We start from the raw sequence: 72,089 nt of genomic DNA on the forward strand, positions 1-72,089 counted from the left end.
ATTTTTTGTCATTTGTTTTAAACATTGGTTTGGACCTCAGTACATCTTCTTAATTTTTTGTCCTCTATTTTTTTAACAGCTTTTTGTAGTATGGCTTACAAAAAAATGGAATTCACCTGCTTTAAGTAAACAATTCAATACTTTTTAGTAAAATTAGAAAATTGGGCAAACCTTACCATTATTGAATTTTGAAACATTTCCTTTACCCTAAAAGATCTCTTGTGCCCATTTGCAGTTATTCACCATTCCATTTCCAGCTCTAATAACCAAAAATCTCATACAGTATTGTATAGTACTAAGCGACTGGTTTGCCAAACTTGTCATTTCTGTAGCTCATGAGAATGGCAGAAATGTTTCATTTTTAAGTGTAATTTGAACAATTATTTTCTTATCAACTAAGTAAAATGTTTCTTTTTTCATGAATTTACTAAGATATTTTTATTTGAAATTTATTTTTAATTTTGTCAAATGGATTTTCTGAATCAATTCAGAAAATATCATTTTTTCTCATTGAATCTAGGTAAGTTTACAAATAAACTTTCTCAGGTTGAGCTATATTTGCATTTTCTTTTTGCCTCCATTTGCACATGAAGTATTATTTTTTTTCAGATATCTGTATTCATTATTCATTGCTGCATAACAAATTCAATAGTCTACAAAAACAATAATCCTTTATTATTTCTCATGCTTTTTGTGAGTACAGAATTTGGTAGCATTTAAGTTCAGTAGTTCTGGCTCAGCATCTCTCAAAAGCTGTTGACTAGAGATGTAGTCATCTGAAGTGTGGAGCTGGAAGATCCTGTTCAAAGGGAGTTTATTCACAGGCCTGGCAATTAAGGTTAGCAAATGGTTTTCTCTTTTCATGAACCTTTGCACAGGACTTGTTGCATCTTCTTACTATACAAAGGATGACTTCCTCCCCAAACTAGCAATGCATGAAACCTGGGTGAAGACTGCAGCACATTTATGACCTCACCTTGGCAGTAACACACTGTAATTTCTTTCTTATTCTATTGGTCAAGCCAGCCCCAAATGAATGGAGAGACTAAACAAGGGCAAAAATAATATGAGACAAACATCATTGAAATTAAGATTCACAGATCCTAACATATTCTTTTGCTATTGTTAGTGCATAATTTTAACATTTATGATTCTACATTACATTGGGCTATCCTTTTATTTCTTATGGGATGCTTCTTAAGATGGTGTTATATCAACCTTACAAAATTACTTTGCTATATTTCTGAATTTTCAGTTTAGTGCAGCATATTTGTTACCTGACAAATTGTATAAATCCATCATGAGAACAGGTAATTTAAACCTATGTCTCTCAAACACGGTGAGATCAAACAGAAGAAAACAGAGAGTGATAACAAAGATTAGTTGGAAAATATAATTATCAAGCTGGATAATTATGTATAGAAATCTGCATTTAACAATTATAAATTAAACTTCGCATATTCTCAAAAAGGAACATGCATTGGTTACGATATTAATTAATTAGCTATATTTTATATAGCTCTTAATACAGGCCAGAACCTGTTCAGAAGTCTGTATATATATTAGGTCATTTAATTCTCACAAATAACCCATATTTCTACTATATTCATTTTACAGAATATATATCTAAAGAAGAGATGATTGAAAGGTATGTAACTATTAAGTGAACATGATTACTATTAAATCTACCATTTTCACTCCAGAATCTGGGTAGTTAATGAATGCTATATGACCTCTCAAATAGTGACTCTCAACAAATAAATAAATACTTAATGAACTATCCAAAATGGTTTTTGAAAATATAATATAATCAAAGCACAATTATTAAAGAGGATAAAAAAAATTGAAATCACCATTTATTTGAAAAATCTAAAGATACCCATAAGTAATGTGTGCTTAAAAGAGAGATCATAGTGAAAATCAAAAATAATACTATTTGGAATTGAATGATAATAAAACTAAATATACATTTGTGAAATTGAAAAATATATATATTTGAGATAAATGTATACCCTTAAAACTTATGTTAGATAGTAAGAACATTGAAATTTAGTAAGTTAAAAGGCCATATTAAGAAGTTAGAAAATCATAAATAGACTAAATACACAGAAGGATGATTAGATGACAAAAAATTGGAGTCAAATATCAATGAAATAGAAAACCAATAAGCAATATAGAGGATAAAATTTGTGTGTTTTTTTGCTGTATTTATAAAGAGGAGAGAAATATAACAACCTACAATATTGGATTTGAATGACACCTATCCTCGAGTAGATGTCTCAAGAAGTGTTGATAGGTGTAGAATTTCAGCATTACTTATGCATTGAAAACTGTTTTAAATGGTTAAATAATGTATTTGGGAGAATGTAGCTGTATATAAAATCTTTAGAGCACATTTTCTTGAAGTTCTTTAGAAAATTATTCACTATTATTGTTTACCCTGTAAATTGGTCTTGGAATGCTAGTATACAATTTTTTGCCATCCAGTCTTTTTTCCTGGAAGCTTTGAAGATTTTTGCCTTTGAAAAGTAACAGTTTTATTATTATAGTTCTCAGCATTGATTGTTCAGAGTTAATTTTCCAGAGTATCTGGTGAGCCCTTTCAATGTGTATATTCAGACTTTGTTGTATTTCTGAAGTGTTGTTTTGCACTATAGTTTTAAATATTAGTTCTGTTTCATTGTTTTGTTTTTTATCAAAGATTCCAAAATAGCGTGAATATTATTTTTCTATGCAGGTGTTCCATATTCATATTTATTTTTTGACTTTTTAAATCTCTTCCCTGTTTTATCTTGATTATTTTCCTGTTTCTTCAATGTTTCTTACTAAATTTTCATTTGAGTCTTGTCTCCCTTGAGCACAAACTAATTCACTTTTATTTAGCTGAGTTAAATTTGTCTTCTTCCATTTCTTTCCTAAGTTATCTTTTTTTCCTAAAATTTCCATTCTGCTATTAAATCAATTTTTTCGTATACCTTATAGGTTTAAAATATTTATTTGATTTCTGTTATAATTATATTTGTTTTCTAAGATAATTTTCTTTTCATTAATTATGAATGTATTTTACTTTGATCATCATTTTAATATCTATATTAAAGTTCTTGCCTGTCAATTCTATCATATGGTTATTATCATGGCTGGCATCTGTTGATTGTCTTTTTCTTTGACAGTAGATGGCATTTTCCTGGATCTGCACATATTTAGTAATTTTAGATTATATCTGTAGATAATGAAAACTGAAAATTCTGTTATATTCCTCTGAAGTATTTATTTTTATTTGTCTTCTGTAGAAAATTAACTGATATGTGTTCAAACTGAAAACTCTAGTATGCTTATAGTGAGTGGCTAACATTGTTTGAATGTGCCTGTTAATTCTTAGTTCAAAGGCCATTAAATAACCAGGATACTCCTTAAAACCATATTTGTGCTCCTATTCTCTTTCTCCTTTTTGGTTCCTTTCTCCTTCTTTAATAGCTTAAAATGTTAAGCCTCCCCTGTCCAGAAACATACTGGGCTTTCTATTACATTTTTACATTTTTAGCTACCCCAAATCCTTGTCTTGGTTGTTGCTGTCAGTGGAAAATATAAGAAAAGAAGGAAAGAGAGAGAGAGGAAGGAAGGAAGGAAGGAAGGAAGGAAGGAAGGAAGGAAGGAAGGAAGAAAGGAAGGAATGTTACTGCATACCTGGTTGTTTCCTCTAAGTTTTAACTTCCTTTAAAATCTGCCTGCATTTTGTTATTATATTATATATTTGTTTTAACTTGAGTTTACAGCTGGTATCAACAACATTTATTTATCAGTTTCATACTCTGTAATAACAGAAAAACGCCTCTATGGACTTTTTTTAAGAAATTGTTTATTCTTTCTGTTCTGAGTGGATAAATCTACTAATTTGCCACTAAACTAACCAACCTATTTTATTTATTGCAATTTTCAGTTTGCTGTTATCCCTTCCAGTAACTTTTCCATTTCAGATATTTTATTTTAGTTCAACAATTTCTGTTTGGTTCCTTTTGGTAGTTTTTCTTTTTTTGCTGAGATTTCTCATCTGTTCACTTATTTGGACTATCATTTTCTTTAAGTCCTTAAATATTTTTACTTAGCTGCATTAAAGTTTTTTCCAGCTACTTAAAATGAATACACCAATTTAAGTCGTTTTCTACTTTTTGTCCATATCTCTTGTTTATGAGATATATTTACCTACTTCTTTGCATGTCAAGTAGTTTCGGTTATGCAGTAGAGATTATATATGGTCTATTATAGATAATCTAGATTTCTTACCCTCTTCTGAAGTGTATTGATTTTTTGTTCCAATAGGTAATAAAGTAGTTTTGGTACTCTTTTCCGTTTAGTTAAAAAATGTTTGGAAAAATTTAGTAAAAAAATCTAAGGAAAATCCCTTAGATTTTGGACATAGTCTTTACTCCAAAAATTGAGCCTCAGTGGAAAGCCTGAGGTGTTTACCAGCTGCCTATAACTTGACAAGTCTCAAACTCACATTTCAGTTACTCCTGCATTGGATACAGCTTAGATCTCTGCTCAGAAGTTTCAGAATTGCAGCTGACTCATGCTTTCCAGTAAGTCCTTACAAGTATCCCCAACATATACAAAATGCAAGACTCAGTCAAGGTTTGGGGTGTACATTGTATGTAGATTTTAGAGTTCCCAATCTGTGTCAGATTCTTTCCCAGGATTTTTCCATAAATCTCCAGCCACATTGACAATGTTTAAGCCCATGCTCTCCTTCACAAAGAAAGAAGGCTGTAGTTTTCTACTTGAGTTCTTGATATTTGTGCAATACTAAATGTGGCACTAAAAGTGCCCTCAGAAGAAAAGTCTGTGAAAAAGAGTATTGCTCAAAGTAGTTAATTTCTTACATGGGCCAAGTCCTTTCCATGTCTATCTCAATCTCCTTTTGGCCAGTCTCCAGTTTCTTTAGAAAGGTGATTGGTTTCTGTTGTGTTTTCTTTTTTGTTTCTGTATTTTCTCAAGCTTTTAAATTGTTATCTGTAGGATAGTTAATCTAATACAAGCTACTATACCATTTCTGGAATAAGAACCCTTTCTATTTTATTTTGTATTTATTAACATACATCTGCAAAATAAGTAAACACAAACATTAGGAGCAAAGAAGTATGATAATGTATTACAATAAAGCATATTAAAAATAATGGGACACATTAAAAAGTTGTCATTATAATTGTAGGTCCAAGAGAATTTGTCAATTGATTAGTTGTACATTTGTTTGTCAGCTTGAGATTTTATTAATAGATACACCTTTCCCTTTATACAGATGCTTTTCTGAGTAAATGTTAACTAGAACAATTTCATAACTTGATATTCTGTTGAAATATTCCTACTTCAATGTACCTTGAACTTCCTTTGCTTATAATTGGTTTCATGGACTTATAGGATCTTAAAATTAGAAGGAACTCTTCTTACCACTTACAGCCCAATCTCCCACCCAGTGCAAGGAATCTTCTCCTTAACAAACAATCATTCAAACTCAGATTGAATACTATCAATGATAGAGTGTTCATTATTCTGCTTTCTCTCAGACACAGATGCAAACACGATATTCTGTGAAAGACACACAGTGGAAAAGGACAGGTTCCTCCTTATCCAAATTTCTGCAGAGTTAGTTAGCTGTATTTGACAACTTAATTTCAATTCTTAGCTAACCAATGTTTTCATCTAAAGGGGCCATGACTCAGGCTAAACATGTTCCAAAACTTCTGAGAAGTCAAGCATGAGAACAAGGTTTGAGGTTTAAAAAAAAAAAAAGATCCAATTTTTAGTCTATTCTTAGTTAAATTTATGTCCAAAGCATACGGTGAGCTGAGTAGAAAGTTTTGTTTTCTAAGCCAACATTTTTTCTCCTCCAGTTACTTGGAGTAAATTAAGCCTGGTTTGCTACTTCTCAAAGCTTCTCTCTGCAAGGATATACTGGCTTTGCTTTAGGCTGAAATAGACAATGAGGCACAGGTTTACAAATGGCACTAAAGACTTTATGTTTCTACAGCTCACAAAATCAAATGCTTTCATTTAAAACCGAACACACTACCTTTCATGTTAGGATAATTTGCTACTATTTAAATCACCTAATGCAAGAGTAATTTATACACATTCATTCTGTTTTTTAAAAGTAGGCTTATATACACAAATTTAAACTTCACACACTGACTGTAGGTTTACATATATTATATGTATTTATAAACACTGACAAAAATGATTCAATATCAGTTTGTGGGCTTTAAAAATATACTTTAGTCATGCAAATTTTTGATGACTGTTCTGTCCAAAGGTTTGTGGTCATAAAGCACATAATACAATTGTAAGATGACTGGTTAGTAAGATTCAACTTTGCCGCAAATTTCACATGCCTATGGGATATACAACATTACATAATTGCAAATGCTATGATAAATGTGGTGGTTTATGGCACGTATATTAAAGCGAAATCTATCTATCTGTCTATCTATCTATCTATCTATCTATCTATCTATCTATCTATCTATATCTATAATGTTATTTTAGGGTACCCCATAGACATGCAATTCAGAATCCATGTAGTTTAGGTATGTTCTTATTTATGTTCCTTTCTCTGTGAATTGAAACAGATCAAAGAACCATTGACAGTTCACAGGTTAAAACATCAAAGAAAGAGAAAGAAGTGTTGTTTAAGGCTCTTTGGATCTTCAGTCCTAAGTGCATGTCTTTAAGTAAAGCTGCCAAAGCTTACAGAGTTATTTATTTAGGGGATATATTGTAGCCTGATGAATGTTGGAAAAATAAAATATCTTATTACTTTTTAGAGGTGATTTTTTTGACAATGCACAAAGGAAGTAGTCCTCCTCTGCTGTTTTAATAAAATAGAAGATTGTGAGATGATTAAATGGCTAAAGACAAACTCTCAGGATCTGATGTTATCAGAACCCAGTGAAAAATAGGGAGTTCATGAGCTTGGCAATTTGCTAAGAGAGTAAGCTGAAAGTATTATAAAAAGAGACCACATAGAACTGTAGTTTTATGTGATATTTCAGACCTAACTGAGATATATGGAAGCTAAGAAGCTATTTTAATAGCAAAAAGAAGTGTGTTAAATTTTCTTTTCTGCCAGAGCCAAGTGTATGTTTGGTAAATGAGAGCCAGTTGCTACTTACGTAGGAGGAAGTTAAGTTTTGGGTAATGTCCATCTATACACTTAGGAGGTATAATACCAAGAGAAAATCATGAGGTATAAAATTATGATGAGGCAGACAACATTCATAAATATTGAGAAACAGATTCACAATAATTCATAAACAGAAAATGTAGAGCATGTAGAAGAAAGAAAAGTCTGCTTTATTGGAAGCTACAAAATAAATAATAATCTCTAATATTCCATAAACCTATACTTTCTAGAGAGGAAATATTGAAGAATAAATAAATGAGAGCTGGCTCTGGGAACAAGGTACTCTTTTAAATGGGTGAGCTTCCTGATTTACAGTTGAAATGGTGGCTGAATGCAGACTTGGAGAACTATCATACTCAGCATGTATGCTGGTTCCCCTAAAGTATGATCTTAGAATATTCTGAGAGTAAACAGATTTAGCAAATGCTCCAATCATAGCAAAGACACAGAGATACAGAGACAGAGACAGAGAAAAGTAAATGACAGGAAGTTGGGAAAGATCTTTGGCAGGAATCTGGATGACAGGGTGCCAGGGTAATTTTTCCATTGTTTTTTCAGACATTTTTTATCCTATATGAAATAAAAGAGTTATAAGAAACTGAACTTTTGTCTGTGAAAATTGTTTAAAGCAAAAGTTTCTGATTTTCAAAGTATATGTCATGATCATAGAGAAACAACCTAGGGTTGATGATTGATTGTGTGAACCCCAAATATCTGAGACAGGCCTCTGTCAATTTACAAAGTTTATCTTGCCAAAGTTAAGGACGCACCCATGACACAGCCTCAGGAGGCCCTGAAGACATGTGTCCAAGATAATTGGGTACCACTTGCTTTTATACATTTTAGGGATGCATGTGACATCAAATAACAGGTATAAGATGTACATTGTTTTGGTCCAGTAAGGAGGGACAACTTGAAGTGGGGGCTTGCAGGTTAGAAGTAGATAAGAAACAAAAGATTGCATTCTTTTGAGTCCTTGATCAGCCTTCCACTGAATATACAATTTAGTCTTAGGGATGCATGTGACATCAAATAACATGTGTAAGATGTACATTGTTTTAGTCCAGTAAGGAGGGACAACTTGAAGTGGGGACTTGCAGGTTAGAAGTAGATAAGGAACAAAAGGTTGCATTCTTTTGAGTCCTTGATCAGCCTTCCACTGAATATACAATTTAGTCTTCCTCAGTGAATCTGCATTTTTTTTTTTTTTTGAGACAGTGTCTTACTCTGTCGCGCAGGCTGGAGTGCAGTGGCATGTTCTCGGCATACTACAAGCTCCACCTCCAGGGTGCAAGAGATTCTCCTGCTTCAGACTCCTGAGTAGCTGGGATTACAGGCACACACCACCACGTTTGGCTAATTTTTATATTTTTAGTAGAGACAGGGTTTCACCATGTTGGTCAGGCTGGTCTCGAACTTCTGACCTTGTGATCCAGTCGCCTTGGCCTCACAACATGCTGGGAATACAGGCATGAGCCACTGTGCCCAGCCATGAATCTGCATTTTTACATAAAAGACAGGGCAGAGGAAGCAATCAGATATGCATTTGTCTCAGGTGAGCCTCAGAGGGATGATTGAGTTCTGTCTGTATTTTGTCCACAAGGAATTTCTTGTGGGCAAATTGTGAAGGCGGTGTGTTGCTTCTTAGCTTCGTAGCTATGTTATGAGAGGCAGGTGTGCCCTAAGCAGTTCCCAGCTTGACTTTCCCATTTGGCTTAGTGGTTTTGTGGTTTCAAGATTTATTCTCTTTTCACAATTGATAGATGGGACAGAGAGAGGGAGGGAGCGGGGAGGGGGGGCAGAGAGAGAGAGAGAGATTCATCAATATCCAGTGTCTTAATTCAGAAAATTTAAAAATAAAAGGAGAAGGATAGGAACTGAGAGAAAAGCATCAAGGGAAACTGGAAAGCCCTAACTTTGAATAATATCAGGTAGAACAGGCAAAATATAGCTCTTACCTGCTTCTTCATTTTTATCTCTTCCTACTCTGTTCTTTAGACATACTTCATTTCAGTCCCTCAAAGGCAACAGTTTTTCATGCCTCAGATGCAACAATAAACCTCATCTTACTGGATCACTTTTTACCTCCACTCTTTATAACTACTACCTTAGATTTCTTGCTCTGAGAAGCGACCTAAGGAGTCTAAGTAGACATTTTTACCCTATGCTCCATCACTATCATGTTAGTTTTCATCACAGAAGTTACCATTATTCTTATATAATTATCTATGATTTAAATAATTTGCATTATTCACTAGAAAGCAAGCTCTAAGAAGGCAGGTGTTATGTTTCTTTGGTTCACCATTGCTGATGATGGAAGTACTATAGTACCTAATACATGGTAGGTTTTTATTGAGAAAAGAAAGAAAAAACACTACTTGGTTTGCCAACTAATTTATGAGAAAAAAATGATATTTGCTCAAGTCTGTTTTCTAATCCAAAAAGCACAGTAATAATCTTCAGAATTGAATGAGAATGATAAAATTTTATTGATATGTAATAATTGTACATATCTATGGGATACATTTGTTATACTGATACACGTGTACAAGGTGTGGTGATTAAATCAGAGTAATTGGCATATCCATCACCCCAAATATTTATTATTTATTTGTATTAGAGGCATTCCAAATAATTTTTTCAGCTATTTTGAAATATATAATAAATTATTGTTAACTATAGTGACCTTACAGTGCTAAAGAACATTAAAATGTAATCCTTCTATGTAACTGTATATTTGTGCCTATTGAACAACCTTTCTTCATTTCTCCTAATCTCCCACCCTTTCTAACTTCTGATAACTACCAATTAAGTCTCTACTTCTAATAAATAAACTTTGTCTAACTCCCACATATAAGCGAGAACATGCAATATTGTCTTTCTGTGCCTGGCTTATTTCATGTGACAGAATGTCCTCCAGTTCATATGTTTTTCTGCAAATGGCATGATGTCATTTTTTTTGTGGCTGAATATTATTCCATTGTGTATATGTGCCACATTTTCTTCATTGTTTTATCCACTGATGAACACAGGTTGATTCCTTATTTTGGCTACTATGAATAGTGTGGCAATTACATGGGAGTGCAGATAGCTCTTCTGTATATTGATTTCCTTTCTTTTGACTATAAACCCATCAGACAAATTGCTGAACTGTATGGTAAATCTATTTTTAGTATTTTAATGAAACCACATAGAGGTTTTCAAAGTGGTTATACTGATTTACATTCCCATACACAGCGTACTAGTGTTCCCCTTTCTCTGTATCTTTGCCAACATTTGTTATTTTTTGATTTTTTGATAATAACTATCTAAGCTAAGGTGAGATGATATCACATTGTAGTTTTGATTTGCATTTACTGGATAATTAGGAATGTTGAACATTTTTTTAATGTACCTGTCAGTGATTTGTATGTCTTTGTATTAGTCTGTTCTCACGCTGCTATAAAGAACTGCTTGAGACTGAGTAATTTAAAAAAGAAAAGGGTTTAATTTACTCACAGTTCTACATGGCTGGGGAGGCCTCAGGAAACAAATTCATGGTAGAAGGGGAAGCAAACATCTCCTTCTTCACATGGCAGCAGGAAGGAGAAGTGGCAAGCAAATGGGGACAAGCCCTTTATAAAATCATCAGATTTCGTGAGAATTCACTCACTATACTAGAACAACATGAGAGTAACTGCCCCGATGATTCAATTACCTCCCTTTGGGTCACTCCTATGATACACAGGGATTATGAGAACTACAACTCAAGATGAGATTTGGGTGGACGCACAACCAAACCATATTATTCCACCCCAGCCCCTCCCAAATCTCTTGTCCTCATACTTCAAAACACAATCATGACCTTCCAACAGTCCCACATAGTCTTAACAGATTCCAGCATTAACCCAAAAGTCCATAACCAAAGTCTCATCTGAGACAAGGCAAGTCTGTTCCACTTACGACCCTGTAAAATCAAGAACAATTTAGTTACTTCCTATATGGGGGTACAGGTATTGGGTAAATATACCCATTCGAAATGAGAGAAATTGGCCAAAACAAAGGGCCTACATATCCCATGCAAGTACAAAATCCAATAGGGCAGTCATTAAACCTTAGAGTTCCAAAATGATCTCATTTGACTTCATGCCTCACATGGGCACACTGATACAAGAGGTGAGCTCCCGGGGCCTTGGGCAGCTCCACCCTTGTGTCTTTGCAGGATGTAGCCACCTCCTAGCTGCTTTCACAGGTTGGTGTTTTGTGTCTGTAGCTTTTCCAGGTGCATGGTGCAAGCTGTAGAAGGATCTACTATTCTGGGGCCTGGAGAATGGTGGCCCTCTTCTCATAGCTCCACTAGGCATTGTCTCAGATGGGACACTGTGTGGGGGCTCCAACTCCACATTTCCCTTCTGCACTGCCCTAGCAGAGGTTCTCCATGAGGGCTCCACCCTTGCAGCAGACTGCAGCCTAGACATCCAGGCAATTCCATACATTATCTGAAATCTAGGTGGAGATTCCCAAACCTCAATTCTTGACTTCTGCGCACCAGCAGGCTCAATACCACATAGAAGCTGCCATGGCTTGGGGCTTGCGCCCTCTGAAGCCATGACCTGAGCTGGCCCCTTATATCCACGGCTGGAGCTGAAGCAGCTGGGACACAGGGCAATATATCAGGAGTCAGGAAGCTGCATAGAGCGGGAGAGCCCTGGGCCAAGATCATAAAACCGTTTTTTTTCCATTTGGCCTCTGGGCCTGTGATGGGAGGGGCTTCCCTGAAGGCCTCTGACATGCCCTGAAGACATTTACCCCGCTGTCTTTGTAATTAATATTTGGATCCCCTTTACTTATGCAAATTTCTGCAACTGTCTTGAATTTCTCCCCAGAACATGGGTTTTTTTTTTTTTCCATCCCATCATCTGGCTGCAAATTTTTCAAACTTTTATGCTCTGCTTCCTCTTGAATGCTTTGCTGCTTAAAAATTTACTCCACCAGATACCCTAAATCATCTCTCTCAATTTCAAAGTTCCAAAGATCTCTACAGATGGGGCAAAATGCTGCCACTCTATTGGATAGCAAGAGTGACCTTTACTCTTGTTCCCAAGAAGTTCCTCATCTCTATCTGAAACCACCTCAACCTGGACTTCATTGTCCATATCACTATCAGCATTTTGGTTGACGCCATTAAACGGGTCTCTAGGAAGTTCTAAATGTTTCCACATCTTCCTGTCTTTTGGGCATTCCAAGTCTCTAGGAGGTTTCAAACTTTCCCACATTTTTCTGTCTATTTCTGGGTCCTCCAAACTATTCCAAACTTCTGCCTTTTACTCAGTTCCAAAGTCACTTTCACATTTTTGGTATCCTTGTAGTGGTGCTACACTATCCAGTATCAATTTACTATATTTATCTATTCTCATGCTGCTATAAAGTACTGCCCAAGACTAGATAACTTATAAAGAAAAGAGGTTTAATTAAGGCACAGTTCTGCATGGCTGGGGATGCCTCAGTAAACTAACAAACATGGCGGAAGAGGAAACAAACATGTGGCAGGAAACCAAACCACATGGTGGCAGGAAGGAAAAGTGCTGAGCAAAGCAGGGAAAGCCTCTTGTAAAACCATCAGATCTCATGTGAACTCAGTTACTATCATGAGACCAGCATGATAGTAACTGCCCTAATGATTCAATTACTTCTCACTGAGTTCCTCCCATGACATGTAGGGATGATGGGAGCCACAATTCAAGATGTGATTGGGGTGGGGACACAGCCAGACAATAACAGTCTTCTTTTGGAAAATGTTCATTGTTGAATTTTGCCAAATATTTAAAGAATATATCATACCAATTTTACTCAAACTATTACAAAAAACTGAAGAGGAAACGATACCACCAAACTTACTTTATGAGGCTAGTATTACCAGGATACCAAATCTAGACAAGGACACACACACACACACATGCACGCACACAAACACACAGAAAACTACAGTTCAATATTACTGACAAAGGTAAGCAATAAGCCTCAAAAAATATTAGCAAACCAGATTCAACAACACATTAAAAAGATCATTCATCATCACCAAGTGGGATTTATCAGAAGGATGAATCCACATACTCAAATCAATAAGCATGATACATAATTAAGGGAATCAACAAAAGCGGCATGATTATTTCAATAGATGCAAAGCATTCTATAAAAGTCAACATTTCTTCATGCTAAAAACTCTGAACAATTAGGTATAGGTAAAACACTTCGAAATAATAAAGATTATTTAAAACAAACAGAAGCTCACATTATACCAAATAAGAAAAAATAAATATCTTTTCTCATAATCTGGAATAAGACAAGGGTGCCTACTTTTACCACTTTTATTCAAAATAGTATTGGAATTCCTGGCCAGAGAAATCGGGAAAGAGAAAAAAGTAAAGGGAATCCACACTGGAAAGGAAAAAGTCAAATTATCCTTGTTTGCAGATGACATACTTCTATATTTAGAAAAGCTGAAAGACCATCAAAAAATTGTTAAAACAATCCAGTAAAGTTTCAGAATACAAAATCAACATACAAAAATCACTGGCATTTGTTTACACCAATAGCAAACAATCTGAAAAAAAAAATAAAGAAAGCGTATCTATTTACAATAGCCCCAAAAATACTTTGGAAATAAATTTAACCAAGGAAGTGAGATTTCTATAAGAAAAACTAAAAAACACTAGTGAAAGAAATTGAAGACGACACGAACAAATGTAAAGATATCCCATACTTATAGATTGGAATAATTAATAGTGTTAAAGTGATCATATTACCCAAAGTATCCTTTAGCTTTAGTGTAATCCCAATAAAAATCCCGATGACTCTTCACAGAAATAGAAAAAAATCCATAATTTGCATGGAACCACAAAACACCACAAATAACCAAAGCAATCCTCAGCAAAAGAACAAAGGTGGAGGCATCATACTACCTCAATTCAAAATATACTATAAAGCTACAGTAATCCGAAGTAGCATGGTACCGGCATAAAAATAAATGCATACATCTGAGGTCAGGAGTTTGAGACCAGCCCGGACAATATGATAAAACCCTGTCTCTACTAAACAAACAAACAAACAAACAAACAAAAATTAACCGGGCATGGTGGTGAGTGCCTGTCATCCCAGCTTCTCCGGAGGCTGAGGCTGGGGAATCACTTGAACCCCGGAGGCAGAGGTTGCAGTGATCATACCATTGCACTCCAGCCTGGGCAACAAGAGTGAAACTCTGTCTCAATAAATAAATAAATAAATAAATAAATAAATAAATAAACAAACAAACCAACCAACAAAACAGAATAGAAAACCCAGAAAAAAATCCATGGATTTACAGCCAACTCAATTTTGACAAAGGCACCAAGAGCATGTATAAGAACATAAATAGTTTATTTAATAAATTGTGCCAGGAAAACTTGATATTCATATGCAGAAGAATGAAACCAGACCCATATTTCTTACCACATATAAAAATTAAATCAAAATGAATTAAGAATTTAAATATAAGTTGTAGAACTATGAAATGACTAGAAGTAAACATTAAAGAAATACTTCAGGATATTAATCTGGACAAAGATTTTATGGATAAACCCTCAAAAGCAAAGGCAACAAAATCAAAAGTAGATAAATGGGATTGCATCAAGCTAAAAACCTTCTGCACAGCAAAGGAAACAGTCAATAGAGTGAAGAGCCAATCTACAAAATGGGAGAAAATATTTGCAAACTATCCACCTGCTGAGGGATTAATAATCAGAATATATACAGAATCAATGAAGTCAATTGCAAAAAAGCAAATAATCTAATTAAGAAATGAATGATAATATAAATTTAACCATGAAAAGACCATTAAGCATAGAAGAATGATATTCACAATTGGAATATTTTGATAAGAAAGCATTATTTACTCAGAAAAATGACTAGAACAATCTAAAGGCTTCTATAATCACATATTTTCTATATGCTGTAGGGGAAGCAAAATATTATTTAAGTGTATAGGATATTAGTTTAAGAAATTATGAGCATTAGGCTGTATGAAGTAAGGCCTTATTTTAAGGAGTAAGAAGATGTGATCATTTTCGTCTGCCTTCATTTAATCATATTTTTGAGTGTGTGATTTATGTGCCTGCATTTACAGAAGCAAATATAGGAAAACAACATTATAAAGGAATTCAGAGTTGTGTCATCTGATAAATGTCATCTCCATTGTGCGAGGTGTTAGGATGGTCACGTTCATTTCTGTATCATAAGTCTTGAACTCATGTCTTATTCATACTGGATACAAAATAAATATGTGTAAACTGAGTAAAATGATGAAAAAAAATAAAGGTGAACATAGCAGCTGTATTCACATATTTGATGAAATACTGAAGAACTAGACTGCCTTGAAATTATGCAACCGATAGGATTTTGACCAAAGGATTGACAACCAGAAACAACCATGTTTTCATTAATGAAGTAGGTCATCCCAGTACTATGCTGTTTTAGTTACTGCAGCCTTGCAGTATAAAGTGGGGGAGTTTGATGCCTCCAGCTTTGTTCATTTTTGCTTAGGATTGCTTTGACATTTGAACTCTGTTTGGTTCCAGATATATTTAAATTTTTTTTTCTTTTTTTTTTTTTTTCTAATTATGTGAAAAACTTTGTTGGTACACACACACACACACAAAAGATGCATTGACAAATGGAACAAGTTAGAGAACCAACAAATAAAACCACACACCTACAACCATCCGATCTTTGACAAAGGCAATATAAACAAGTAATGGGGAAAGAACTCCCTATTCAATAAATAGTACTGGAATAACTGGCTAGCCATATACAGAATGTTGACACGGTACCCCTATCTTTTACTGTGTACAAAACTAAGCAAGAATCAACAAGCAAGAACAAACAGCCCCATTAAAAATGGGTAAAGGGCATGAATAGAAAATTCTCAATAGAAGATATAAACATGGCTAACAAGCATATAAAATCCTTAATATCAGTAATCATTAGGGAAACGCAAATCAAAACCACAATGAGATAAAATCTCACACCAGTCAGAATGGCTATTGTTAAAAAGTCAAAAAGTAACAGACGGCAGCAAGGCTGCAGAGAAAACAGAATGCTTAATGCTTATACACTACTGGTGGAAATGTAAACTAGTTCAGCCATTGTAGAAAGCAGTCTGGACATTTTTCAAAGAATTTAAAAGAATAGAACTACCATTCGGCCCAGTAATCCCATTACTGGGTATATACCCAAAGGAATATAAATTGTTCCACCATAAAGACACATGCACTGATATATTCATTGCACCATTTACAATAGCAAACTCATGGAAACAACCTAAAGACCCACCATCAGTGGAATGGATAAAGAAAATGTGGTACATATGTACAATGGAATACTATGCAGCTATAAAAATGACATCATGGCCTTTGCAACATCATGGATGGAGCTATAAGCCATTATTCTAAGTAAACTAACACAGGAACAGAAAAGCAAATACTGAACGTTCTCACTTATAAGTAGGAGCTAAACACTGAGTCCATGTGAACACAAAGAAGGGGAGAGTAGACAATGGGTCCTATTTAAAGGTGGAGGGTGGGAAAAGAGTGAGAACTGAGAAACTACCTACTGGGCTTTATACTGATTATGTTGGTGACAAAATTATCTGTACACTAAAACCCAGGGACATGCAATTTACCTAGTTAACAAACCTGCAAAAGTACTTTCTGAACCTAAAATAAAAGTTGGAAAGAAAGAAAGAAGTGGATTATCCTTTTCTTTAGTTGATTAAGGGTAGTTTTCAAGACTTATTGTTTTTGTTGCTACAGAAAGCATTCAAAATATAGTCAGTGGTAAAGGGTATTTAAAAAGATTATTTTAGAGTTTTGTTAAGCCTGTTAGATCTGTAAGTGTATGTTATTTTTTCTCTCAGTTTTCTAATTGTGCAAGTATCAATAAAATCCTGCTAGCAAAATTAACTGGAATTTTAAGTGTGCTAAAATTTTGCATAATGATAATCGAAAACTGCCAGCTATTTCATTTTAAATGTCAGAGAATTTGAAGCTGAAAATAACATTAAAGTGACCACAAAACAGTTCATTCATACAAATTAATAAAACTCATTTACTACATTCATTAACTGTAATTAAGAAAGCTCACGAAATAACATTAGGAATAACATAGTTAAATTATGAAGTGCGCTGATACACTACTTAATCTGAAAAGTAAGTATTAAACTATTCCTATTTTCCTGTATGAAGGATTTATGTACCTCTGGCATCACTCTCTCTAGTTGCTATTACTGACTGCTTGTATTTATGAGAGCAATATTTAATTGTTAGAAAGATTCCCCCCCCATCATTGAACAGATTCAGCTTACTACTATTTAATAGTGTTATGTTTACCTTGGGCTATTTTGTGACTTTTAACTTCTTTTTAGCAGGAGATGGTATTTATATGGAGACAATAATAACAACAAGAAGAGGGGCAGAGATCTGGAGAAAGATCCCTACATGCAAAGAAACTTGCTAATATGAAGACTTGGGAAAGTACCTGTCTGATTCCAGGAACCTAACAGACAGTGTGACTAAGGAATTTTAAGTGAGGAGCAAAGGGACAAAAAATATCACAGGAGAGCAGTGAAGAGGCCTTTAGGCTAAAAGTAGTAAGAAAATATCATAGAGTATATAGCAGGGAATTGATATAATCTGCATTCTGATTTTGAAATCACACTGTGGCTGCTTTGCGGAGGATGGATAACAAAGAAACAAGCATGAGAAGCAGATAGAGTTTATTCCATTATATTAGGGAATGGATGTAAATGGCTTAGAATAGACTATTTATGGTGAGAATAGAATATGAAAGATTCTATATACATATATAATTTGGAGACTATACATCCTCATGAGGTATTTGATTTGGAAAAGCAGGAAATATAACAGAAACCAATGATAACTAATAGGGTTTGACTTGCTCAACTGGACCAATCACTGTCATTTACAGAGATGAGAAATACTGGGAGAGAGACAGATTTAGAATAATGGAGTGAGATGGAAGTCAAGCGTCTGTTTCTGATGCGTCTTAGTCCATTTTCTGTTGCTATAACTAAATACCTGAAACTGGGTAATTTATAAAGAAATAATTTAACTTAGCTCATGATTCTGGAGGCTGGAAAGTCCATGATTGAGCAGGCACATCTGGTCACCTTCTGGTGAGGGCCTCGTGCCTTATTCCAACATGCTGGAGAAGCAAAAGAGTAAGTGGGAACCTGCAAAGAGACCAATCATGTGAGGCAGCCTCACTTTATAACAACCTTCTCTCTAAAGAATTCATCCAGTCCTGCAAAACTGAGAACCTACTCCTGAAAGACATTAATCCCCCCTTAAGAACCTAATCACCTCTTAAAGGCATCACCTTCCAATAACACCACATTGGGGACCAAGACTCAACATTAGTTTGATGGGCAAAAAATATATTCAAGCCTAACAGTGTTATTTATTTTATTTTTTTTTGAGATTAAGTCTTGCTCTGTCGCCCAGGCTGGAGTGCAGTGGTGTGATCTCGGCTCACTGCAACCTCTGCCTCCTGGGTTCAAGTGAATCTCCTGCCTCAGCCTCCCAAGTAGCTGAGATAACAGATGCCCACCATTATACCCAGTTAATTTTTGTATTTTTAGTAGAGATGGGGGTTTCACCATGTTGGCCAGGCTGGTCTCAAACTCCTGACCTCAGGTGATCCACCTGGCTCGACCTCCCAAAGTGCTGGGATTACAGACGTGAGGCACCGCGCCCAGCCAACAGTGTTAGGTTTTTATGCTTATTAGACATCAAGGTATAAATGTCATGCAGTTGAATATACAAGTCTGGAGTGTAAGTAACAGTTTACAAATCTGTCAAATACTCACCTCTGCCTGGAGGGCTTGCTAGAATTCTTTCTGATATTTTTCCAAAATCACAGTCCCCAAATTTCTGATAATTTTTTAAATAAATTATATTATTATTCTTCAATGTAATATTTCTTCATATAAAAAGAGACATTTTATGGCTGATTTTTATTTGTCATGTAAAGTCCATGGAAACAGAAGTTTCTAAAATTCAGAGGGCAATAATAAAAATAAAACCGAGGTTGTGCACTAGTATTTTGAGTCAGAGTTTTACTTTTGTCCCCTTCCACTTCCCCATATATCCTGAGAAATTAATTCTGACTCTTGGTATGAATCCTGAATTATATGGTCAAAACAGTGAAGGTTCTTTAAATGCATTTTATTCTTGACATCTATAGATTTTTAAATTTCTCTTTCCAAAAATATTCTTCCTTCGCTTATTTTCTCTCTTATTTTTATCATAACTTTACAAAAAAAATTCTTCATGAAACATTCTTGTTTTTATAACTCTATGCTCCTTTCTGTTTCTACTTACATAAGTGGAAAAAATAGTAGCTTACTTACCATCTCCCTCTAGCATCTTACCTCCATATGGCTCAGAAGTATGATCCTTGTTCCTGACTTCATACCATTGAACAGCCTAGACTGATTTCTGCCCTCAACTCGAACTTATAGATTGTATGTCTACTATGTTAATTTGCTACTCTCCTTGAAACTCCATTGTTCCAAGCCCTTCCCTGTTCTGTTTTCAAGGAGTTTTGGCCCTACACACGTATCACCCAATATCACTTGAATTTTAGCCTCTGATTGGGTTTGGCCAGTAGTATCACAGAAAATTAGAGGGCTGGCTGGAACAGAGAAAGATCAAGGTATTCATCACTCCTAACAAACCCCTGTCCTTGCCTTGCTTCAATCTGGGGCAATGACTATATTCTATGGTTGCAATTCTTGCTAGGCAGCTTTATTTCTAAAGCTTCAAACTCTCTGAGGCTTCAGTAATATTTTTCTCACTTCTTGCTCAGGCAATCTGTCACTAATGCTACAGTATACAATCAGACGTTTCTGTGTCTCTTCATCTTGGCCATACCTGTGTAATGAGTCCTTTTTTCAAAATCTTTTAAATTAAAAACTGAATTTCATGATAGTACTCTGAGTGTTACCCTACTGTGTATAAAGCAGTGGTGTAAGCATTGCAATCATCAGTACATCCAAGGACAAATTAATTCTGCCCAGTTTTGCCATCATGTAAAACCTTTTATTTAGCTGTGTACAGATGTGGTCTTGGTGGTTCAGCTCAGTCAGTGTCACAGTTTTAAAAAGCACATAGAAATAAGAAGCAATTTACTTTGCTGTTACAACGCTCCACTGCCACTTGGAAAGGGGAAATGTGCTAAACACAGAATGCTATCTTTCATTGTTCTCTTCTGAAAGAATGTTTCCATAATTCTTCAGAAATCAAAATATGTGTCTGTTGAATTAATGTCAGGATTGAGTGGTAGCGATTCACTTCCTCCTACACAATTTCAGAGAAGATTGTTTAAAAAAATTGCTTTCACAAAAGTACTTTTGATTTACAGCACAAATGTCAGGCAAAAAAAGTTACAAAAATATATTTATATCAAACAAGTAAATTTTAGAATGCTGCTGTAATTTCTTTTCTAAACTAGTCCTGGATTTTGGTAGATATAAAAGGCCACAGTATCAGTTACAAAAAAATGCACACACATACACACACACTCATATATACATATATGTATACACAGAAAAACACACACTTATATAGGCATATACATTATCATTTATACACATTTTATGAATTTTGCATTATAAACATATTTTTATTTCTGACCAATAATCGGAGAACACATACAGAAATTCTTTAGAAAAATATGCATCCGTTACACTCTTTGCTTAATTGGTACAAGTAGTAGGAAGGAACATGCATATTGACAGCTTTTATGTGAATATTCACATCTGTCAGTGTCATCTACAGAAACAGAAGCAGTAGGAGAGAGATGATAGATTGATAGATACATAGGTAGATAGATTGATTTCTGGGAATCTGCTATGTGCTCATATGAGGTGGTAAGTCTAGTCTAAAATCTGTTGGGCAGGTTGGGATGCTGGGATTGTCCAGCAGTAGCTAATGCTGGAGTCCTGAGATAAAATTACTTCTTCCTCTAGAAAAGCTCAGGCCTTTCAATTGATTGGATGAGGCTTGACCACATTATCAAGGAAAATCTCCTTTACTTAGTGTCAACTAAATGTAGATGTTAATCATATCTACAAAATCCCTTCACAGTGACACCTAGATTAGTGTTTTATTGAATAACTTGATACTATACTCCAGCTAAGTTGATATATAACTATCACAGAGAGTAAAAAGTCTGATGTCATAGTGACTGATATCTGAATAGTAATTTAAAATAAAACAAAATTACTTTAAAACCCATTATTAGAACTGATCATGTGCAATGGGGTTGTGACAGAGGTATTAATGTTATTAGACCAATTTTTCACTTGAGGCATATGAACCCAAAGTAGTGTATACAAAGTACCGTGAAAGACAACCTATGGGAAAAAAGATTTAAATATTAGAAATGTCTCAGAGAAATCCTTAAGGAGAGAGAAACAATAAGAAGATGTTTTTATATTATAGCAACTTATTTGCAAGTATTTTGAAGAAATCAGCAAGGCTGATAGGATTGGCTCTCATGTCAAAATAAATTTTAAAAACTCATTCATTCATTCATTCATTTTATTTGGCCTTTCTCATCTCATTTTTTTCATGTGTATAATGCGTATAAAAGTCAAGTTAACTTGTACAGCTGTTAAGAGGAATATTAAGGAATTCTATGTGGCATGCTAAGTACAGAGCTGTATATATTTTAAGTACATAATATTTGTCAATGTACTTACTCTTTATGTAGCAATCTGCAAGATGTATTCTTTGTTAGGTATGTCCCTTCTGTAGAGAGTGAATTTTGTTAGCAAGTAATATTTAGAATACTTTCAAACTGCTAGTTACATATCACTTCCTAAATTGCCTTTTAACTTGAGGTGACACAGTAACCCCCTTGCATCAAGGAAATTTTCTATGCTTAAAGCTTAAGCACAATATTAAGCACAAGTTATCTGTTTCTAGTGTCAATTCTCAATCCCTAATGAATAAGTGATTGGGAGAATTCTTTGCCAGAATTTGTTAAGGAGAATATATCTACCGAGTTCCAGAATTTATACAATTCTTTTTTCTGAATTAACTGATCCTCTTGTTTTTATTTAGATAATTTAGGATTCACATTGTTCCACTGAATGGTCAATTTCTTGCTTCATATCTTTTAACATCCAATGCAGAAAATCATTTTTTTTTTTTTAGTCAATGGTATTTCTTAACATTAACTGCTTCGTAGACTTCCGCAGTGCTGAAATACAGGAAAGAATGGAATTTCCCTTAATTCATTGTTAAATGCTGTCTTCCGCTATTTATTGTCCCAGAAATGACTTGTCTCTGAGATTTTTCATGGTCTTTCAGCATTCGTCTCTAACTCTGAAAAGAAACTACAGTTATTCCCAATTATCATCTCTGGTCAAGGTTTAAAGCAGACCTCATGAAAACTTACATTAACCTTTGTACTGAGTAAAAACCAAATGAAAATAATGGTTATTTTTTCTTTGACCTTTTCTTGGTCCCTTGCCATAGAGTCAAAATATAATACTTTAAAAATATAAAAGAAATATGTACCTGAAGTACATTAAAAGGACAATAAAGAAAAATATAAGACATAAAGTAAAATTTTAAGAAATAGATTCTTAAAAAATAAGAAAATAAAAGTTTGGGGACAAACTAGGAAAAATTGTCTATTACATATGATGGATACATTATTTATATTTTTAGCATTGACAAAATACAAAATGACATATATTGTCAAAAACAATGAGAAACTCCTGAAAACATAATTTGGCAAAATTTTTAAATAAACATTCTGCACAAGAAAAATATCAGTGTTTAATAATAAACACATAAAAATATCTACACTTAATTGTAGTAACAAATATGAAATTAAGTAATATAAAAATACCATGCTTTGCCTATTAAATTGGTAAGATTTAAATCTGCGTGTTTATGTATTCAGGTATCCATCTGTCTGCCAGTGTGAGTAAGAGCCTGGTAAGGAGACATTATGTGACACTGTTGATAGTAGTATGAAGTGGCACAAACTTCTAGAAAGCAAGAGGAAAAAGAAATGAAAATATCTAAAAATAATGTATACTCTTTACACAGAAAATCCTCTTGTAGGAATTTATAATTCTGCTGGGTGTTAATATATGTGTCCCCGCCAAATTCATATGTTAAAATCCTGACTGTCAAGGTTATGATATTAAGAAGTGGGGCCTTTTGAGAGGTGATTAGGTTATGAGGGCAGAGCTTTCATAAATAGGATTCATGCCCTTTTAAAAGAGGACTCAGAGAGTTAATTTATCCTTCTGCCATGTGAGGACACAGAAGGCATCGTCTATGAGGAAAAGTTCCTCACTAGAAATGGAATCTGCTGGCCCTTTGATCTTGGACTTCCCAGCCTTCAGAATTGTGAGAAATAACTTTCTGTTGGTTAGAAGCTACCTACTCTATAGTATTTCCTTTTGGCAGCCCAAATGAACCAAGGCAAACTGTAAAAAATTTAAAAAAAAAGAAAAAAAACAGTGTATAAGGATATTCATCACAATATGATTTCTAACAATGCAAAATAAGAAAAAAGTCTGTTTCCTCAAATATTAAATTGCCTAAGTAAATGTCATTCTGTATAACTCTTTGAAGTCAAATTGTAGAATACACTATTACATGAGTAGAGGAAGCAAGTTTAGAAAGTAAGCCTAGAAAGCAAGCCCTCAAATCAGAACTTGTAGTGCTTACACCATGTATATTAGGCAAAAATATCAAAAGTGTTTTACTTAGTGATGTGAAAATATGGATGAACTCTTTTTTTGGATTTTATCCAATTTCTTTCGCAGTAAATATGAACTGGTTTCCTATTAAATAATATCAAATTATGAAAACGAATAAAATGTAGAAAATGTGTTGGAAGAACATTTCTATTTTTTAATGTAAAAAAACAAATCCTTAGATCTAATAAATGACAATATGAGAAATGGAGTAAAAAGTATATTTTTTACTTCCTCTAGTAACAGTGATATAGAAAGCAAATCTGCAACGAATTGATCTGTAATTAGGTTTAATTTTGATCTTGATGTAGATTTTAAGAGTTTTTTTTTGGGACCATAAATTGCATTATAAATAACATTTTATATTTATTTAATTATGGCAGGAAGTAGAAAAAAACAGCTAATTATGTAAACAGAAAACATATTTTGTGCAATGCTATGAATCGGGTTATTGAGAGTTGTGTATAGGCAGGCCTGTGGTCCCTTTCAGCATTGTTAACTCTTCATCCATAATTTCTAATGAAGTCTATTGAACTGTACACTGGGGACAATATATCTGTTTAAAAATGAATTTCTGAGCTTCAAGGGTTTCTTTTTGATCTAAAGAAATTGCACACTCCAATTCATTATGCATATTTGACCTAATGCTCATCTATTCTAAATAAAAAAAGGACAGAAGAGCTATGTTTTCTCCTGTTAAATAAAATAAAATTGTCATTGTGAACATTAATAGAAACTTCATGTATTGATCTAATCTTTAGCTAAGTGTTGTGGATGTCTGCTTTTGATTTTGTCACTTGGCTCTAAAGCTTGTCAATATTTTATTGATTGGAAAATGGAAAGTCAATGGTTTTATTCACTATGGCCAATATAAAGTTTAGTATAGCCTCATAATCAGACATAGGAAGAACTAATAGGTATAGAATTATGTTAGAAATTTATTGTTAGACATCATTATTATTTAAAAGAAATTATAGAGAATGACATATATTCAAGCCTCTAAAGACAATTTGCATTTATTTTTTCAGATTAATTGCAGTAATAAGCTGATGAAAATCCTAGTTACCATACTGTGATGGCATATTTTATACCCATGAATCAATATTTGACTTGTTATATAAATATCTTATTACAGTTTCTTTGTATATAGAAAATGAGTAAACTAGTCCAACACCAAAACAAGAAAGGACTATAAAATTATGTCAAGGCAGGCAGGCATGCTTTCTCAGCTGCTGGGTGAAATACTTGTTTCAAGTGAAAAATTCCAACTTTTATTTTACCTTATGCTTTTTAATATATCGTGCTATTTAATCTTCTATCTGGATCAGTGCTTACATGCCCATTTTGAAGGTCTCTTTGCTGTACTAGATGCTCTTCGATTTAAAGGCATTCTTAGGTCATTAGTTTCATAAGTAACATTTTTTCAGGTCACTAGGTTCTCAGAGTCCCTTTTTTATGATATATTTTACTTGATATTTCTGTACATGGTTTCTTGATAGACTCCTCTGGGTAAAAGAGCAAAAGAGAATAAAGGGCAAAATATGTAGGCTGTAACCTAAACAGCATTGCCAGATTGTATTAAACTCTACTTTATTTGAGCAGATAGAGTGCACAGACCAATTTTCTGGTTGTAAAGGGGCATTTTTTAAAGGTGTGCAGCAATGAATGTGTGTGAGTGTGCATGTGTGTGCTATGTGTATATTGATAAATAGACTTAAAATATTTCTTCAATTCTAGTCACAGTTACAAAGAGACAAAATCTGTTGAAAAACACAACACTTTCTGTTGAAAGTGTCATTTCATGTTCTTAACTTTCTCTACCCAGAACGAACTTTGTTTGAATAAAAGGAAGTACATATTATCTTGAATTATAACACTTGTTGATATAAACATAAAATAGGAAGACAGGAAATGGTTTCACTATCTTTTCTGGAGAAGGTGAAATTGTGCATTTAAATCCTTGAGGAACGAACTCTATCTTACATTTGCCTAAATCCTTTGGGATATATGGAAGGCACTATTTGTCTCCTACTTTCCTTACCCTCAAGACATGAAAAGCAAGCACGATTTTGAGAGAACAAATCCACATTGTGGAAACTTAAGAATAACAGTCTGGTATAAAAGAACTAGGGGAAAGCTAAAGTGATAAAAACAACAAAAGTCATTCTGGAAAAGCCAAGGACCAAGTGGCAGGAACACTCCTTTAATGGAGGATAAATTCAGAGACTGTGAGGTAAGAACTTCTGGAGAACAGTCCCGAGTTTTCCTGAGAGAGTCTGAGTGACAACCTGTTAAATATAAGTGGGGAAAGTCCAGGGCAATTGCTGACCAAAGTTGCCACCAAGTGGGGAATATGTGGTTCCAGAGCTTGTGTTTAGATGGTTAAAGGGACCCAGATAGAATGTCATTGATGTTTTACCCAAAATGTAGATTAAAAATATCAACTGAGTAAAAATTAGATTATTTAAGGTAATTTTTTGAGTGGCTTAGCCCTGTCATATTTGTCTCTTATGTGCATAAAATAGGCAAATATTTTGGGGTTCAATTGGGTAGCAGGAAATATTTAAATATGATGATTATAATTCATATCCATGAAATAAATGATAAAGTGTTTTAAAGTATTTGTTTAAGCAGAAACTAAAACCAACTATTTTGTGGGGCATTAAATAAGGAAATAACTGGAATATCTTAGTGTTTTCTTTCAATGCTGAATTGTGTGTGTGTGTGTGTGTGTGTGTGTGTGTGTGTGTGTAGATACAAAGTTTTTAGGGACAGGACTGATGTATGGTGGTGGGATGGCCCTCATTTTGTTAAAATTTAAAACCCTGGACAGTAATCTGCCTGGAAGAAAAGTTGAACTGTCTTTGCTCTAAAGTTTCTTTAAAGCGAAGGGACAAGACATCTAATGAAGCAGTTCTGACTGCTTCAACACATAGATGCATGCTTATAGTAGCTGTTTATTTGCTTGATTATTTAATTTTTTTACTTATACTCACTCCAGTGTGACAGGCACAGTCAGAAGCCAGCCCATACAACGTTGGCATTTCTCATTCCCGTAAATGCTGATGATTTCTTAATGCAACATCTGAAAATTCTTTCTTAAGGATGCTAGGGAGTTAACACCCCAAGTTCAGCTCGCAAGCAAAAATGGGTGGGGATCAATGGATTAATACATTCATTTTCTCTGCCCTGTGGTGGGAAAGTCTGAGCAGGATTTATACGGTCTCCAAGAGATCCACTGATTTACCCACCAGTGGCCCCAATACTAACGCTCACATTAATGTGTCTTTGGTTGTTTTTTTTCCTGTCCAAGTCTCACTTTTATTCCTTTTCCAGTGTTTCTTTGAACTATCTCTCATAACAACCAAACCTAAGACAATCTCTGTTTTTATATAAGTTTTCATGATAGCTTACAAGAATACAAATGATTTAATAAAATAGAGAGGAGAAATATCAAGTTCCTAAATTATATAATGTAACATAAGCTTAAAAAATTTAAAAGCAGGTATTGAAGTCACTTATGATTAAGAAAAAAATAATGTTATAATTTTATCAGCATATTATTGAAATTACAATACAGTAATATATTTATTAAAAATCATTACCTTGAAATTTGCCCCCCAAATAATTTTCTGAATATCATTATTAGACTTGATTCATTAAATGTTGAAAGCACAAACCAAAATATTTTAGAATTGTTACTATCAGATGATTTTTTTACACAAGAGAAAGTTTCTAATTGTTTGTGAAAGCCAAACTGTCTTATCAATACTTATGGGCCTTATATTTTTATACCTGAGATGGGACAAAATTTGGATAATGAAAAACCATTGCTAGTTGCTAAGATACAAGTTATGTGAAGGGAGATGAGTATATAGCACTTTATATCATTGTGCATGTGTGTTTATTTTGTGTGTGTGTGTGTGTGTGTGTGTACATTACGCATGTAGTCTCTGATTCTCAAATAGTATTAAAATTCAGTATTTTCAACAAGATGGAATACATGAACTTTTCTCTATTTCTCCCTTCAAGTGTTTCATGCGCGTCCGTGTGAAGAGACCACCAAACAGGCTTTGTGTGAGCAACATGGCTGTTTATTTCTCCTGGGTGCAGGTGGGGTGAGTCCGAAAAGAGAGTCAGCGAAGGGAGATAGGGGTGGGGCCGTTTTATAAGATTTGGGAAGGTAATGGAAAATTACAGTCAAAGGGGGTTGTTCTCTGGTGGGCAGGGGTGGGGGTCACAAGGTGCTCAGTGGGGGTGCTTTCTGAGCCAGGATGAGCCAGGAAAAGGACTTTCACAAGGTAATGTCATCAGTTAAGGCAAGGACCGGCCATTTACACTTCTTTTGTGGTAGAATGTCATCAGTTAAGGTGGGGCAGGGCATATTCACTTCTTTTGTGAGTCTTCAGTTACTTCAGGCCATCTGGGCATATACGGGCAAGTCACAGGGGATGCGATGGCTTGGGTTGGGCTCAGAGGCCTAACATTCCTGCCTTCTTATATTAATAAGAAAAATAAAACAAAACAGTGTCGAAGTGTTGGGGTGGCGAAAATTTTTGGGGGGTGGTATGGAGAGAGAATGGGCGATGTTTCTCAGGGCTGCTTCAAGCGGGATTAGGGGCGGCGTGGGAACCTAGAGTGGGAGAGATTAAGCTGAAGGGAGGTCTTGTGGTAAGGGGTGATATTGTGGGGATGTTAGAAGAAACATTTGTCGTATAGAATGATTGGTGATGGCCTGGATACGGTTTTGTATGAACTGAAAAACTAAATGGAATAACAGAAGGAGAAAAACAGGTATAAAAGATCTAAGAATTGGGACGACTCAGGATATCTGATTAGAGAGTGCTTAAGGAGATTTGGCATAGTCCTGCCAGCAAAGATTATTTATTTACTTCAAGAGTTAAGAGTGGCAGTTTGGGGATAGCACCAGGAGATATCAGCTGTGATGGCTTGGAAAAACAGTGTAAACCGGCAGTGTAAACAAGAGCAGGGCCTGTATGAGTAGTTGAGAACGGTGAATAGGAGTATGACTGGACAGAAAATAGTAGCGATTACAAGTTTTCTTTTGGTGGGGGGGTGCAGTCTAAGTTGGTCTGGTGTCTGGAATGAGACTGGGGCCTAATAAAAAGGAGCGTCTATACAGGAGCTTAAATGGGCTGTACCTTGTAGCATTCCGAGGACAGGCCTGAATTCTGAGAAGCGAAAGTGGTAAAAGTATTGTCCAGTCCTTTTTAAGTTGGTGGCTGAGCTTGGTGAGGTGTGTTTTTAAAAGACCTTTCGTCCGTTCCACTTTTCTTGAAGACGGAGGACCGTAAGGGATATAAAGGTTTCACTGAATATTAAAAGCCTGAAAAACTGCTTGGCTGATTTGACTAATAAAGGCTGGTCTGTTACCAGACTGTATAGAGGTGGGAAGGCTAAACTGAGGAATTATGTCTGACAGAAGGGAAGAAATGACTGCGGTGGCCTTCTCAGACCCTGTAGGAAAGGCCTTTACTTATTCAGTGAAAGTGTCTATTTAGACTAAGAGGTATTTTAGTTTCCTGACTTGGGACATGTTGAGTAAAGCTAATTTGCCAGTCCTGGGTGGGGGCAAATCCTCGAGCTTGATGTGTAGGGAAGGGAGGGGGGCCTGAATAATCCCTGAGGAGTAGTAGAATAGCAAATGGAACACTGAGAAGTTATTTCCTTGAGGATAGATTTCCAGGATGGAAAGGAAATGAGAGGTTCTGAGAGGCGGGCTAGTGGCTTGTACTATAGCATAGCCTGCCTTTGCTGGTGTGTGGCGATTAGGCCTGGTGGAACTGCCATCAATAAATCAAGCGTGATCAGGGTGAGGAACAGGAAAGAAGGAAATATGGGGAAATGAGGTGAATATCAGGTGGATCAGAGAGATACAGTCATGGCGGTCAGGTGTGGTATCAGGAATAATGTGGGAGGCCGGATTGAAGTCCAGGCCAGGAACAATGGTAATTGTGGGACTTAAAGAGTGAGTACAGCTGAAGGAGCCGGGGAGCAGAAAGTATATCCATCAGGTATGAGGAAGAAAACAGATTTTGGAAGTTATGAGAAATGTAGAGAGTGAGTTGAGCATAGTTTGTGATTTTTAGGGCCTCTAACAGTATTAAAGCAGCAGCAGCCACTGCACACAGACATGAGGGCTAGGCTAAAACCGTAAGGTCAAGTTGTTTGGACAGAAAGGCTACACGGTGTGGTCCCAGCTCTTGCGTAAGAATTCTGACTGCGCTAACCATGCCTAGGAAGGAAAGGAGTTGTTGTTTTGTAGAAGGTGCTGGGGTTGGAGAGATCAGTTGGACACGATTGGCAGGGAGAGCACGTGTGTTTTTATGAGAATTATGCTGAGATAGGTAACAGATGAGGAAGAAATTTGGGCTTGATTGAAGTAATGGGGGCTGCCTGTGAAGCTTTGTGGCAGTACAGCCTAGGTAATTTGCTGAGCTTGATGGGTGTCAGGGTCAGTCCAAGTGAAAGTGAAGAGAGGCTGGGATTAAGGGTGCAAAGGAATAGTAAAGAAAGCATGTTTGAGATCTAGAACAGAATAATGGGTTGTAGAGGCAGGTATTGAGGAAAGGAGAGTATATGGGTTTGGCACCACGGGGTGGATAGGCAAAACAATTTGGTTGATAAGGCGCAGATCCTGAACTAACTTGTAAGGCTTGTCTGGTTTTAGGACAGGTAAAATGGGGGAATTGTAAGGAGAGTTTATAGGCTTTAAAAGGCCATGCTGTAGCAGGCGAGTGATAACAGGCTTTAATCTTTTTAAAGTGTGCTGTGGGATGGGATATTGGTGTTGAGTGGGGTAAGGGTGATTAGGTTTTAATGAGATGATAAGGGGTGCATGATCGGTTGCCAAGGAGGGAGTAGAGGTATCTTATACTTGTGGGTTAAGGTGGGGGGATACAAGAGGAGGACGCAAAGGAGGCTTTGGATTGGGAAGAAGGGCGGCAACGAGATATAGCTGTAGTTCAGGAATAGTCAGGGAAGCAGATAATTTAGTTAAAGTGTCTCAGCCTAATAAGGGAACTGGGCTGGTGGGGATAACTAAAAAGGAGTGCTTAAAAGAGTATTGTCTAAGTTGGCACCAGAGTTGGGGAGTTTTAAGAGGTTTAGAAGCCTGGCCGTCAATACCCACAACAGTTATGGAGGCAAGGGAAACAGGCCCTTGAAAAGAAGGTAATGTGGAGTGGGTAGCCTCCGTATTGATTAAGAAGGGGACGGGCTTACCTTCCACTGTGAGAGTTACCCGAAGCTCGGCGTCCGTGATGGTCTAGGGGGCTTCCGAGGTGATCGGGCAGTGTCAGTCTTCAGCCGCTAAGCTGAGAAAATCTGGGAAGGAGTCAGTCAGACAGCCTTGGGCCAGAGTTCCAGGGGCTCTGGGAGTGGCTGCCAGGTGAGTTGAACAGTCCGATTTTCAGTGGGGTCCCACACAGATGGGACGCGGCTTAGGAGGACTCCCGGGCTGCGGGCATTCCTTGGCCCAGTGGCCAGATTTCCAGCAAGTGTAGCAAGCTCCTGCGGGAGGAGGTTCTGGAGCAACGCCTGGCCGCTGCGGTTCAGGAGTTTGGAAGTTCTTGTGTGCTGGAGATGTGGCTGGGGGGTTTGTCTCACAGTGGAGGCAAGGAATTGCAAGTTTTTTCTGTTATTGTACACCTTGAAGGCGAGGTTAATTAAATCCTGTTGTGGGGTTTGAGGGCTGGAATTTAATTTTTGGAGTTTTATTTAATGTTGGGAGCAGATTGGGTAATAAAATGTATATTGAGAATAAGACGGCCTTTTGACTTTTTAGGGTCTAGGGCTGTAAAGTGTCTCAGGGTTGCTGCCAAACAAGTCATGAACTGGGCTGGATTTTTATATTTGATGAAAAAGAGCCTAAACGCTATCTGATTTGGGATAAAGAAAAAGGAGCATTAACCTTGACTATGCCTTTGGCTCCAGCCACCTTTTTAAGAGTGAATTGCTGGGCGGAGGGGGAGGGCTAGTCACGGAACGAAACTGTAAGCCGGACCAGGTGTGAGGAGGAGAGGTGATAAAAGGATTATAGGGTGGAGGAGCAGAGGCTGAGGAAGAATTGGGACCTAGTTCAGCCTGGCGAGGAGGGGAGAGGTCAGATGGGTCTGTAGAAAAGGAAGATTAGAAAGACTCAGCGACACTTGGGGTTGGTACTGAGGGAACAGGCGGGAGGGAAAGAAGGAAGATTTGGGACGAGTTGCACTGGGCACAGAGACTAGGAAGGGACTGATGTGTAAAAGAATGCCTGGACGTCAGGCACCTCAGACCGTTTGCCTATTTTACGACAAGAATTATTTAGATTTTGCAGGATGGAAAAATTCAAAGTGCCATTTTCTGGCTATTTGGAACTTCTGTCCAGTTTGTATTGGGGTCAAGCAGCATTGCAGAAGAAAATAAGGCATTTAGGTTTTAGGTCAGGTGTGAGTTGAAGAGGTTTTAAGTTTTTGAGAACACAGGCTAAGGGAGAAGGAGGAGGAATGGAAGGTGGAAGCTTACCCATAGTGAAGGAGGCAAGCCCAGAGAAAAGAGTAGAGACACGGAGAAGGGGTGGGGGGTTCTTGCCCTCCAGAAAAGCAGAGAAGGGGTTGGGGCACGGAAATAAGGGATTGGGGCACAGAGATAAGAGGTCAGGGTGTGGAAGTAAGCGATTGGGGGGTTCTTGCCCCCTAGGAAAGCGGGACTTGCCACTGGGGTGAAGGAGAAGGGGTAGAGACAAGGAGAGAAGGGGTTGAGGGGTACTTGCCCCTTCCCCAGAAAAGCGGGACTTGCGGCTAAGGGTGAAGGACCAAGGCTGGCATCCCTGTGTGGTCTGACACCCTTGAAACGTGAGTGTATAATCAGAGAGCAATCCCTGCAGTGATTAAACACCAAGGGAAGGCTGCCTTCCCAGTCCGTGACCGGCGCCGGAGTTTTGGGTCCACGGATAAAACGTGTCTCCTTTGTCTCTACCAAAGGAATTGAAAGGAATTGAAATTAAGAGAAGGGAGAGATTGAAGTGTGGCGTCAAGATTGAAAGGAGAAAGAGGTTGAGGGATAGTGAGGAAGGTTGGAGAAGGGAGTAAAAAGAGGCCGCTTACCGGATTTGAAATTGGTGAGATGTTTCTTGGGCTGGTTGGTCTGAGGACCTGAGGTCGTATGTGGATCTTTCTCGAGGTCGTATGTGGATCTTTCTCATGGAGCAAAGAACAGGAGGACAGGGGATTGATCTCCCAAGGGAGGTCCCCCGATCCGAGTCAAGGCACCAAATTTCATGCGTGTCCGTGTGAGGAGACCACCAAACAGGCTTTGTGTAAGCAACATGGCTGTTTATTTCACCTGGGTGCAGGCGGGCTGAGTCCAAAAAGAGAGTCAGCGAAGGGAGATAGGGGTGGGGCCGTTTTATAGGATTTGGGAAGGTAATGGAAAATTACAGTCAAAGGGGGTTATTCTCTGGTGGGCAGGGGTGGGGGTCACAAGGTGCTCAGTGGGGGTGCTTTTTGAGCCAGGATGAGCCAGGAAAAGGACTTTCACAAGGTAATGTCATCAGTTAAGGCAAGGACTAGCCATTTACACTTCTTTTGTGGTGGAATGTCATCAGTTAAGGTGGGGCAGGGCATATTCACTTCTTTTGTGAGTCTTCAGTTACTTCAGGCCATCTGGGCGTATAGGTGCAAGTCACAGGGGATGCGATGGCTTGGCTTGGGCTCAGAGGCCTGACAAAGTGTAGCTGAAAACCATGGACAAATGTAATTACATAAAATCAACATAAGATAACGAAAATGTGGAGGGAAGAAGGTAGACTGTTGAAGGCCCTTGTGAACAAAGAATGACATGGCAGTGTGTTGTCTAGGTTTTCTTTTTGCTTCATATATGACTGATTGGGAGGTAGAGAAGTTGGGAGTCACAAAACACCAACAGTTAAAGACAGAAAAGCCAAACAAGAGCCTGATCTCTCTAGTTGAAAAGCCAGGGGAAAGACAGCCTAGCAGGAAGGAAAACATCTAAGTAAGAACTGCCCCACTGTCCAGACATTAAGGTGTGGACTCACAATAGCCCTTCCAAGAAAAACCTAACGGGGGGCCTAGTCTTCCACCCTTAGCCAGCTGTAATGAAGCACCCTTGGATTGCCACCAGAAGTATGTCACAACAGGACTGAAGGCAGAATGAAGAACTGCCTTTCACTACATCTGCATGATAATGAGAGGTTTTGTTTTGCCCTCACCCATCTTTAGTCAGTGGAGACCACATAGAGATCTTAAACTACATCCACCCTGATTTAATGAGGGTCCCTTTTGGTTCAACCTGCTAGAAGGTGTCAGAGGAGGCCAACTGGAGAGCCAGGACTTTTCACAGCCCAAAGATAACATGTCTCTCACCTGGGAAAGAAGGAGGGCATGTGGAGCAGTCATAAGGCACCCCTGACTCTCCAGCCAGCCTAGTACTAGGGAAAGCCCAGGGAGAGGTTTCACCACACTCTGCCCTGTAGTAGGGAGGCACCTTCTCACTCCTGGGGTATCAACAGAGGTAGAGTGGAAGACCTGGACTTTTGCCCCATCTGGCAGTAATGAGATAGTACTTTCTCTCCTCTGTGGGCACAGTGTTAGAAAAGGCCTAGTAAAACAGATGATTTAAATATAATTCAGAGTTTCATGACATAAGACTCAAAATGTCTAAGATTTAATACAAAATCACTTGTTAAACCAAGAACATGAAAATCTCAACTGGAATTAGAAAAGTCATTCAACAGAGGCCAACACCCAAATTATACAGATATTGCAATTATATGGCAAGTATATTAAAGCAGCAATCACAAAAATGAGCATACTTGAAACAAATTGAAAAATAGAAATGATTAGTAGAGACATAAATACAAAATGATGGAAATGGAAATGTGTTTCTTGGTTCCATTGAATTGAAGCATATAATAACTGAAAGAAAAAGACATTTTAAGAATGGATTGCTTAATATTAGAATGTTGAAGACAAAGGATAGACTCTGTCAACTTGAAGAGAGAACAATAGAAATAATCCACTTGAGTAACAGGGAAAACAGATTGAAAAAAAAACAAAAAAGAAGAACAGATCCTCAAGAACTGTAAAACTGTAACAAAAGACCTAACTTTCATGTCATCAGTCTCTCTCAGGAGGAGAGGAAGAGGGTGGATCTGAAAAAGTCTTTGGAGAAATAATAGTTATAAAGTCCCCAAATTTTGCAAAATATGTAAATCTGCAGATTCAAGAATTTAAGTGTACCCCAAAGTGCACCCCAAAGAGGACCTTTACTCTCACACAACTATAATGAGGGAAATCAGGACATTATCAGATGATGGAAAACTAAGAATTTGTTGCCAGGAGATCCAGCCTTTCAAAAATTATGAAAGTTAGAAACAGAAAGTAAGTCATAAAAAGAAATATGATGAAAGAAAATACCCACTTTATAAAAGCAAATAAAAAGGTAAAGCACCTCCAGTGACTTCACGCTTTTCAGAATAGAATGCAGTCTTCTTTCTTTAGGCTCCAAGGTCTTAAATGAGTGACCCCTTCCTACCTCTGTGGCCTCAGCTTCTATCATCTTTGCCTTGTCCACTATGCTTAGGGTGTAATGGGGAATCAGAGACTTGGAGAGACCAAGTAACCTACTTCAAGGGCTTACTGGCTATTTTCAGTTTCTAAAATTTGTCAACTCCTGCTGCCACCAGGCTGTTGTGCAGGTTGTTTCTTCTGTCTTGAATCTCCCTCCAGTTCCAACATTTTTTCTCCTCAACCAACCCATGCTCAGCCTCAGACAAAAAGTTTCCAATCTCAAATGCAAGTACCACCTGTAACATTATTTTCCATCACACTCTGTGCTTTTGTCTCTTAAAACATATCACAGGTAATTGTGCATCTGTGTGTTTTGTGTATATTTCTTCTTCTAGACTTCATCCTCCATGACATTAAGAAGCTCCCTCTGCTTTGTGATTGTAAGCCCTGAAACCTTATAAATAGCAGACATTCAATAAACACTTCATGCCTGGAAAAAAAATTTAATGGTAGAATTTAAGTGTTTGGGTATATGGATGTTCCGTAGAAGTTTCTCTCAACTGTTCTATACTTTGCAGTTAATTTAACCACTTGCAAATATTCTTGCAATATAACTTGCAAATATTCACAATAAAATGGGAAAAATGTCAGTATTAAATGAACATTAATACCCCAGAGCCAGCATTGTATGCATTATGATTTAGAGTTAAATTTTCCTGTGAACATTTAAATTTCAATATATATTCAAAGATCAGGAAAGGTTAATAATGTTATAAATAATCTGTTTTTCTTCACAAAATTTTCCACAAGGTGAAAGAGCATCACAATGATCAATTATGGAATTACTATCCATGCATTCCTTTCTTTTCATATTTTTAGACTCTATATGTCAACTCATTGATAGGGCCTATTCTCTGATGGACTATTTGACCATATAATGAAATGGCATTTTAAAAGACATATAGATTAAACTTATCCAATAGAGATATAATGCAAGTCAAATATGTAATTTTATTTTTTAGTAGGCATATTTAAAAGAATAAAAAGAAGAGGTTAAATTAACGTCAATAATCTTTTGCTTAATCAAATATATTTAAAATATAATTATTTTAACATGTAAGCAATGTAAAAATTGTTGATGTGTTATACATAATTTTGTCTTCTAAAGCTTCATAGTTACAGTATGTGTTTTACATGTTCAACACATCTCAACATGTTTCAAATCCAAGACTAGTGAAGCTAGTATAATAAAGATATAGGCAATAGGGCCAGTGCATTTAGGTTAAAACATAACTTATATTCATGAAATGACTAGTGATCATCAATGTATTCAGAGTTCTTCAGTTAAAATAGACATTGAATAATTCTAGTAGCTAAAGTATGCACTGGGTTCAGTTAAATCAAATGAATTGTTTGAAGACGAATCCAGGGCTCCAGACTCATATGACATAATAGGCACCAGGAAATCTGAGGCTTTATTTCAAATGCTATAAACCTACAAGAGCTAAGCATCCTGAACAATATTAGACATCATTGTTTATCTACAGCTTTTCCTGTGTGTGCCAAATCTTGGACATCTATGTTCAAAACCCATTTTTATTGTTGGTTCTAAAAATTAGACCCAAGGCTCTCCAAAATTATTTGATTTATTAGCCTTACTTATGCTTTCGTGGTGCAATAAGAAATTTATAGTAAGTTTAACATTTTATAGGGTCCTAAAAAGCTTCTTCGGTGTTTGATTTCATATCCTGTCAGACCAACCTTGCCAATGGCTCATGTTTGTTTGTTTTGAGTTTTTTTCCTTACCTTATAGTCTGTCAAACTAGAAACTGAGAGGATGAGATTCACATTTTCCCAAACAGGGACCAAGAAGAATTGCCAATTTCACTTCCTGTAGCTTGCCTTTCATCTCCATTACGTAACCTAAATGAGGAAAGTGGTCTCATTATTCTTTTTTAAAAGTGTATTTTTATTGTAAATTGACAAATTAAAGTAGTATATATTGAGTTCTCAAAATCATCGTTCACACAAGTCAGGCTTATAACACAGAACATACAAATTATGGGAAGTGAAGGGCTTGCCCAAAATCTAGAAAATAAAGTATAATTTAACATATCTCCTTGCTTACAAAGATTGGACAGAACTCCCAAAAAGAATAAGCCCAGATCCTTGACAGCCTTATACATCATGGGAAGAGTGTCAGTCCAGGACTTCCAGTTAACAGACACTGGGAAGGAGTTAGAAGTACAGGAGGTTTTGGGGGAAATAACATCTGTAAAATATAACGGAAGGGGAAGTAGGATTGAATATAGGCTGAGGTAGAATGAGAGAGGTAAAAGGTGACATGCTATATTTGTCCAGGAACAACCAGATTAACGGTGGTGCTGCTTGCTGAGTGAGGAAAACTGAGAGGAGTAGGTTTGGGAGGAAAAAAGTCAGCAATGCCATATAAGGAAACTATTAGGTATCTATGGGGAGACATTAAACAGGCAGTTAGGTATTGGAATTTGAATCTCAGAGGAGCAGTCTAGGCTGAATATATATGTGTATATATATATATGAATACATATATATGAATATATATACGAATAAATATATGAATATGCATACACATGCACACATATACACATAATATATTATTTAAATATAATACTCGTATACACATATTTATTATACACATTATATATGTAAACTATGTATTATATGTAACTATGTATATAATTATATGCGAGAACTATGACTTCATATATATGCACATATATATGAATTTCTTTAGGACTGCTTCCCAAACTCAATTATTCTCAGTCTCAACAAATAAATGCGGATTTTCACCTCTGGTCCTACGTTGTTTTATACATATTAAGTTATTCTGTAAAGAAGAAAAAAGTGTACCAACTTCTAAGACCACAGAAATAAAATCATAGTATTTTACCATTTAATCCTTCCCTTATAAAAATGTATCTGCTACTTAGAAAAAGTATTCTACTCTATTAATAAATAATAAATGACACAATAAACATTTGTTTTTGTGACCATTTAAAGAAATATTTTTCTAATTCTTCTCATTTGATGGCAGAAGAGTATTTGAATGAATGTAAAACTGAATGTAGGCTTGTCTCTGGGTTGTGGAAGGATTTATAAATATGCATTTTATAGGGACAGTATTTCTTTCCCCAATGCCATATGTGTTGCAAGAGAGACTCAAAGGGGCTAATCTTTGATGTTGGCCAATGTCCCATCTTTTACGCCAACCGATTTTTGTTGTTTTGTTTTTCCTCCTCTCAGTTATAATTTGGTGGAGGTAAGCACAATTCTAGCTTCATAACCCCATATACTCTTGTTGCTCTGAGGAAATTAACTTTTCATATTAGCAAACATTTTGTGGTTTGTGATATTCTTCAGCTATTTTATATTTTCTTTGACAGATTTTGAATACCAATAACTAAGGTCTTCCCAGATGGCATGTGGAAAACCATAGTCACTCTTGTCACTGCTGTTATTTCCCCTTAGGTGGAAGGGACTTGCCTTGTCTCAGATGAGACTCTGGACTGTGGACTTCTGGGTTAATGCTAGAATGAGTTAAGACTTTGGGGGACTGTTGGGAAGGCATGATTGGTTTTGAAATGTGAGGGCACAGGATTTGAAGAGGCCAGGGGCGAAATGATATGGTTTGGCTGTGTCCCTACCCAAATCTCATCTTGAATTGTACTCCCATAACTCCCATGTGTTGTGTGAGGGGCCCGGTGGAAGATAATTTGAATCATGAGGGAGGTTCCCCCAATACTGTTCTCATGGTAGTGAATAAGTCTCACAGGATCTGAGGGTTTTATCAGATGTTTCCTCTTTTGCATCTTTCTCATTTTTCTCTTGTTGCAACCACGTAAGGAGTGCCTTCCACCTCCTGCCATGATTCTGAGGGGGCCTCCCAAGCCATGTGAAACTGTAAGTCCAATTAAACCTCTTTTTCTTCCCAGTCTAGAGTATGTCTTTATCAGCAGTGTGAAAATGGACTAAAACAAGCATTTATTAATTCAGTTAGCAAATTAATATTTACTGAGCACCTACCACATAGCAGGCATTGCTCTAGTTGCTGGCGATACAGCCATGCACAAAACAAATAAAATGCCTGCCCTCAAGGATCTTAAACTTAAATTTGATTGAAGGCATACTTGAATGCAGTGATTGGAGATCAGTTAAACCATTTTCTATGTTAACTTCACCTAGTTGAAACACATCGATAAACCTGTTAAAAGCAGTATAGAAGAATCTCACTCCTTGTACTTGAAATCTGAATTTCAGCTGTTTTTTTCATATATATATATGTTTGCAATTTCTTGCAGTAAATAAATTTTTACAAATGTCTCTTTCTGAGGATAACTCTGTGTTCCATGACTCAGTACTTTAAGAATTGCTTATTTTCCTACATTGTCTTTGACTGTATCTGAGAAGCCACCTGGGACTTAGGAATAAGTAGCATTTTCAGCTTGTTCTCAGTCCCTAGGCTTCTAAGGATCCAATTTTCAGTCTTAAATAGTAACTTTTTTCAGTGTCTTCCCAGATCAGTGATTCTTCTAGCATTACATCTCTCATAAATAGTCAGTCAAATACATTTCCAAGTAAACAAGCCCCAAATTCCTTATGAGACAATTTCCAGAAGCAGGATATGCCTTTGCTGTTGTTTCTCCATCTTGGTTCCACTTTACTTAATTGTGTTCGCATATAATTCAAGCTTATCTAACTTTGGTGGAAGAGTCAACATTCTTAATTGTTTCTTCCCCTGAGTCATTTTTTGTCTAATTTAAAGGATTTCCTTCTCCCTAGACCTTTAGATTTCATCTGAAACATTTCTATTTACCTTGGGTTTTAATCGTATGTGTGATAGCAGACCCATAAGTCTATCTTTCTTCCCCCACCAAAACATTTTGCATTTCTTCTCTCACCGTTTGGAGTATGAAATTAGTTGATTGGTTGGCTTTTCCAACATTGCAAGGCCATGAATTTCTCGTAACCTTGCAATCTTGCTTGCCAATGCAAACTCTTTCTTGAGCTCCTCTCTTTCTTATCAAGGAGAAGTCAATACAACCTGACAAATAATAATAACATTGTTTTGTGTCTTTTTTCTCTCATCCTAAAAATTTATTTTGTATATCACCTGTCTCCCAAGTACTGTATTTCAGGTAAAACTTTCACTATTTTTTTTTTATTTTACCGCTGCATAACTTTAATTGTCATCTTTCAAGAATGCAAAATAATGTTTCTACTATTCCCTCCTTTGTTTCCAAGCAAATATTTACAAACTTTTTAAGTAGCAACCTTCTACAATGAATGACAGGTAGAAGATGGAAAAAATTATAGTCATATTTTAAAGGGATAAGGAAGGGATTTGGGGTGAAAGGGCAAGAAAAAGTACTATGGACTGGGAACTGACAAAGGTATATTTGGGATGGAGATAAGAAGCTCTGCAATATAGACTGTGGTAAATTGGGTCTAATCCTATAGGAACTATAAGAAAGGATGTTGTATGTTAGATATTTCTTAACTTTGAATGTCTTTTGAGGGATAGAGGTAAAGAATGAATTTCCTTTTATATTAAACCATTGACAAGCTATGTTGTAGTTTCTCAGAGCTTGAACACTGGATTATAATTTCAAAGAAGCTATTCAATACAAATCACAATGGCCTCATTTTAAACTTAAAAAAGTTATTATAATTTATGGATGTAATAACACTGACATACTTCTAACAAAATGGTGATCTATTTTGCTTTATTGTAATCTCTGATTAGAAGTGCCTAGGATTAACCATGTAGATTTAAGGAACTATTTTCCCTTTATCACAGGTTATCTAGAGATTTTTGTATCTTTTTTAATGTTGAAGATAATTTTTGAAGTGTGAATGGGAGTAAGACAAGAAATAAAACTCAATTATTGTATTTTTCTTCCTTCAACCCAAAAAGTCAGTACAAAAGCCACAAATATTATACTGTTTTATACCTATCATTTTGATTCACAGTCACATTAATTTTCTCTACATTTCTCCAAAGCAGAAATACAGATGGATAGCTTAAAATGGGACAGTAGGGAGCAGTTAAAAGCAATTACATTTTCAAGCCTGTGATGCTTGGATTGAAAATTTGTAAGAGTTATAGGTCAATTGGATTGAGTAATATATATTAGAGATCTGTTTGGGACTTTTATTTTGCTGAATTTTGCTCACCGTATTCACCTTTAGACATGTAAAGAATAGGGAATAGTGAAAACTCAAATTTAGGGGCTGAATTTCATAGCCTATTCTTAATATATTTTATATTATACAGCATATATTCTTAGGATAAGAGGAGAAAGTGATAGAGTAGTTTAAAGAGCCCAGTGATAAGTTAAAAGATGATGGTCATTCTCCTTTGACACTAACTATAGCTAGAATTTTAGCTAGTAACTTATACCTCTCCAAATCCTAATTTTCATCTCTTCATTTGAAGGGACTGATGGTTTAATCAAATTCCATTCCACTGTAAAATTTCACTGAAAAATGATTTTGATTAGTTACATGTAACAAAATATTTTCTGGTTTATAATTAGTAAAATCCATAAAATATGAGCTCATTATTATAATTTACTCCCAGTAAGTAAAAAGAAATTTGAACTTGAGTATTCACTCAAGCCCATTTTTCTCTGGAAAAGATGATTATTATCTCTACATGTTCTTTCCCAGTTTTCTTATAATAGAGAAAATAAAATAATGTATATATCCATGAAAGCAAAATAATAAACTATGCACTCATAAACTGTGAGGCAAATGTGTACTGCATTATTTTCTCTCTTAATATATACGTAAAGAAGTAAGGCTGGGCACAGTGATTCATGCCTATAATTCCAACACTTTGAGAGGCAAAGTTGGGTGGATCACTTGAGGCTAGGAGTTCGAGACCAGCGTGGGCATCATTGCAAAACCCTGTCTTTACCAAAAAAAGAAAAAAAAAAATTAAGCTGAGTGTGGTGTTGTGCACCTGTAGTCCCAGCTACTTGGGAGGCTGAGGCAGAAGAATCCCTTGAGCCTAGGAGCAGCGATCTGAGTTTGCACCACTGCACTCCAGCCTGGGCAACAGAATGAGACTGTCTCTCCCTCTATCTCTTACACACACACACACACACACACACACACACAATATTATATAATATATAATATACATATATATACTATAATTTACATATTATATATACACATATATATACTTACTTTATGCAACTTAAGCAGAAATAGAATTATATTTTAAACATAGGAGCCATATGTGGAGAACGGGAATACCAATTGATTGCAAGGTCATAATATGACTGCTTTAAAAACCAAGGGGAAGTAGTCAATGGTGATACTAACCTGCTTACATGACTTTGTGTTCTGAGGTCATCAAAATGCAATAATGGAAATAAATTACCAGAAAACTATTCATAAACAATTTTGGTGTTCATAATTACTATTTCTACTAACACCAAGAAGATGTTAGTAGGTGAAGCAATACACTTCTAATCATTTTTTGCAAAACATATCATGTTAGGAATACTGGATGCTAACCAATCATCATTCTGAAAGTAGAGAGGTATATAGGTGAATACATATGTACATATATATGTAGAATCATATGGCTAAGTCTACACACACATGCATTCTTATTGTGTTTTTTAAATGTAGTTTAATGGATTTCTGTGAAATGGAGAAAGTTATCAAAAAGGTTTTTCCTAAAAATGTTTGGAAGTTTACTTATTCTGAGTTATCTCTTTTCAAAAAAATACCCAAAAAAAAAAAAAGGGAAAATTATCTATTGGGAACTTCCATTGTTCACAAATGTTAAGATATCTTAAGGATTATGGATTTTTCAACAAAAAGCAAGAAGCGCTTTTTTCTTTTTTTGTTGGCCAGCACACATTTTTATAGTGAAACATGACCCCACTTGTACAAAGCTTATACTCTTCCAATGCTCATTAAACCCTAAAGAGCTCAAATCACCATTTCATGGATTTGAACTCTTTCTAGTCAGTGTCTTCACATTTATTATTTTGTCCATATGTCCTATTAAAAGTAATAGATAATTCTTTTCTCACTTTCTGACTCTTGTTTTCAATATGGTGCTTGTAACTGATAAAGTGCTTGTAACTGATAAAGTGAGATAAGATGAGATCTTTGTTTGCCCCTTAATTTTGTACTGTGTATTTCATTTGGCATCATGTCCTGGGAAATCCATGAGCTACCCCATTTGGAGAAGTCAGAATTCTCTTCATGTTAAATCAATGAAAATTGCTGTAACTAAATTCTACCAGTTTCTTCAAACAATTATGCTTTAATGGAACATTTCCAAAAAGGCATGTACCTTAATGAATGCTATAGGAAAACTCTGAAATGCTGAACTTGTGTCAAAAGTGATTTTTTTAAATTAGGGAATGTTTGAAAAGCTACTTGTACAAAAACAAATCAGAAATATCTGCATGAAAATCCAAATTCAATATTTTCATTTTTTAGTTACCCAGGGCTTATAAATCACTAACTGTATATGATGATTCTTAATTATGAAAATAAATATACTTTTCCTCACATCAAATGTAAATATTATAATTATATGGTATCGTTTAAGTTTTGAAAGCTAAATTTGTAGAGAAATTAATAATTTAAGGTGTTGTATTTTTTCTATTGTATTTAAGTGTATCTCCATAAAACAAGATAAATTCATCTTTACTATCAGTGAAATGTATAATTTTTTTTCACTACTTACTTTGTTTTATTCAGAATGAATTGTCTTTCAGGTGTTTTTTTTTTATGTTTTTGAGTAAATGGACTTATAAAAGAGTTAAATATATTAGTCAATGAAAAATAGACACAATTTTCTTTTATGAGGTAACAGAAAGAATATTTAAAGAGGTATATTACACAATATTACCATGTTAGGAAAAACAATGAGGTGGCAGTAAAGAAGAAATGGATTGTTTCAGGGCAATATGATGGATTTGTGAGGAGGAAGTCATATTATATAAAATGCCTGTTCAAGGTTGGAGTATAAGCATGATTCTTTTCATTTTGTACTACAAATCTCCAACCTAATCTTTCTGAAAGTCTTTCAGAAAAAGATGAGATAATGACAATCTCATGCTTCTTGGCTTACCTTCTCATAAACCCTGCTCTCAAACTTTAGAATATCAATATCGATTGTTTTCGAATATTATCCATTTGGTGACCACTTTCTTTTCAACAAATATTACTAGAATGCTCAATTATCAGCTGTTAAATCTCTGAACAATATCCTTTGTCTGGCCAGCTGCTGAAACGTCCAGTTGCTGGGCTTATTTCATCTCAGACTCATAGGCGGCCTGCCAATAGCATCACATCCCAGCACCCTTCAAGGGGTCCTGATACCGTCCTTTCAGTGGCCAGCTGTTGCAGTTATAGTTAAATAATTGCCAAACTAAAGGCCACAAAAAACAATGCCTTGTCATTCTTTTTATTTTTGAGCTTTTATCTTGTCCAAGCTTCATCATCAATGTCATATTGCTATAAGCCATAGCCAGCATCTTACAGATCTCCAGAAAGCTTTTAGAAGTTATTTTGTATTCATTGTAGATGGTGAATAATTGAAGCAATCCACCTGCTCTGGGGCTTGTCTGTCAACTTTGATATTGGTAGCAGCGTGAGTGACACTGGCTTACTGTTATGAATTTGGGTACTGGTTTTTTAGACACAGAGAAAAATGTATGTTTTAAGATATATCTCTATAGGTGATTTTGCTCCTGAAAAGTATGATTAAGTATTACACTTTTTAGTATTCATTACTGCATTACTATTTTATCATTAAACATTTATTTCAAATAAGAAAATAAATTGAATTATGTTTATAAAATAAATATGTGCTAAGTGTACAAAAATATTTAAATTATGGCAAATATATAAAGGAGTAAATAATCTATCTCCTTGACATCAAAATAACCACTTTCAAATATTAGACTTTGCTTCTAGTCTTGCCTCTGGAAACTATGTGTATTTCCGTTAATAATTTCTTTTTCTCCCAGAGCTTTCATCTGATGATTAAAAAAAACTAACATTTACTGTTACCTTTCCATGTCTATCTTTAGGATTTTACAAACCAAAACAAGCATGTGCAGATAAATGTAATTCAGCTATTTTTAGTTAAAATATTATGTTACTATATAGTTTTCTGTTTTCATTTAATAAATTTGTGTATTATTTTGGGTAAAGTTATTTTTCTCATAAGTGGTATGTTAATAACATTTGCTCGTATCAGTAAAAATATTTAAAAATTTAATTTGAATTAAATATAAATTTCCATCTTCTTTATTAACAATCTTTACTTGATCATTAAAATGATGTTTTGAATTTAGGGCATCTATGTTTTTTATTTTATAAACACAGTTGCAATGAGCAATGTGGCTTATAAGTGTGGATGGTTTTGATTATTTATTGGGGTTAGGCTTCTAGAACTAAACTTAATGATAAAAGGACATAAAACTTTAAAAAATCTTGATTCACATAGCCTCTTGCTTAAAAGAAAGAAAATGTATACTCCAAAAAATAGTATAAAAAAGTCTGTTCTGACAAAGCATATATCACTATTTTTATGCTATATATTTCCCATTCAAAGATAATGATTATTTTTATATTAATTATTTAAATATTCTATATACAGTTACTTTAAAAATATTTTATTGTTGTATGTAAAAAATCAGAAAAAATAGTTGAGAAAATAATTACTACTTGCATTTTATGAATGCATATGTAGAAGATATATGTTAATTTAAATAGATATGTATATATAAACATGACCACAGATACTAATGCTATATCTATATAAAATTTGTCACTTTTTGCAAAAGTAGAATCAAACCCAGAAACCGTATTATAATCAAATAGAGGACATTAACTAGGAGAAGAATATAATCTAATCAAACATGGTATTGGGTAAACTGAATTTTTATATTTATAGTCAAATAAATCATAAGGATCAAGAATTAAGTACAACTGGATTGAAGATTCAAGTGTAAATAAGAGATAACTTTAAAATAATTAACAACGATCTTTTTTTTTGCACAAGACTATATTTTCTTAAACAAGATATAAAATGTAAACAAAAAAAGATAAGCAATGGTATGTGAAACTATGGAAAAACTAAAACGTTGAGACATAGTTTAAAAAACCCAGTTTAAATCATAAAATACATGAAATGTTGGAAAGGTTATGGTAAACAACAAATGTTTATTTATTGCTGTGAGAGTACAAATTGTTCTAAACATTTTGGAGTACTATTTGATTATATTTAGTCCAATTTAAAAGTCATATAACTTAAGGCATAAGAATAGGAATTGTACTTTTAAATATCTATTTTAAAGAAGCACTCATACATGTACCTACAAAGTTATATAAAACTCAACCAGCATCTTGTATGTCTAAATGGTAGAAACCAGTAAGATGAACAAACATGCATGATGAGATTAAATAGTAAAGTAACTTTGTATTCATTTCCCAGTGTGTCTTTATTAGACGGAGTTAAGTTTTTAACTTTAAAAAGCTGACAGGACTTGTCATTTTTCTCTGATTATTTTAAATCACAAAAAATCTAAAATAAATAAATAAATAAATATATATACACAACAACAATAAAAAGCCCAGTCTTTTATAATAATAATAAAAAAACTAGTCACAGTATTTTCCAAACCTAAGTTCCACCCTGTAGTGAGTGATAAGCCTCTACTCTGAGAACAAGAGTGTAAGTTAGATTATTTTTTCTTTATCTCTCATGGTAACTCACCTTCACAGCTTCTTATCCCTTTACCTTCCAAGAATGCAAGCCTATGGATGGAACAAAATAAGAGAAATTAGATGACATAACAAGTCTATCCAGGAAGTCATTTGTGGTTCCTTACAGAAACTCCCCCACTGCCAGTCATGTCTCACAGCAGTGCCCTCCTTTGGGTCAGGCTCTCTCCCTCTCTGAGGTCTTTCTAGCTTTCCTAGCTTTACTCTGCCGAGTCTATTTTCCTTGCCAAGTGCATTTCATGGAAAGACCTAGAATGACACTCTCCTGTGCACTCTCCTTTCATAGCTTCCAGCCAGTCTACATAAAACACTAATAATATATATTCATTATTTGCCCTAATAAAATCTTGTCCTAACCGATTCCACTACAACAGAAAGATCTACTTTGGCTTGTCCATAAGCAGCTAGCTAGTTCATCTCTAGACCTGTAGAGCTGTCAAGAAGGAATTTGACAGTAATACAATGTATTCTTCAACTATAAGAAATGCATATGGCACTTCCCACATGGCATTCCTTGATTCTCTGTCATTAGACTTGAGATGAGGAACATGTACGTTTTATCCTGCGAATGCATAGAAAACCAATAGTGATCACCAAAAGTCCTTTAAAAACTGATAGTCTGTTAGTATCCAAGAAATGCATTTATTCTTAATACGTAGTTAAGACAACAATAGTAACCACTAGAAATAATAAATGGCTATAAGTAATTTAGTTTATTTCATGTGTATAGCAATAAAATCACTTAGCTTTTAAGAATCATTACAAATACCATTCAGGACATAGGCATTGGCAAGGACTTCATGTCTAAAACACCAAAAGCAATGGCAACAAAAGCCAGAATTGACAAGTGAGATCTAATTAAAGTGAAGAGCTTCTGCACAGCAAGAGAAACTACCATCAGAGTGAACAGGCAACCTATAGAATGGGAGAAAATTTTTGCAATCTACTCATCTGACAAAGGGCTAATATCCAGAATCTACAATGAACTCAAACAAATTTACAAGAAAAAAACAAACAACCCCATCAAAAAGTGGGCAGAGGATATGAACAGACACTTCTCAAAAGAAGACATTTATGCAGCCAAAAGACACATGAAAAAATGCTCATCATCACTGGCCATCAGAGAAATGCAAATCAAAACCACAATGAGATACCATCTCACACCAGTTAGAATGGCAGCCATTAAAAAGTCAGGAAAAAACAGGTGCAGTAGAGGATGTGGATAAATAGGAACACTTTTACACTGTTGGTGGGATGGTAAACTAGTTCAACCATTGTGGAAGACAGTGTGGCAATTCCTCAGGGATCTAGAACTAGAAATACCATTTGACCCAGCCATCCCATTACTGGGTATATACCCAAAGGATTATAAATCATGCTGCTGTAAAGACACATGCACATGTATGTTTATTGTGGCACTATTCACAATAGCAAAGACTTGGAACCAACCCAAATGTCCACCAATGATAGACTGGATTAAGAAAATGTGGCACATATACACTATGGAATACTAGGCAGCTGTAAAAAAGGATGAATTCATGTCCTTTGTAGGGACATGGATGAAGCTGGAAACTATCATTCTCAGCAAACTATCGCAAGGACAAGCAACCTAACACTGCATGTTCTCACTCATAGGTGGGAATTGAACAATGGGAACACTTGGACACAGGAAGGGGAACATCACACACTGGGGCCTGTTGTGGGGTGGGGGATGGGGGTGGGATAGCATTAGGAGATATACCTAATGTAAATGACGAGTTAATGGGTGCAGCACACCAACATGGCACATGCATACATATGTAACAAACCTGCATGTTGTGCACATGTACCCTAGAACTTAAAGTATAATAAAAAAAGAGAAAAATATATATATATATATTTGTGAGAACCACTAAAGAGCAAAAGACTTACCTATGTGAAAGGGAAACAATAACTGAAGGAGGAAGACCCGTGAAAATAAAGGAAGAGAATGTGATGAATACTAAAACCAGGGAAGTGATTTTTCCTGTGACATTAGAAAGGACACCTCCATTTGTAATACAGATCTAAGCAAGGAAAGGTGGATGTAAATATTATTCTAGATGTGCAATACAGGGAGCTGTTGTTTAGTTAAATGTATGTTTTTTCCTATAATGAATTTCTTCTACCATACTTCCTGCAATTTATGTTTCAGATCACTGTAGAAGAGCAGTTTAAGTAATAACAGACAAAATCTACGTGAAAAAATAAACATGTTTAACCTATGAGCCAAAAGTAAGTGAATGGCTTTTAAGGCAGATAAATTATCTGTAATTTAAAACTCACTTTTCTCTACACCTAGTAGAAGAAAGGGCAATTTTAGCATTTTGTAGACAGTGTTTCCTAAATTGGTGGAATAAATATTTATTGCCACAATCTTGGTAAAGTTACGATTTTCAAAGATTATGCAATGGCCTTTGCCTATTAATTTTGTTCATCTTGCACAAAAAGCTATATGTTTCTTTCACATATTTTGATATTTCATGCTTGTTTTTCTGTAATTGTAATAATAATAATGTCTTAAGTTTTAACTCAAGGGCTGAGGAATGTCTTTCCTTGTTCATTTAAATCATTCCAAGAAGGTGGGTTAGAAAAAGGCCTATGTGACTTTTAATATAATTTATTTTTCATCTGTCATCTCTCACAGTTTCACATAATTCTTATTTGTAATCTCAAAGTATGCATACTGATTTGTTTTTTAAATTTTTTCCTTACTGTAATTTGAAAAGGTAATCACTTCATGCATTTGAAAAAATGAAATCAATATTATCAATTTGTTTAAATTTTCCCCTCCTTTAGTTACCCTTAAAGATCTTGGAATGTATATATTTCTTTGACACATGTGGACAGTGGTATGATAATTTTTTTCAGTATTATAAATGCTTCCTTGATGCATTTCATCTCTAATCAATATTATAGAGGCAACAAAATGTAAAGTATACATTGAGTGTGAGCCTGACATTATCCATAGACCCATGCCATGGCCTTAGATAATCAACATATCCACCTGTATTAGTCGATTCTCAAGCTGTTATAATTATGTACCTGACGCTGGGTAATTTATAAAGGAAAGAGGTTTAACTGACTCACAGATACGCAGGTCTGGAGTAGCCTCTGGAAACTTACAATCATGGCAGAAGGGGAAGCAAACACATCCTTATTCACATGGAGACAGCGAGGAGAAGTGCAGAGCAAAGCTGGGGAAAGACCTCTCATAAAACCATCACATCTCAGGAGAGCTCACTCACTATCATGAAAACAATAGGAATATAACCACCCTGTGATTAAACTACCTCCCACTTGGTCCCTCCCACAACATGTGGGGATTATGGGAACTACAATTCAAGATGAGATTTAGGTGGGGACACAACCAAACCTAATCATTCCAAGCCTAGACCCTCCCAAATCTTATGTCCTCACATTTCAAAATACAATCATGCCTTCCCAACAGTTACCCAAAGTCTTAATGCATTCCAGCATTAACTTAAACGTCCAAGTTCGAAGTCTCATCTGAGACAAGGCAAGTCCCTTCCACCTTTGAGCTTATAAAATCAAAAACAAGTTAGTTACTTCATAGATACAATGGAGGTACAGGCATTGAGTAAATATACTCATTCCAAATGAGAAAGTTGCTGAAACAAAGGGGCTACAGACCCCATGCAATTCTGAAAATTGATAGGGCAATCATTAAACCTTAAAAGTCCAAAATGATCCCCTTTGACTCCATATCTCATATCCAAGTCACATTGATACAAGAGGTGGGCTCCTTCAGCCTTGGGCAGCTCTGCCTCTGTAGCTTTTCAGGGTACAGCCTCCCTCTCAGCCGCTTTCATGGGCTGGCATTGCCTGACTATGGCTTTTTCAGGTGTGCAGTGGAAACTGTTAGTGGATCTACCATTCTAAGGTCTGGAGCATGGTGGCCCTCTTCTCACAGCTCCACCAAGTAGTGCCCCAGTGGGAACTCTGTGGGGGCTTCAACCCCACATTTTCCTTCTGCACTGCCCTAGCAGAGGTTCTCCATAAGGGCTCCACCCTTGCCACAGACTTCAGCTTGGACATCCAGGCATTTCCATACATCCTCTGAAATCTAGGCAGAGGTTCCCAAACCTCAATTCTTGACTTCTGCACACTTGGCAGGCCCAACACCATATGGAAGCTGCCAAAGTTTGGGGCTTGCACTTTCTGAAGCAATGGCTTGAGCTGTTGGCCCCTTTTAGCCATGACTGGAGTGGCTGGGACACAGGGTACCATGTCCCAAGACTGCACAAAACAGCAAGGCCTTGGGCCAGGCCCATAAAACCCATTTTTTTTTCTCCTAGGTCTCCAGGCTTGTGATGGGAGAGACTGCTGTGAAGATCTCTGACATGCCCTGGAAACATTTTTCCCATTGTAATGGAGGTTAACATTTGGCTTCTCATTATGCAAAATTTTGCAGCCACTTGAATTTCTACTCAGAAGATGGCTTTTTCTTTTCTATCTCATTGTCAGGCTGTAAATTTTTCAAACTTTTTTGTTCTGCTTCATCTTGAATGCTTTGCTACTTAGATATTTCTTCTGACAGATACCCTAAATCATCTCTCTCAAGTTTAAAGTTCCCAAGATCTCTAGGGTGGGGGAAAGTGCTGGCAGTCTCTTTGCATAGCAAGAGTGACCTTTACTCCAGTTTCCAAAAAGTTTTCTTATCTCCATCTGAAACCGCCTCAACCTGGTCTTTATTGTCCATATCACTATGAGCATTTTGGTCAAAGCCATTCAACAAGTCTCTAGGTAGTTCCAAACTTTCCCACATCTTCCTGTCTTCTGAGCCCTCCAAATCTCTTGGAAGTTCCAAACTTTCCACATTTTCCTGTCTTCTTCTGAGCCCTCCAACTGTTCCAACCTCTGCCTGTTATCCAGTTCCGAAGTTGCTTCCACATTTTCAGGTATCTTTACAGCAGTGCCCTGCTACCTGTTACCAATTTATTGTATTAGTCCATTCTCAAGTTGCTATAAGGACTTACCTGAGAATGGGTAATTTATAAAGAAAAGAGGTTTAATTGACTTACAGTTCCCCAGGGCTGGGAAAGCCTCAGGAAACCTACAATCATGGTGGAAGGGGAAGAAAACACATCTTTTCCACACGGAGGGAGCAAGAAGTGCAGAGCAAAGTCGGGAGAAAGCCCCTTATAAAACCATCACATCTCATGAGAACTCATTTACCATCAAGAGAACAGCATGGAGGTAACGTCCCCATTATTCAATTACCTCCCGCTGGGTCCCTCCCATGACACCTGGGGATTATGGGAGCTATAGTTCAAGAGTGGGGACACAGCCAAACCATATCACTACCTTTATCTGATCACAAAAATTACAAAATAATAATATCAGTAATAATCTCAAAGAAACATAGAGAAGATTAATAAAACACAGTTTTAAGGGCACTATTTGAGATGCTTTGTGTAAGCTGAAAATATTTCTATTCGAGAAATAAAATGTAATTTGAAAACTGTAATTTGGATATTCCATGATGACACATACAAAGAAAACTACAATATTTCCTTAGCTTTACATATAGATTTATAATTTATCAAGTACTTGTATGTATGATATTGTTTTAATGGCTTATTTCTATTTTATTATTATTAAACAGATGTTCTTTGAAGAAAATGTTGAAAATATAGAAAAAACATAAAGAGTAAAACCTCAGAATGCACCTCCAAGATACAACCAAAATTCATATTTGTTTTTATTTATCTGTTTATTTATTTAAGACAAGTTTTGTCTCTATTACCTAGACTGGAGGGCAGTGGTGCAATCTCGGCTCACTGCAACCTCTGCCTCCTGGGCTTAAGCCATCCTCCCGCCTCATCCTCCTGTGTATCTGGGAATATAGGCAAGTGCCACCACACACAGCTAATTTTGTATTTTTTGTAGAGACAGGGTTTTACCATTGTGGCCCAGGCTGGCCTTGAACTCATGAGCTTAAGCCATCTGCCTGTCTTGTCCTCCCAACGTGCTGGGATTGCAGGCATGAGCCACAATGCCCAGCCTCATGTTTGTTTATTTTTAATACATTTACCTGATTATTTGAAATTGAGTGTCTTAAAATACATCTCTTAATTTGAAAATATTTCTGTCACATTTAAAATAAATAATTTATATCCAAAATGTAATGATGACATCAACTGGAGTTTGGGGCCTTACTATCACTAAGGCAGAGTGAGGAGAGACATTCAGAGAGGTAGAGACAGAGCAAAACGGAATTAACAAGCTTCTTTTAAAATAGGAACTGACAACACTATTTAGGAAATTTGTCCTTCTTTAGCATAACTGATTTAATATGCAGAGTTTGAAATCTGACAGAGTCCTAAAGCTACTGAAGGCATTAGTGACTTTTTTCCTGAGTTTATATTAAAGAGTTTGAAACATCATATGAGCCCACCCTTCAAAGCATCAAGTTACAATGCTCTAAAGGCATTTGGCATATTCTTATTGACTTATAGACCATGGAAATAATGACAAAGGGAAAAAATTCTGCAGAGATTTGAATATATTTATTGTGGCTCTCTTGACAGTCATCTTATAACTTGACTACCAAGTGGGGATTTTGGGGCCTGTTAGTGGCAAAGCTGTGGGGGGAAAAAAAAGTCACTTATTTTAAGCTACTGTAAACTTTAATAGTGCTGGACTACTAGTGTGTTAACTTATCTCTACAACAAATTTTCAGTCTACTAAACAAGAAGAAGATGGCGTGAATTCATATAAGATCAAAATGATAAAATCAAGTGATTCTTTTGTATATTTAAGTGTCTCTTGGGAGTTTTGTGGCTGTGCACAGAAGAAAAATTTCTAAGATGCTGCAAACTAAAGAAGGTTTTTAATAAAAAATGAGTTTTATATTCAGCTAAAATTGAATATTAAGTGATTTTGATTTTAAAATAGCAAAGACAAAGAAAAATTTTCCTTGTAAGTATGACAATAATAATATAATAGTAATACAATGTAATAGTAATAGGCCTAACATCTATTGAGTCATTGCACAGATGCTGTACAAAATATTTTATACATACTTTCTTTCTTCTTCCACACAACTCTATGAGGTAGGTTCAGTCATTACTTCCTCCACAGATCATAAAACTCAGCCATAAAACAATTCAGTACCTGGAACAATAGATCCAGTAAGCAGAAGATCTGGGATTTGAATCCAGAGAATTTGACTCTAGAGCCTATTATTTGAAATACTAATCTTTAAATCTCATTAAATGAATGACAGATTAATGCAGAGAAATCATTTTGGACATTATCATGAGAAAAGATTACATTTTAGGAATGTTTTTTGGAACTTTTCATTCCCTGCATTTTAGTTCATCCTTTTCTCGCTGTCTTCTACAACTTTCACTTTGGCCTAAACATGGCAATTGGTATTCAGCTACTTCTAAACTCAATTCTGGTCACGACATTTTTTACTTTGTTATCTTCAGATTAACAGCAGATAACTGAGGCAGTGGAGTATAAAAAGCATATATTTTGTGATGCAATATTCAATAAAAATATAAAATAGTCTCAAAGATATTAATATATCAAAAGAAATACTAGGCTCAGCCTGGGTGTAGTGGCTTATGCTGGTAATCTCAAGAATTTGGGAGGCCGAGGTGGGAGGATCGCTTGAGTCCACCAGTTTGAGACCAGCCTAGACAACATAATGAGACCCCATCTCTACACAAAATGAAAAAAAAAAAAAATTAGCCAGGCATGGTGGCATGCACCTGGAGTCCCAGCTACTCCTACTCAGGAGGCCAAGGCGTGAGGATCATTTGAGCCCAGGAGTTTGGGGTTGCAGTGAACTATGATTATGCCACTTCACTCTAGCCTGGATTACAAAGTGAAACCCTGTCTCTAAAAGAAATAAAACAAATATTCAAAATATTAGGCTCAAAGGACAGTCATGATGCCACATATTTCATTTTTTATCCTCTTGTTGTTGTAGGTGATCCAACAAATAATATTATCTTGGCTATCCAAGTTAAGATCCAGTTAAAAGATATGAGGGGCAGAAAGATGAAAATGGGGATTTGCTTAAATCTGTCACGGCAGCGGTGGATTGTTAATACTTCACCCATTAATAAGCATCTTTTCTTTGCATAAATTGGCAGAGCTAAAAACCTACAGGCCTGTGCACAGTACAGGGACAGGGCCTGCTCCATTAAGTTCACCACATGTCTAAGGCCAAACCAGACTCAGACTGGGAAGCAGGAGATACCAAAAAAGGGAGAAGAAAGTAAGGGGCTGAGCAACACATTCTTAGGTCCTTCTTCATAAAAGAAAGTGAGGTAAATTACTGTTCGTGTGTGTGTGTGTGTGTGTGTGTGTGTGTATGTGTTTAACTAAATAGAGGTGATCGTTGAGGTAAGACAAATGCAAATACTAGCCCTCTCATTAAAAAAGAAAAGCATTAGGAAGTTACATTCCCCTTACCATTATTGTTTATATTTTGGTGTTGAAAGTAGCTTAATACTATCATACCAAACATTCTCATCTTATAATTTTGAAAACATACATGCAAAAATATAAAAATAAAGTTTTTCTATAATTTTACCAGCCAGGAGAAAATAACTGTTATGTTTCCCTTGGTATCATTTTAGTCTAGTTTTTTAAATATAAAATCATTAATGTGCATTCTATTATTTAGATTTACTTGCCTCTTCCTCTCTCTTTCCTAATCTCTCTCTCTCATGCACGTGCATATCATGACAATCTTTTCATGGTATTATATCTTATTCTAAAACATGTTCCTCACTGCACATAGCTCATAAACAATGAGCTTTTGTTAACAAACTCCTTTGCAGGGACATTTGATTTCTTTCTAGTTTTCATTCCTATTCTCACCACTTGCAACTACTGGGTAACTACTCATGGTTAAGTCACTTTTAATAAGTATATTGGCCATTTGGCTATCCTCCTTGGACAATGCCTGTCTGAAATTCTTGTCCACTTTCTTTTAGCTTCCCTACCATTTCTTATGAAATTATAGATCTTTAAATATTCCAATATGACCTTCTTGTCTTAGACGTTTTCTCCATAGTTTCCTTTCTCTCACTTACAGACTCCATCATTTCTTTTTGTTTTTATAATATCATTTAATAAGCAATTAAAAAATTTTATGTAGTCCAGTTGAGTAATGTATTAGTCTTTCAATGATTAACCATTTAAATACATCATGATTTCAAGGTTATAAAGATGTGCTCTTCTAGATTTTCTTCTGGAAGTATTGTTTTGCTACTTCCACAAGGTGCCTGGGATTATTTTCTGTAAAGGGTATATGATACAGATTAAGTTCATTTATTATTAATATTACTATTTATTTGCTCATGTGTATATTCAATTGACCAAGCATGGATTATTAAAAATGGCACACTTTTCTACTCTCTACCATGCCACTTTGGCCTGTGCTACATACTGTTTCTGGATTCTACATCTGATTGATTGTCTGCCTTCCTCCCCTAATTAGTATAGTTTTAGTATAAATCTCAATGTCCAATGAAGAAGTTTTTCCCACCTTGTTCTCCCTTGTCAAGTATTTATGGAACATTCATGACCCTTTGCATTTGTGGATAACTTCTAATTGCATGTCAACTTCTACCAGAAACCTATGAGATTTTATTGGGATTTCATGGAATGTTTTGGGAACTATTGATATCTTTAAAACATTGAAATAACTGTTTCATAAATATAATATATTCTTCTATTTTATGTGTTTACTTATGTGTTCAATAATGTTTGAAATGTGTTTGAAGAGTTTATAAGTATCTTTCATTTGGTTTATTTCTAGATTTTATATTTTCAAATTTTATGTTATTGCTAATTACACTCTTTTTCAGTTTAATGTGTAATTGCTTGTTAATGGTTTAATAAAAATGAATTGATTTTTGTATATTGACCTTGTATTCATCAATCTGGCCAACATAAACTTTAAATTTTTATGCAGGTTTAATTTTCTATTTTCATAATTAATGTAAATAATGGTAGTTTTATTTATTTATTTGCCATCACCCATGTCATATTGTGTTATTGCACTGGCTATAACTTCTAATAAATGAAAATGGTGATAGTGGACATTCTTAATTCATTTCCAATCTGAAAAAGATTTAACTTTATTTAAAACATTTTACTATTAAATGTGATAGTAGTTACATAAAAGTCACCTATCCATATGTTTTTCCATCCCCTTTTAGATTGATGAATAAATGTCTTCCTAGTTTGCTTAAAGTTTTGTATTAATAATTGTTCAATTATATCAAAGTTTTCCATGTATTGAGCTAATCATGTGAACTGCCTCACTTATTCTCTTAATGTAAAGAATTATACTGATTCATTTTCAAAAATGTTAAGCCAACTCATAATTCTGGAAAACACAAATTTAATTACAATGCAGCATTTTTATGTACCATAATAAGTTTGCTAGTATGTTTTGAATCTATGTTTACATTTATGGATTGATCAAATTTTTGATATCCTTACTTATTCTTTGGTGTTCCATCAGTTTCTGCAAAAGGAGTATTAATACTTTCCACTGCATATTTGATATTTTTCTCTTTTGTATATTTTTGTTTTATAATTTTGAGTCTATATTACTAATGGTATACAAAATTAGCACTATAATATCTTCCTGATAAATAGCATTCTTTAAATCATTATAAAATGTTTCTTTATATTTCTAATCGTATCTTATACTACTCTTCCTACACTCCAAACATATTTGGTTCAAATACTTGCTAACACAATTCAATATATGTTCATGATTAAGACCACATTATCTTTCTAACATAAGAGAAAAATCTCTTCAAAAGTCTCCATACGATTAAGGACAGATTGCATGACATGGAAAACCTTCCATGATGTTCATAAAATTGGCTCTCCAATACTGTCTTCCATTATGTCCATCTGATCTTGTGTAGCCAAATCATTCTGGATATTGAGAAGTTCAGCTCCTAATTCAAAACTATGTGTAATCTTTTAGGTCCAAACACAGGTAATTACAAAAATTAACTTGGTTAGGTTGGTGCAAAAGTTATTGTGATTTTCGCCATTACTTTAAATAAGTTTTGCACTGACCTAAATAGTTCTCATGGGAGAAAGTTTTCCCTCTCACACCAGATTTGGTGCACAGCCAAGGTATTGCAGGCCCTGAAGAGAGTGCAGCCAACATTTCAGGCCTCACTGGCTGGTTATGATCTTATGCATAACTGCTTTCATAACCTGCATTTGGAAATCTCCTTATTGGAGGACCTCGAAAACATTTGGTCTCTACTCTGAATCAGCATTCAGTACTTTTCCATTTCTAGCACTTTCCCCCCTCTCTCCCAATACCTGGGACCACAAAGGAGCAAGAATATTTTGTTCACAGCTCTCTGGGCAGTGAGAATTCTCCATGTGGCATTCCACCTGATCTTCACCCAGTATTACTCCATGGGGAAAAAATAGAACATTTAGAGAGCCAGTGCTTTCTTCTATTTAGCCTCTTGCTTAAACGATCACATTAAGTGATTAAAGATTTTACAATTACTGTTATTTTGGCTTATTGTCTGAATTAGCTACTTTAACACCTAGCAACTCAGCTGCCTTTAGCTTAGCTTTTGATGAATATGTTATTCATCAAATGTTCATCATATGTTCCTTCCTTTTGCTGTTAGAAGTTACTAAAATGTCTATCCACTAAGTTACTTTATCCACATATTTTTATCTTTTAAGAATCACCTCAAATACCAACTCACTTACCAACTCATGTGACTATTTGCCATGTTGACCACTCTTTTAGGTTAGCTTCATATTATTCTTTTTTTAATAATATGTATATACACACATATAAAACATATAATATATAATATATACACATATATATTATAATACATGTGTACATGTAATATATTTATATACATTATATATGTTAGTATGTATAATATATATTAATTATATATTATACATATGTGTAATATATTACACATATTATATACATTAATCAAAATATATAACATATGAAACTAGAATTTATATATATGTACTATATGTAATATTCATTCTAGTTTGCCCAGTCAATTACGTATTGACAAATACAGTACCTCATGCATAGTAGACACTCTCTAAATGTTTGAAGAATGGATGAAGGTAAATTACACAAATATGAAAAATTAATGGTATCTTCTAGGATATTTAAAAATTTGTTTCCATGTATTTAGTGTTAAGACAAATAGAGTCTAATATTATAACATTTAAATTTTGAGTCAATTAAAAAAATGAGTGCAAAATAGATCTTCCATATTTTAGGTCAATTATGTTTTAGGTAATTAAGTTAATGTTTGCAACAATAGTTTCAAGTAAAAGTTTTAATGCATGTGGAAATAGTAAATTTAAAATATAAGATTACTCTGCAATAAGAGCAGAACTTTGGGAGGCCGACATGGGCAGATCACGAGGTCAGGAGTTCGAGACCACCCTGACCAACATGGTGAAACCCCGTCTCTATTAAAAATATAAAAATTAGCCAGACATGGTGGCGTGCTCCTGTAATCCCAGTACTCAGGAGGCTGAGGCAGGAGAATCACTTGAACTTGGGAGGCAGAGGTTGCAGAGAGCCAAGATCGCACCACTGCACTCCAGCCTGGGTGACAGAGCGAGACTGTCTCAAAAAAAATTTTTAAAAAAATGAATAATGAAGGTTAAAAACTTAAATGTACAACCTGAAACTATGAAAATCCTAGAAGAAAACGTAAGAACTCCTTTAGACATTGGCTTAAGCAAAGAATTTACGTTGAAGATCTAACAATGGGTACACACAGGCATAAAGATAGAAATAACAGATACCAGGGACTCCAAAAGGAGAAAAGGTGGGAGGCTGAAAAGTATGAGAAATCATCTATTGGGTATAATGTTTACTATTTGGATGATGGATACAACAGAAGCCCAATCCCCACCATGACACAATATACCAAATGTGCATGTTCCCTCTGAATCCAGAATAAAATAAAATTATTTCTTAAGGGATAGATTCATAATGGCACTGAGAATAGTTAGAATAGCCGTAAAGTGGCTCAGACTTAAAATAATAGTGGATAGTTTGAAGAATACACAAAAACATACGAAATTATACATCCAAATGAATAGGACAAGATGGCAGTGAGGATGAAATAATTTGCCATTTTTAATGGAGACATTTTGGAGAGAGATTTCAAGGTAGGAGTCTACATATCACAGAAGCAAAATGGAGAAATAGGACTGTAACCAGAGTAATTAGTTGCCAGTCTACATAGGATAACTATGCCAGTTGTCTTATTCACTCATTCTATGTCTTTGTACATCCAATATTGGTGACAGCAGTATTGGCTTCCACGCTAATACAGAGATCTGTTCTCTAAGCAACTAAATTATCTGCTTGATAAAATGCTTTTTGGATGAAAATTTCAGAAATTTCAAATAAATATTGTTTACATAATATGAATATTTATCTTATATAACCAGAAGTCTGAGGAAAAGACTAATTACGGACTGGCCTTTTATTCTCCACCTTCTTCAGCACAACACCTCATTTTTATGCTTGTACTCATTGACTCAAAATGGACTCACATGCAAGTACAACACAGAAACAAAGAAAAATCTATTTTTATTGAAAATTTAGCAGAAGCATCTAAGGACTTCTTTTTTAGTTTCCATTGCTAAAATGGGACCAGATATTTGGCTTATATCTAAAACAAAATTGTTGACTAGAACAATATTTAGCTTGGAGAAATTATGATTTATGCCCTGAGTCAAGGCCCCAATTATTTTAAATTAAGAAACACAAACACATAAATAAAAAATGGGGTTGCTTTAACAAAATACTAGATGTTTAATCAACTGTTGGATAAGCAACAATGTTTGCTTTATAGTCTTCTTGGTGCAGATGCTAGCAATCTACAGTTTTAACATCCATAATTTTGTATATGGAAGGTTGACATCATGCCTAGCTGATATATATCCACCCAGTATGATAGTCAATTTGCTTTGTCCGTATACAGTATAAAGAACCACACTCCATGCAAGGGATAGGGAAAAAGAATAAGTAGTCCTTCATACTCTCTACGCTTAATATATAACTTAGTTTTGGCTGGGCGCGGTGGCTCAAGCCTGTAATCCCAGCACTTTGAGAGGATGAGGCGGGCGGATCACGAGGTCAGGAGAACAAGACCATCCTGGCTAACACGGGTGAAACCCCGTCTCTACTAAAATACAAAAAATTAGCTGGGCGTGGTGGCGGGCGCCTGTAGTCTCATAGTGCCAGCTACTCGGGAGGCTGAGGCAGGAGAATGGTGTGAACCCGGGAGAAGGAGCTTGCAGTGAGCCGAGATCACGCCACTGCACTCCAGCCTGGAGGACAGAGCGAGACTCCATCTCAAAAAAAAAAAAAAAATACATACACACACACACACACACACACACACACACACACACACAAACACACAACTTAGTTTCCTCATACATAGATATAAATGGAAGTCAAGGATTAGCAGACATCTGAAGAAACAGATCAGGTACAAGATTAATAAACATGATTCAAGGGATGGAAAAAAATTGGAAGATACGTTCAATGAAAATGTTGAGAAATAAATTAGAAACTTGTTTTTTCTTACAACATGGAAAATAAATACAAAAACACGGGGAAATTGAGAGAACAGTTAAGATAGAGTTCAGGCATCCAACATATTAATCCTGAGATTGCAAGAAACTTCCCTGCTAGTCCAGATTGTTTTCTTTGAAATAGAGGGAAACCTCACTCAAAATTGTTTAACAAATGAAGGCAATATTGGGGTCTCCCATCTGAAAATTATTCTAGGCTTGAATGCTAACATCAGGCATAATATATCCAGAAGGTCCTTTCAAGTCACAAGCTATCCATTATTATTTTTATTTATCTCTGTCTCTAGGCTCTTGCTTTTTTTTTTTTTTTTTAACCTATTTTGGCTTCATTCTAAGCTAAATTCTAAGCTAGACTCTCTTTATGTGGTAGTCTTATGCAAAGTTGTATCAGTTTTGTAATTCTAGCAAAATGAAAGCTTATTGGTCTCAGCGTTTTCAGCAAAAGTCTTAGGGCTGTAAATAATGCAGTTACATTCATAGGTCTGAAGTAATGTGATTATCTCTGAAGTAACACATATGTCCAACATTTGGCACCAGTCTCACTGGTAAGTCTTGGATTCACAAGTCCATATCTCAAGTCAAAATGTGGAGTCAGACTTGCCTCAATACATGGACTGAGAGTGTGGAAGGGTAGATTTCTTAAAGGAAAAATGTGTTGGCATTCAAAGAAGGGTGGGGAAAATGCTGAACAGATTGAAAACAACACATGTCATTAGATGCGTTATGCCAAACAAGATGAGGGAACACACACATGCATACACATAAGTATGCAAACGCTACTATACAAATACTAATACAATTTCATAACAAAGATTAAGGGCATCTCTTAAAAGTTTTAGGAGAGAACAAATAGATTGTTTACAAAGGGGTAAGGATAACATTGAGTTCATATATCTTAAAAGCAACATTGAGTGCTGGACTATATTGTGACAAAGTGTTAAAAATGAGAAAAATTTTTTCAAAGCAAAATGCTATATCTACTAAAGCTACTAAGTATGTTTGAAGAATAAAAACATGCTATCAAAAATTAACAAATTTATCTCTGTACCTTTTCTCTACTTCAGCATATTATTAATAATTTAAAAAATAGAAGTCCCACAATCTCAAAAACCAGGACCAGTAAGCAATGTAATGATGAGAAATCTCATACTAATAATCATAGAATATTTCAAAAAAGAAATTAGTATAACATAGAAAAAAAGTAATTCAAGAACTCTAAGTATCTTAAAAATGAGTGAATATTTTCTTCCAAAGCAAAATTCTGTATCTATAGTAGTAAAGTACAAAGCATTCACTTAAAAGTTAGTCTATTTAAAATATAGATGTCCTTAAGGATATAGTATATATATATTATATCAAAAAGAAAAACCAAGCAATCTGGAAATCAAGGAAAAACATAAACTCTATAATAAATTCGTGGGGCAAATAAAACAAACTAAAAAGTGCAGCAAAATAAACGGAATGTGATATCATTGAAGTTTGTCATTGATATTTGGAACATTCTTTGAGAATCACTGTTTAATATACTTTGGATTTACACCTTCTTTATAGGTAGAGTATATTTCTGTAGTGACTAACGTTTATGTAATTTTAGTAATTCAACTACAGTTTAGTAGTTTTCAATTTTTAAAATTTTTACCTATACTCACCTTTAACTACCAAGAAGACTGTGGATGTTATAAATCCTAATAATACAAAAGCAATGGTTTAAGTGACAAAATATGGAAGTTGTGAGTAGAGGAAAAATTAATGGGAAGAATACAAGCAAAAATTTCTCATGTAATATAATATAGATTCAAGGTCAGATACAGTGGGGCACTCCTGTAATCCTAACACTTCGGGAGGTTGAGGCAGGTGGATTGCCTGAGCTCAGGATTTTGAGACAAGCCTGTGTGATACGATGAAACCCCATCTCTACTAAAATGCAAAAAAATTAGCCGGGCATGACGGTGTGTGCCCGTAATCCCAGCTACTTGGAAGGCTGAGGCAGGAGAATTGCTGGAACCCAGGAGACGGAGGTTGCAGTGAGCCGAGATTGTGCCACTGCACTCCAGCCTGGGTTACAGAGCGAGACTCCATCTCAAAAAAATATAAAAAAACCTCTCTCTCTATATATATATAGAAAATATCCATATTAAAAACTATATATATATCTTGTTCAGAATCTCAGAATTAATATTTCTAAAACCTTCTCAAATAATTCTTATGCCTGACTAGTTTAGGCCCCACACAACTGTGACATTCTATAATAGTCTAATTCAATTTGATGAGTAAAGTGAACTTAAATTGAAGTTGTTTTTCTAACTACATTGCCATGCATGTATGTTCTTCTCTCTTTGTAAATGAAATTGATTTTGTTTTCACTTCCACCCACAGATAATTTTGCTAATTGTTTTTAGCAAACTATTGTATTATTTTATGTTTGGTATTCTTCATGTTGTAAATTAAGTTAAAACCAGAAAATATTTTTTAAAGTTATAAAATTCAATAACACATAGTCACACCAAGAAAATTCCCACAATGGTTCTCATATGTCACAACAGTGGCAAAGCCAACCTGAGCTCTGTTAATGTAAAATTAAGACATTTTGTCATGGTTGGGCCATTTACTTTCAGCTTTTAAGCAAATAAACAGGTAGAAGAAACTTCTCCAACTTCTGAGGCTTTAGTAATGAGCTTCGAGGGTGTCTAAACTCCTCTCCATTTCTCCAAAGTTAATGACCCTATCAGAAATTACTGGGAGGAACGGTGACTGGTCATTAAAACAGTGAGATGCCCTAAGTAAAATGAAACGTAATCGCTTCTCCCATTTAAACAGAAGTAGAAGGACTCTGGTCCTTCAGCCACCGCTGTACGAACAGCATCTTTTCCAGCCATTATCTCTTAATCATTTTTAAAAATTCTGCTTCATGGATCCTTCAGCCCAGCCTCTGCTGATGTTATGCAAAATGCTGGACATCACCAAGGATCTTAGTGTAAGGACCCTTTTGCCTGGTTCTGGCACTTGAGTTAAGAGATTTCTTTTTGCAATGCCCTCTGAGGCTTACTTAAAGGTTTTAATCCAATTTCACAAAGAATTGTGGGTATCTAAAATCTTTAGTTGAGATCACTAGCCAGATGGCTGTGATCAAATAGGGATAATTTGTGTGACCTTCGCTAACATCAGCATTGCTAATGTAGGCAGAAAAAATGTAGCTGATGTCTTTGTTCACCAACTACTTACAGATCTGAGCTCTGGTTGTATCTCTACACAGCACAGTGAACTGGTGATCTCATAGGTTTTTAGATTAAATTAAGTTAATTAATATTAAAATTATATTTTTCTCCAGGTTAAATCAATTACTATACCCCATGATTTATTAATAGGACTTTTATTTACTTAATAAATAGGCTTTAATTAAAGTAATACTTTTTATCATATTGTTTATTTTCATGTTTTTTATAATTCCGGAATGCCATGTTAAATCAAGCTTAGCCTATAGCTGCTTTCTTATATATTTTAAGTTCAGCCTAAAGGTTTCTCTGTACATCATGAACTGAAACCTAAATAGATGTGTAAACAGACTGTAGCCTACTCTATATTTTGTTTGTATAAATATTTTTTCAAACATTTACGAATTTTGTCCAAAAAGCACAGAAGCACACTTACCTAAAGCATATTCATTCTTTTTAAAATTATATTAAAGTGTAATACCCCTAGCATCACATTGATACTATTTGTAATATATTGTGGAAATATATGTTATGTTTGATAAATTAGTTCAGCTTAAAAATTATGACTTTGACTTAAAAGAGAAATTAAAAATACATAAGTACAATGTAATCTATCAAAGACAGATTCAAAAATTTAGTTCTGAATTTTCAATAGAGTACCCAATATCCATGTAAAACTGTTGAGCACTTGAAATGTAGTTAGTCCAAACTGAAATATTTGTAAGTGTAAAAATTCACATTACATTTCAAAAACTTAGTAAAAAAACATAACTTTTTGTCTTGATTACATGATAAAATGGTAATATTTGTGGTATACTAATAACATTTGGATATATTAAATATGTTATATTGTTAAAATTAATAATACTTGTTTCTTTTCATTTTTAATGTGGTTGCCAGACAACTTAAAATTACATATGTGACTTGTTTTGTGTTGGTTTAACACCTTGACAAATTTAATTTTGTCTTTAACTTCAATGTGCATGATTTATTTGGTCTATGACTATAACCCTAGGGTTAAAGTATAGGTTACAAAAGGAGTAGTAAATTACTGACTCAGAATCATTTTCCACAAGTGAAATCAACAGAAATATTTTTATATTGCCAATACTCAAGCATTGTTGACCTACAAAAACAGTTAATTCATGTACCTCAGTTTTTTCATCCTTGATCTTATTTCTTAGATTTAAAAGCTCATTGGAGTATGACTTGTTACACTAAATAACCATGACTATCTCCTTACCTCTAGCATCCAATCTAATTACTTCTGTATCAGTACTCAAAATTCCTATTTTTATAAGAGGTTTATTTGTGTATTAGTCTGTTTTATGCTGCTAATAAAGACATACTTGAGACTGGGTAATTTATAAAGGGAAAAGGTTTAATTGACTCACAGTTCAGCAGGGTTGGGTAAGTCTCAGTAAACTTACAGTTATGGCAGAAGGGGAAGCAAACACGTTCTTCTTTACATGGTGGCAGCAAGGAGAAGTGTACAGTGAAGAAGGGGAAAAATCCATTATAAACCTATGAGATCTCATGAGAACTAACCGGAGAACAGCATGAAGGTAACCACCCCTATGATTCAATTACCTCCCACTGGGTCCCTCCCAGGACAAATGAGGATTATGGGCACTACAGTTCAAGATGAGATTTGCATGGGGATACAGCCAAACCATACCAATTTGTGGGAATATATTGGCTTTGTCAGAGCTTCTTTAAATTAAAAATATATATATATACACACAAATATATATATATATGTAATACCTAGCCTGTCTGGTTCTCTCTGTAGTTCTTCTGAAGTCCAGTTTCATAGCTAGCAGCAAAGCCCCTCTTAACAGGCTGAGAACATTGGGAATATTAAAACATACACCGTTGACACCCTTTGATTTAATGGGGAGAAGAGTTAATCTCGACTCCTTTACTGAGTGTCCCAGAAGCTGATAATAGGGAGAGAGAATGGGAAACTTAAAAGGAAAATTGTAACTGAAGAAGTGAGGCTGTCTGGATCAGAAAGATCAGGCTAAACAGCAAAATTAAAGGATATTTCTGATACAATGTGAGCCTATGCCCAATTGTTCTTTGATCTGACTCCCATCAAATAGGTGGTATGAACTAAAGAATTATTTCATTCTTGGCCCAAGAATTTCTCTGAAAAAGCCGAGGAAGAGACAACAAGGAGTGTCCATGATGAAGTTGAGAATGAAAAAGAACATAGAGGTCAATAGAGCAGATAAGCCCAGGTACTGCACAGCCATTGACAATGAGCATTGCAGGATGCTGGCTGGCAAACAAAATGAACATGAGAGCAGAAAAAAATATTAAGTTACAGGTAACAGGTCTCATTATGAGTAATAATTCCCCATCCCCAGGGATTGCTAGAGAAACTCTTTAGGGAAGATAATTATAAAAACAGCCTACGTTTCCAAAGGACGCTAGAAACACCTTGAAGTCTCATCAAGTCAGGACATACAGAACTTTTCTGAGATACTGTTGTAAATATGGCAATTGATTGTACTCTCTGGTGCTTTAAACCAGAGAATAGACAGCACGTTAACAAAAGTTGCATTCTTATTCAGCTTTCCCTACTCACAGATTTACATTCTCTCCTGAAGTTTAATTCATAGTGTCTATACTTTGGGGTCAAGCCATTCTGGTCAAATTTAGGACCCATCAGAGTCCTCTTTGATTATAATTCATATAAAAGACCTCTGTAAATTTCAGTAGTGTGTGTCTTGTCATATAAGTTCAGGTTTCCCTCAGGTTTATCTTTTATATGGAGACACTGTGATATATAGTTTAGATTTTAAGATAATTTTTCTATTATTTTCCAATGCCTGTGTTGAAAAATTCTCCTTAGATCAGCTGGCCATATCTGTTTCTCATAGGTTTTAAGTGACTTGTCTTAATGACTTCTTATTCTGTGATAAAACAGCCCAGTGGAGCCGCTCAGTGGAGGACGGTCCTAGGAATAGAATTCCACTGAAATTATTCTTTGGTCTAATCTAATAGCTTGGCTTGTTTCCTGTGAGAGATACACGCACTTACTTATATAGACCTTTTGTCCTCTGATCTTTGAAAAATCACCTGATTGAGCCCCTGTCATTTTCCCGCACCCTGCTAGAGGTCAAGGATAGAGTGGTAAATAGAATTTGAAAATGATATATATTAAAATGAAATTATTTAACTCCCAGTAGTAATTAGTAATTAACCTTTGCCTATAACTATGGAAATTAAAAATATAACCATTTTGTAATGCTCATTTGTTCACTGCTCATGTTGCCACATTCTAGTTTCCAATGACATGTGTCCAGATGATTATGTGGGCTTCTTGATTTCTAGCTGAAATATGTTAAACCAGGACTCCTCTTTCTTCTTCTCTTCCTCTTGTTCATTCAGAGTGGATAGTTTGAAATGTACCATTTTGGAGGAAAAGCAAAATAATGTGATATGTGTTGTCTACTAACTCATTTCTTCATTCAATACACAATTAAGTGAAGACTATTCACCTGAACTTGATAGTCATTAATTATAACTGTGACATGTTAATTAATAGGGCCATCTTAAACACCTCTTTTTCTTCAAAATCAATTATATTGATATGACTCTCTTCACATCTTTCTCATTTATGTGTCTTTCTAGTGAGACTGCCTAGAATGCCTTGTTCCTGCCACGATTTACTTTCCTTAAGGATACAGAACTTTTGATCTTAAATGGACATGTCAATAGAGTGGTAAGAAGGGGAATAGACATCAAGAAGTTACTAAACTGGAAAGAGAGACCATCTGATAGTGTTAGCAGTAGTGAAGATGGGCAAAGTGCTGAAACATGTTTAGAACATAGCTTTGCAAAGGCTATCGTTTTGAAAAGATATATAGGATGAAGAAAAGTGAATCTAAAATGGCTTGTTTAATGTGTAAGTGCTTTGCAAATTGTGTGTGTGTGTGAAAAAGTGTTCTAAACATTTTTTGCACGGTCTCCTGTGAAGTGCCATTGGATTAGTTGCAAATATGTGTGATTATTAACCTGTTTGCGGCCATAAAGAAACATAACACAAGTATTGGATGGAGAAATAAAATAGTTGAGAACAAAATAACTAAAGCCACCTATTCACTTATTTCTTGAAATTTGAACTAATGATGGTTATTGTTTATTTTGCAGAGCCAGATACTCTGAAATGCTTTACATGCATTATATAGATTAGCATTAATGCTAACCCTATAAATTAGGCACTATTATTTTTCCCTTGTTACAGATGATAAAACTAAAGCCTGGGTAGTTTAGCAATTTGTCCATATAATTTCACAGTGAGAATTAGAATAAACCTGAATATTATGGACTATAGACTGGACTAGTAATATAGAAACTCAATGTTTCTATTATTAAATAGGCTGAAATGTTCCTTAAGGGCAGAGACTTTATCCTTTTGTCTTGGAGTACATTAACAATTCACCATGAATTTTATTTTTTATATTGACTTCAAAATTTTTTATTTCTGGGGTTATTTTTTACTTTGATATTTGCGGCAATCTAATTTTATATGTAGAAATTATACTACTTAACTTTATCTGTGTTAACAGATTATTTTTTATTCCCTGTGTGGGAATTGCAAACGAGTTGATATTCTACACCAATAAAATAATTTTAATGAAGGCTGATAATTCTTCTTAAAAATCGCCTAATGTAAAGCTTAGATTTTTGATAACTTCATATCAATCTCATTAGAAGAATTGGAGTATAACGACCTCAAATCATTTCCTTCCAAAGTCATTTTTCAGTTACATCATGATTTTTATGTTTGACCATCCTATATTATTTCCAGAAAGGGGCAATTTGGGGACGAATCTGAAATAGCATGCAAGTCTCGTCATAAACTTTTTAGTGACAAAAATGTAATATTTTAAAAATAAGCATAACTAGTCAACAATTTTCAAATATTTGTTTATTGTATATTTGACTTTTGAAAACTTAAAATGAAAATAACTATAGATCTCTGCAATGTGTTCAAGAATTATATATTTTAATATCATTTTAAAGAACTTCTTCTGGTTTTAAATAAGTCTTCTAGTATAGTGCTTTTCAAGCTTTGGCCTACATCAGCATCATCTGGAAGCCTTCTTAAAATGCTGACTCCTGGATCCTACTCTGAGACACTCTCTGATTCAGGGTGTCTGAGGTGGTGTCCATGACTTTTCCTTTGTAACAGTGTCCTAGGTGATACTGCTTCTTTTTTGTGGATCACACTTTAAGGAGCTTTGCTATAGTCCACATTTAAGACTATTGAGATACCAATGTGAAATGGAGCTAAAGCAAGAAATTAATCAAAACATAAAAAAGAGCTAGATCTCTTTCCAGCCTCAATACTTCTTGTTTTGTTTATTTGTTCAATCTCCAAGCTAAAAGCCTCCCTTGAAAACAGAAAAACAAAACCAAAAGCAAAACATTTCGCTTGTATAGTTTGAATAGCAAAAGACAAGCTCCATAAGTGTCTTTGCTGGAAAGTACATCCAATCAGCCTGCAGACAGAAGCTCATCTGACCTATGTGATTTACCTTTTAAATCTTATTCCATTTTGGCCATCCTTTTCTCATTATATCCAAAACACACTAATAGTGTATACTAAAATTAGAAGCTATAATAGAAAAATTGCAAAGACAGGCCATGAGAACTAGCAATATTAAAATTGTAATTTTAATTCCAGTGGGAGCCATATATGAAAAGACTTATTTTAATTTAATCCCCAGTTAGGGGTCCAGTTTTAAGAGTAAAAAAGAAACACTGAAATCGGCTCTCTATAATGTAGATTTTTAATGTAGTTAGATCATAAGGTAATAACATTTTGCAAGTTTCTCAAAACTTAGGCTCCCACACAGGTTTAATTGCTATAAGCCATTAGTTGAGAACATTTTTATCTGAGAAATATATATTAAACAAAAATATGAATGGAAACAACTGTTTCAAATATCTTGAACTGTGAAATTTTCATGTAAAATATTTTTTATGAAAAGAAAGAGAAGATTAGGCTCTAATATAAGTTTTGAATTTCTCAAATTTCTCATTTGTTTTTTAGTATATCGGTGGGAACACAATATCCTGAAGATAAAAAGGAAAACGATTTTATCAAAATTCCCTTTTTGCAATTTTTTTAAAGGAGACCAAGTCAACCCAGATAGCATGATGAAAACTGAAACTAAAGTAGATAGGTCTGCTGTTTTTCTCTATTTGCCACCATTCTAGCTTCATTCTCCACCCTTTTCTATGTTGCTCTCAGCCCAAGAACCCTGAGCACCAAAGGCTCCCTTGACAGCTAGCTTTGATTGGGTTTGGATAATGAAAGCATGGGCAATTTAAAGGAGGGGAGAGAAACTAAGATATTTCTTCCCTGCTCCCTGCATGTTATCATATTTATCACTGACAATCATTGCATACCTCTGTGACAATAACTTCACTAGTACTTATCCAAGATTCTAGCTTTAATGAACATGAGTATCTATTTCCCCCTTTTCCCTCCATGCCCCTCAAGATGGTGACTGTTTCTTTGTAGTTGTTCTCTGGATATTTCAACATCTATTGCTTCATCTTTTAACCCAAAGCCATTCTGTGTATTGCAGGACATTTAGCAACCCTCCTCGCCCTTATCAGAAACAAGTAGCACCCCTCCCCAGTTAAAATAACAAAAAAATGTCTGCAGATTTTACCAAATGTGCCTTGGGGTAAAAATTCTACCTTCTCCCCTAAACCAGCTGAGAACCATTGCCATTAACCATCTCACGGTCAATAAGTATATTTAAATAATTGGAGTAGAATTTTGACTCATATAACAGAAAGTTATTCTTTTTTAAGATAGGAAAAATGTCAATAATGTTAGAAAAGTAAAT

At 35.2% G+C, this 72,089-nt stretch overlaps 1 long non-coding RNA gene across 1 annotated transcript, besides 4 other annotated features; it reads right to left on the reverse strand.

The window, feature by feature from the left end:
- Positions 1-25,279: 25,279 nt before the first annotated feature.
- LOC105377901 (uncharacterized) lies at positions 25,280-47,370 on the reverse strand. The gene is made up of 3 exons (XR_942793.1): positions 47,328-47,370; positions 37,331-37,447; positions 25,280-25,498 (listed from the first exon to the last, which is right to left on the reverse strand). It is a non-coding gene; the product is annotated as an uncharacterized LOC105377901 (long non-coding RNA).
- Positions 27,991-28,795: an enhancer, noted in NCBI's record as "OCT4-NANOG-H3K27ac hESC enhancer chr6:95263598-95264402 (GRCh37/hg19 assembly coordinates)". NCBI's record gives its function as "activates a minimal SCP1, AML or CMV promoter by ChIP-STARR-seq in naive H9 embryonic stem cells {active_cell/tissue: H9 hESC(naive)}" and the evidence as "EXISTENCE:reporter gene assay evidence [ECO:0000049][PMID:30033119]".
- Positions 30,907-31,830: an enhancer, noted in NCBI's record as "H3K27ac hESC enhancer chr6:95266514-95267437 (GRCh37/hg19 assembly coordinates)". NCBI's record gives its function as "activates a minimal SCP1, AML or CMV promoter by ChIP-STARR-seq in primed H9 embryonic stem cells {active_cell/tissue: H9 hESC(primed)}" and the evidence as "EXISTENCE:reporter gene assay evidence [ECO:0000049][PMID:30033119]".
- Positions 32,754-33,676: an enhancer, noted in NCBI's record as "OCT4-NANOG-H3K27ac hESC enhancer chr6:95268361-95269283 (GRCh37/hg19 assembly coordinates)". NCBI's record gives its function as "activates a minimal SCP1, AML or CMV promoter by ChIP-STARR-seq in naive and primed H9 embryonic stem cells {active_cell/tissue: H9 hESC(naive and primed)}" and the evidence as "EXISTENCE:reporter gene assay evidence [ECO:0000049][PMID:30033119]".
- Positions 33,677-34,598: an enhancer, noted in NCBI's record as "OCT4-NANOG-H3K27ac hESC enhancer chr6:95269284-95270205 (GRCh37/hg19 assembly coordinates)". NCBI's record gives its function as "activates a minimal SCP1, AML or CMV promoter by ChIP-STARR-seq in naive and primed H9 embryonic stem cells {active_cell/tissue: H9 hESC(naive and primed)}" and the evidence as "EXISTENCE:reporter gene assay evidence [ECO:0000049][PMID:30033119]".
- Positions 47,371-72,089: the final 24,719 nt, after the last annotated feature.

The sequence above is a fragment of the Homo sapiens genome, chromosome 6 (genome assembly GCF_000001405.40).
Source record: "Homo sapiens chromosome 6, GRCh38.p14 Primary Assembly".
NCBI lineage: Eukaryota > Metazoa > Chordata > Mammalia > Primates > Hominidae > Homo > Homo sapiens.